General features: G+C 37.7%; 3 protein-coding genes across 3 annotated transcripts in view; 2 read left to right on the top strand and 1 right to left on the bottom strand.

The window, feature by feature from the left end:
• The first annotated feature begins 34,028 nt into the window (after positions 1-34,028).
• Positions 34,029-36,877, top strand: LOC113306699. The gene is made up of 4 exons (XM_026555610.1): positions 34,029-35,756; positions 35,892-36,158; positions 36,299-36,421; positions 36,521-36,877. The coding sequence occupies exons 1-4, from the start codon at positions 34,683-34,685 to the stop codon at positions 36,569-36,571; spliced, it is 1,515 nt and encodes a 504-aa protein (XP_026411395.1). The 5' UTR covers positions 34,029-34,682; the 3' UTR covers positions 36,572-36,877.
• Positions 36,878-64,526: 27,649 nt separating this feature from the next.
• Positions 64,527-70,818, top strand: LOC113306717 (putative nuclear RNA export factor SDE5). Its single transcript, XM_026555634.1, has 12 exons — positions 64,527-64,675; positions 65,672-66,367; positions 67,490-67,515; positions 68,013-68,090; positions 68,547-68,614; positions 68,778-68,983; positions 69,574-69,650; positions 69,742-69,798; positions 69,891-69,958; positions 70,053-70,159; positions 70,239-70,300; positions 70,485-70,818. The coding sequence occupies exons 2-12, from the start codon at positions 65,686-65,688 to the stop codon at positions 70,623-70,625; spliced, it is 1,572 nt and encodes a 523-aa protein (XP_026411419.1). The 5' UTR covers positions 64,527-64,675; positions 65,672-65,685; the 3' UTR covers positions 70,626-70,818.
• Positions 70,819-71,156: 338 nt separating this feature from the next.
• The window catches only part of LOC113306710 (choline transporter protein 1-like), a 5,629-nt gene continuing 4,696 nt past the window's right edge, over positions 71,157-72,089 (bottom strand). Inside the window, exons 8-10 of the mRNA XM_026555621.1 lie at positions 71,996-72,089; positions 71,677-71,904; positions 71,157-71,556 (exon numbers count right to left, since the gene is read on the bottom strand). The exon at positions 71,996-72,089 is cut by the window's right edge and continues 170 nt beyond it. Coding sequence (XP_026411406.1) covers positions 71,362-71,556; positions 71,677-71,904; positions 71,996-72,089 — 517 coding nt within the window. The 3' untranslated portion in view covers positions 71,157-71,361. The remainder of the gene's footprint in view (positions 71,557-71,676; positions 71,905-71,995) is intronic.

The raw sequence follows: 72,089 nt of genomic DNA on the forward strand, positions 1-72,089 counted from the left end.
TCCTTCCGGGAACTTAAGTCCGCGAACTAAGTCTGCGAACTTAAGCTAGTTATATCTAAAGACGATTGTTTGTGAACTTATTTATGTTAACTAAGGAATGCAAAATGCAAACCGTAGATATATAGTTCATGAACCGATTCGAGTGAATCAAATCGTTTTTGCTTCGATTGTGTCTTGTGAAGTTACATAATATTTCCTTGCAATTGAAAAACTCTCTAACTAGTTCATTTGAGTCATTTGAACTGGTTATGGTGAAGAAGAACATGGTTGATATGAAAGTGCTCATATGGCTAACCATTTGGATAACTATTATTGAACAAATAAATGTACATGTTTGGGTACGGTTACACAAACCTAAAATCATGCATTTCATTTGTGTGTAACAAACTAAGTTTTTGATCCAACGGTTGAAAGATATTAGCTTGAATCTAATCAGGTTTTCATCTAACGGTGAATATTGAATGCTTTGTTACCAAGCTAATATTGATTGCAAACCCTGATTTGAAAGACTATATAAGGGAGAACTCTAGCAACTGGGAAACCTAATCCCCACACCTCATGTGTGATACTAGTTGTATTAGCTAGAGTCGATTCTCCTTTAACCTTAGGTTTCTTCTTAGAAACCGGGTTGACGAATTAAAGACTTCATTGGGATTGTGAAGCCAGACTGATACTACTTTCTCGTAGTTGTGTGATCTGATCTTGTTGATTCTATCGTTTTAAGTACGATCGTAACGATTGGATTGAGATTTATATCTCTGATAGGCAAGATAGAATAGCTGTCAAAAACATCTTCATCTCATCGTTTGTGATTCCACAATATCTTCTTTCACCGCGTCGATTAAGATTATTGTGAGGTGATTGATAATTCTAGGATGTTCTTCGGGAATATAAATCCGGGTTATAGATTAGTTCCTGTTCACCTTGATTTTATCAAAAGACAGAACAAACTCGTAGTTTTATCTGTGGGAGACTTTGGGTCGTAGCAACTCTTAGTTGTGGGTAAGATCAGCAAAGGGAATCAAGTACGTAGTATCCTGCTGGGATCAGAGACGTAAGGAGCGCAACTGTACCTTGGATCAGTGTGAGATTGATTGGGGTTCAACTACATTCCAGACCGAAGTTAGCTTGTAGTAGGTTAATGTCTGTAGCGGCTTAATACAGTGTGTGTTCAATCTGGACTAGGTCCCGGGGTTTTTATGCATTTGTGGTTTCCTCGTTAACAAAACTTCTGGTGTCTGTGTTATTTCTTTTCCGTATTTTATTTTGTTATATAATTGAAATATCACAGGTTGTGCGTTTGAATAATCAATTGGAAATCCGACCTTTGGTTGTTGATTGAAAGTGATTGATCCTTGAACATTGGTCTTTGGTACCGTTCAAGTGATTTCTCTTGTATTCAATTAGACTCGTAGATTTCTATTTGCTTGAGAAAGAATTGAATCAAGAAAGAGAGATATAACTCTTTGATATACTTTATTAAGATCGAGTCTAGTTGATTCTCTTGAAAGTATATTGGAGTTTGTCCATACAGATTGCTAAGCGAAATATTAGGTGTGGTTGTTGTACCCCCGCTTTTTCAACTTCATCGACAAAAGGTATGTGGATACTTAAACTCATCTATCACTTGGAAAGTGTATTTATACTCAATATCTTATATTGAGACATAAGTCGTATTATGATATAGTTTTCTATACACATTTGAGATTTCGAGCTGAGTTTATCTCGCTTACATGTTTCTCGAAATATGTGTTGGCAAGCTTTCGCTTCGACCAAGTTCATCTTATATCATGTGAAAATTGTTGAATAACATCTTACATGGTTTGTGATACAATCATTTGGTGTTGCCTTGGAATGTTTCGTAATGATTATTTCAATAACTTGAAAATTTATTTGATGCTAATAGTGTGTGAAAACGCATATTGTCATCCTCTAAGAAAGTTTCAATGATTGAATTAAGAGTTTAGAACACTTAACCATTATTGTATATGTCATGTTGTGCACTCTTGCACATATGTAATCCATGTCCGGGAACCATAGTATGCACACCCGTTCGCTTACCTGTTGGTTTGAGAAATCCGGGAACCTAAGTATGCGTACCCCTTTGCGTACTGGCGTACAGGTTCATGTCCGAGAATTTCTGCTGGGATTTGAAGTTCGCGTACCCGTTTGCGTACTGGCGGAACTCAATCTTAGCCCGGGTATTTGAAGTATGCGTACCAGTTTGCATACTTGAAGGTTAAAGCTCTAAAATCGGTTTTAAACATGAACATAAACATTTATATAATAAGGAATTCAATCTTTGCAAACCGTGGCTATAACGTTCATGATTGATTCGAGTGAATCAAACCGATTTTGTTTCAATTGTGTTCTTGTATAATTCTATAAGAATATAACAATTGAACCAACTCTTTAACTAGTTTCATTTGAGTCATTTGAACTAGTTGTGGTTAAGGTGAATAAGGTTGGTATGAGAGTAATCATATGTCTAACTTCGGTTAACTATCTGTGAACCAACATGGTGTACACGTTTGGGTACGGTTACATAAACCTAAATGAGGGTACATTTCTGTTGATGGTGGATTTTGGTTCAAAGGCTAAAATTGTAAAGCCAAATTTATGCGCTGACATCCTGCAGAGGATAAAGTTGTTTGATAAGTGATGAGTACCTCTTCGCTTTATTAATTCACATAAAATGGAGCATGTGGAAAAAATCCCAAATATTTCTGTGAATTAAATATACAAAATTCATCTAGGTTGGAGCATGTAGCAACAATCCCAAATACCCTGTGAATTTTTAGCATTATTTATAATGCATGATTTGCCTAGTATTTCCTGTGTTGTTCCCGCAGAACTCTCATTATTGGTGCGACATGATGACTGAGTGTTGCTCGTAGCAGAGTAACATGAATCTCCAAGTGTCAATGATGAGGCATGCACGAAATACCCGTATAGGTTATATCTCTCGGTGTATTATATTATCCCGATTGAGCATATTTAATTTCCTAAGGGAAATCTGGACTGACCGTATCAGTCTCAGAAATGATCACGGCCACGCAGGTTGACCGCATGATTTAACTAGCCTAGACGAACCCTAGAAGGAGCAGGCTATCACCGTGATGACCACCAGCGGTCTTGTTTGCGCCCTAGTCGGTCGAACATCACACTCCTCATCTCAGCGTGCCAAAACGCCAACCCAAAATAGGGTGGCCACGCAGCTTTAGAAGAAGCTCGAATGAGCAAGACTGTTTAAGGCAGTCTCAAAGTGATCATGATCGTCCAACTTCACTAGCCTAATTGGACGGCTTAGATCGCACCATGAAAGATGGAGGAGGCGCTAGCACGCACATTAGCGGACCCACTTTATCCATGTTCGATCGGGTTCTCACGACAAAGCCATAGAGCAATGAACGTTTGCTCCAAACATGGCTGGCGTGATGCTTTTAAAGGTCACGGAAGTTCCACTAGTGTCTTAAAACAATCACAACCATTCAACTTCGCCAGCATGTTTGGATGTCTTAGATTGCGCCTAAGACCATTGGAGAAGCGCACACACATTCACTGTCGATCCAATGTGGGTCCCACATGATCGACCTCTCCAAAGGAGAAGCCTAACCTGCAAACCCGATTAGCCAAAACCATGCGTGCGTGACTGTTTTAAAACCCTAATTAAGGTTTGCGGCATGTTACATGTGTCGTTAATCAATCACGAGCGTCCATCTTCGCCATCTTGGATGAAGGGTGCAAGAATAGACTAAAGAAGTCTAGAGAGTATCAATGTGATCACGGTGGGACCGTCTATCTCTATTTCCTACCAACCAAGACAATCCATGGTTGGATGCCTCGATTCGTGTGCCTTGAAGGTGGCATGTCGCACCCCTATAAGAATCCTTTGCGGCATAGGATTCCTGTCGAAATTTGATCTCGTCCACTCCTCTTTATCGTTCAAATTGAGTGGCCTAGATCGCACCTTCATGAGACAGTGAGGTACGGACATGTACACCGGCAAGACGTCTACACGCATTCCCGGTCGGTCCTGCCAAAAACGCCTCCCATGCTTGGTTTCGACCAAGCTGAAGAGTGATGCTTGCGCACCTCTTCAAAACCCTAAAACTTCATCAACTATCGCAGATGAGCGTCATATATCATCTCGTTAGTCCAACTCTACCAGCTTGGTTAGGTAGCCCAGGATAGGAGTTAAATGGCCAATAAGGTGTTGTGGTGATTACCATCCGTCACTCTACCACATCATGTGATCGTCCAAGGGAGGGCTTGCCGGTGCAGCTTCCAAATTATCATTCGAAGATAGCTAAGCATGCATCTGTTGTAAGACGCTTAATCCGCGACTTACTCCGTTAAGCCTTAAAACAACGATGCTTCATACACATTGATTATATTCTATACATTACATGCATAGAGTATACACGATATTTCATGAATATCGATTTCCTAAATAACTCAGTTATTTAACCTAGCATCGTATGTTACTCCCTGTGGGTCCCACGATCCACTCATTCGAGACATCAAGCATGTCACAAACTGGGGGATACTTACTGGGGTATTAGTCTGGCGGTTTACAGTGTGCAGCGTGCAACGCGCCCTTACAAGAACGTGTCAGGAAGACATGTACGGTTAGCGATGATGGGAGAAGTGGGACAAGACGTGATCGTGTAATCACTCACACACGACCCCACTACTTCATCACTCCACTTCCTCCACTTCCTACGAGAGACGAGGTTTGTGCTTTATGACTTGTATAAATAGGTCCGTCACATATTTCCAAACACACACAGACAGGCACAGAAAATCAAGTGTTGATACAACGTATCCAGAAAATACCAGAACTTATAGCTTTCATTATTGCAATCCAATTCATCTTTCTGAGACAAGTCATAAACAACCAACACCTTCACAATCTCAACACCTTCTTCGCTTCCCTCCCTAAGATCAACCCCATCTCCTTCACTTTGTGACCGAAGCAAGTCTGGAACAGCCATTTCTTGGTTTAGGCCAGAATTGTATAGATTGATCTCTCGAATCAGAAAGCACTCTCCTGCAGTGCATTTGTTTAGGGTTTAGATTCGTTTCTCATCCACACACCCAAATTTACCAAAAACCGCAGAAACAGTTTTCACCCATAAACAATTGGAGACTACAATGGTAGATTAGTCTCTCGGTTGTGAAGTCAATTTCTTCAAAATCCAATTCGATTTTATCAATTTCAGAAATGGTGGATCTTAGGTCTGGATCAGCAACCAATCCCGACGGAACCAGTACCGACAGCACTCTCGGCGTTGATATCCTGATTAGTGGAGTTACCGTGCAACCTTTCAATACGATTAATGTATCTCGTTGAGTTACGTCATCTACCACCAGCACCAGCGGAGCAGGAGGAGATATTCCTTTGGGCGTGACACCTCCTATCACCAGAGCCGGAGTAGCCGCGAATCCCGGCATCTCTTCGAGTCTAACGCCTCCAGCCGTCACCAGAGCAACTACCACTCCTATGTCAGGACGAGGGGATGGAGGAGCCAGATGAGGATAACCCCCTATTACCATGGTGGATTTTATGGAGAGACAAGAAGTTCTCGTTAGGGCACAAACGAACATGGCTACAACTCAGAAAGAGGTACTCACTTTTCTTAAGACATTAACTGATCGATTGCCACGAGAGACACGACAGCCCCTGGAGACAACAAGGAACTTATTTAACGCACCCGGAGTAGGTACTTCAGCGGCGCAGGCCTACATGGACGAAAAAACTCAGTGTTGCTCCTGAGCGTTCGAGAGAAAGGGACCAGGAACGTCCAAGAGAAAGGGACCATCCATCCAACTTCATCACACGTGAAGACCTGCAACGACTCCTCTGAAGCCGTGACAAAGGAAATATGATGGATATACACCAGCATCAACCTCCATACCCTCAAGACGTGCAGGAGATACACACGAAGAACATGGACCTGATCAAAGCAACAATAAACGGCATACTCGATCTCCTCGTCAAGATGACATCAGATACGAGCGGTTCTCCTATCACGGAGATATTTACACTGGGGACTGATCCTCGCAACGATCCTCTTCAAGTCAATAGTTTCACTAGGAACCAGATGTCGGTGGATCAGAAAGCAGCTTCTCTAGTAGAAAGTTTATGCGAACTTTTACACCTCTCGAAGAATCAGCGGGCGGAGACGTTTGCTGCAATACACGTCATACCTGGATCCAAGCCGGTCAAACAATCTCCGAGGCAATTTAGGCACGAGAAAAATGGACAGATCAAGTACTGCATGGATTCTAGAGAATTGAACGAATGCTGCCCCAAAGACGATTTTCCTCTACCTAACATCGACATGTTAGTAGATGCCACCAGCGGACACGGCATGTTCTCCTCCATGGATGGATGTAGCGGCTACAACCAGATAAGGATGTATGAGTATGATGCAAGTAAGACAGCTTTTCAAGCCCCTCTTGGAAATTTTTATTATACCGTAATGTCATTCGGTTTGAAGAATGCCCTTGCGACGTATCGACGCGCTATGACGGCAATTTTCCATGACATGATGCATAAGCAAGTTGGAGACTACGTGGATGATATAGTAGTCAAATCCAAGACTCAAGCTATCCTCACAATGCCGCTGCCGCGAACCGTGAAGGAGCTCCAAAACTTCATGGGCAAGGTGAACTCTTATACCTGGTAGCCCAGCTCGTTGCTTCATTCACCCCCTTACTGAAGAAAGGAGCAAGTTTCATCTGGACCGCACTACAAAAGGAAGCGTTTCGGAAGATTCAACGAATATTGTCATCTCCAAATCATCACAAAGGGTTCACTCATTATGTCATCCAGGACAAGAGCGAGCCTGTGACATCTTCAGATCTACTGGAGTCGACACCTCAAGGGAGCATCCTCAAGAAGATATGATGTACGCATCATCATGTCGAGGAAGAATCCGCAGCTTGGGCGAATTACTCTATCATACTTAAGAGGAATGCTTCAGTGAAACAACAAACATCCAAATGATTACGTCAAGAGGTCCCGGATTCAGGTATTGGGGGGTCACGATCCGAATGTGACTTAACAACAAGTGGTAATTGTGCATCAATAGGACGGTACCTGTCAATCATGCTTTGTCGAAGAACCTGCGCTTTCAGACATCCGTGAAGCTGCTAAACACTTATTTGCGACCTGCCCTGCTAGAAAGAACAAGCCTGTCAGTAATGAATAGCCTCATGATGTTCATGGAAGCATGCATCTCACCTACAGGCAATACAACCTTCGGCCTTCTGTAAGCAGTTTCGCTGAAGCAGCAAGAGGAAAACCACCGAGATACAACATCCTACACGTCCAAAATCGCCAACTCCAATTCCAGTACCATATGCACGACTGCCACAATGATGAAACAACGTCCAAGATATTCCATGTCTGGCTCGACCGCAACAACATCAATAAGAGACGCTTTCAGAATTTCGTCTCCCGAAGTAGCTGCGGTACCAAAGGAGATTGCACCTGGGTCTTAAGAGGTACATACAGATTCTCCATGTCAAGAGCTTCATCATAGGTTAAGTCATTCGCATAAAGGAATTTCCATACTCCTCAAAGACACGATCCGAAGATGATAATGGCAAAGGAGTATATAGCATTGCCCATCTCAAAGATGGTGAATTTAGAGAGATGCAAGCACGTTATCATTCCAAGATGTCCAAAGACGAGGATATACTCAAGAGAGCAGACGTATTGTCAAAGACCAGTGATATTCCTAGACGTCTATGAAACGCAACGCAGACGTAAAGACGGCCTCATGAACCCAGTGTGGCAACATCTATCAAGTCGAAGGCTCAGTGATACTCATGGGCAGGGGACTGTCTCCCTCTTTTTCATTATATGAGGCAACATCAAGGAAGCTATCGGTTCCATCATTAGATTCTCCCTCTAATAACGAGACAAGCTCTACCACTATATAAAGACTGCCAAGTTCGTGCCCGTAGCTATCACGCCTCTCCCTGCCAGTCTCTTCTGATCAAAGATGCTACTAAGAACCGTTGTTCGTCTGTTGATACCAGTGCCTGAACTTCACTATAGCAACAACCACTACCGACAGAGGTAATCCGAACTTCTGCATATTCTTATTCTCCCATGGAGAAGTAATAGAGTCACGGAGGCGAGATAGCGATATCTTTATCATAGTAAAATCACCGACCATGCAAGATAGAACCATATAAGTCATGCTTGGGGACTGAGGCTCAGCATGAGATTCCTTCGCCATCAGTCAAGGACTTCTTCAACACAAAAGATGGTCAATAAAGAAGCATGTAAAGGGAAAACCAAACTGAAGAAGGAACCGCTTCAACGCTCTCTCCAGGAGCCGCCTCCACGTTCGCTTCAGAAGCTGCTTCTACGCTCTCTCTGGGACCCACGTTCGCTTCAGAAGCTGCTTCAACGCTCTCTCCAGGAGCCGCCTCCACGTTTGCTTCAGAAGCTACTTCAACGCTCTCTCCGGGACCCACGTTCGCTTCAGAAGCTTCTTCAACTCTCTCTTCAGGAGCCGCCCCACGTTCGCTTCAGAAGTTGCTTCAATGCTCTCTCCAGGAGCCGCCCCCACGTTCGCTTCAGAATCTGCTTCAACGCTCTCTCCAGGATCCGCTCCCATGTTCGCTTCAGAATCTGCTTCAACGCTCTCTCCAGGAGCCTCCTCCTCTTTGCTTCAGAAGATGCTTCAACGCTCACCTGAATGCCTCTTGAACGTGACATGTTCCAAGGACAGGACGACCCATCTCTCCTGGTAACATCTAACTTTGTCTCATAAGTTTTATCTTTATGTGTCACCATCTAATGCCTACCCCACAATAGTGTAACCATTATGTGCTAGGCAGGGGACTTAATGTTGATGGTGGATTTTGCTTCAAAGGCTAAAATTGTAAAGCCAAATTTATGCGCTGACATCCTGCAGAGGATAAAGCTGTTTGATAAGTGATAAGTACCTCTTCGATTTATTAATTCACCTAGAATACAGCATGTGACAAAAGTCCCAAACATTTCTGTGAATTAAATATACAAAATTCATCCAAGTTGGAGCATGTAGCAACAATCCCAAATACCCTGTGAATTTTTAGCATTATTTATAATGAATGATTTTCCTAGTATTTCCTGTGTTGTTCCCGCAGAACTCTCATTGTTGGTGCGGCATGATGACTGAGTGTTGCTCTTAGCAGAGTAACACGAATCTCCAAGTGTCAATGATGAGGCATGCACGAAATACCCGTATAGGCTATATCTCTCGGTGTGTTATATTGGCCCGATTGAGCATATTTAATTTCCTAAGGAAAATCTGGACTGACCGTATCAGTCTCAGAAATGATCACCGCCACGCAGGTTGACCGCATGATTTAACTAGCCTAGACGAACCCTAGCAGGAGAAGGCTATCACCGTGATGACCACCAGCGGGATTGTTTGCGCCCTAGCCGGTGGAACATCACACTCCTCTTCTCAGCGTGCCAAAACGCCAACCCAAAATAGGGTGGCCACGCAGCTTTGGAAGAAGCTCGAATGATCAAGACTGCTTAAGGCAGTCTCAAAGTGATCATAAGCGTCCAACTTCACTAGCCTGATTGGACGGCTTAGATCGCACCACGAAAGATGGAGGAGGCGCTAGCACGCACATTAGTGGGCCCACTCTATCCCTGCTCGATCGGTTTTCTCACGACAAAGCCATGGAGCAATGAACGTTTGCTCCAAACATGGCTGGCGTTATGCTTTTAAAGGTCGCGGAAGTTCCACTAGTGTCTTAAAACAAGCACAACCATCCAACTTCGCTAGCATGTTTGGATGGCTCAGATTGCGCCTAAGACCATTGGAGAAGCGCACACACGTTCACTGTCGTCCCAATGTGAGCCCCACATGATCGACCTCTCCAAAGGAGAATCCTAACCTGCAAAACCGATTAGCCAAAACCATGCGTGCGTGACTGTTTTAAAACCCTAAATAGGGTTTGCGGCATGTTACATGTGTCGTTAATTAATCACGAGCGTCCATCTTCGCCAGCTTGGATGAAGGGTGCAAGAATAGACTAAAGAAATCCAGAGAATATCAACGTGATCACTGTGGGCCCGTCTATCTCTATGTCCGACCGACCAAGACAAGCCATGGTCGGATGCCTCGATTCGTGTGCCTTGAAGGTGGCATGTCGCTCCCCTTTAAGAATCCTTTGCGGCATATGATTCCTGTTGCAATTTGATCTCGGACACTCCTCTTTACCGGTCAAATTGAGTGGCCTAGATCGCACCTTCATGAGACAATGAGGTACGGAAATGTACACCGGCAAGCCGTCTACACGCATGCCCGGTCGGTCCTGCCAAAAACTCCTCCCATGATTAGTTTCGACCAAGCTGAAGAGTGATGCTTGCGCACCTCTTCAAAACCCTAAAACTTCATCAACGGTCGCAGATGAGCGTCATATATCATCTCGTTAGTCCAACTCTACCAGCTTGGTTAGGCAGCCCAGGCTAGGAGTTAAATGGCCAATAAGGTGTCGTGGTGATTACCATCCGTCACTCTACCACATCATGTGATCGTCCAAGGGAGGGCTTGCCTGTGCAGCTTCCAAACTATCATTTGAAGATAGCTAAGCATGCATCTGTTTTAAGACGGTTAATCCGCGACTTACCCGTTAAGCCTTAAAACAACGATGCTTCATACACATTGATTATATTCTATGCATTACATGCATATAGTATACACGATATTTCATGAATATCGATTTCCTAAATAACTCAGTTATTTAACCTAGCATCGTATGCTACTCCATGTGGGTCCCACGATCCACTCATTCGAGACATCAAACATGTCACAAACTGGGGGATACTTACTAGGGTATTGGTCTGGCGGTTTACAGTGTGCAGCGTGCAACGCGCCCTTACAAGAACGTGTCAGGAAGACATGGACGGTTAGCGATGATAGAAGAAGTGGGCCAAGACGTGATCGTGCAATCACTCACACACGACCCCACTACTTCATCACTCCACTTCCTCCACTTCCTTCGAGAGAGGAGGTTTGTGCTTTATGAATTGTATAAATAGGTTCATCACCTATTTCCAAACATACACAGACAAGCACAAAAAATCAAGTGTTGATACAACGTATCCAGAAAACACCAGAACTGATAGCTTTCATTATTGCAAGCCAGTTCATCTTTCTGATACAAGTCATAAACAGCCAATACCTTCACAATCTCAACACCTTCTTCGCTTCCCTCCCTAAGATCAACCTCATCTCCTTCACTTTGTGACCGAAGCAAGTCTGGATCGGCCATTTCTTGGTTTAGGACAGAATTGTATAGATTGATCTCTCGAATCAGAAAGCACTACCGTGCAATGCATTTATTTAGGGTTTAGATTCGTTTCTCATCCACACACCCAAATTTACCAAAAACCGCAGAAACAGTTTTCACTCATAAACAATTTCATTTGTGTGTAACAAGCTAAGTTCGATCTAACGGTTGAAAGATATTAGCTTGGTTGAATCAGGTTTTTCATCTAACAGTGAATATTGAATGATTTGCTACCAAGGTAACTTGGATTACAAACCCTGATTTGAAAACTATATAAAGGAGACCTCTAACAACTGGAAAACCTAATCCCTACATCTCATGTATGTTACTAGTTGCATAACAAGAGTCGATTCTCCTTTAACCTTAGGTTTCTATCGAGACCCTGTAGGTTAACGACTTCAAAGACTTCATTGGGATAGTGAAGCCAGACCCAACTATTTTCTTTGTAGTTGCGTGTTCTGATCTTGCCCGATTCTATCGTATTGAGTACAATTGGAATAATTGACTCGAGATTAATTTCTCCGATAGGCAAGATAAAAGTAATCACAAACATCTTCGTCTCATCGTTTGTGATTCCACGATATCTTGTTTCGCTAGTCGATTAAGATTATTGTGAGGTGATTGATAATACTAGGTTGTTCTTCGGGAAGATAATTCTGGTTTATCAATTGGTTCCTGTTCACCTTGATTTATCAAAAGACAGAACAAAAAACTCTTGGATATTTCTGTGGGAGACGGATTTATTCAATCTGTAGACTTTTCTGTGTGAGACAGATTTGTTTATCAAGTCTTCAACTTTGGATCGTAGCAACTCTTGGTTGTGGGTGAGATCAACTAAGGGAATCAAGTACGTAGTATCCTGCTGGGATCAGAGACGTAAGGAACGCAACTGTACCTTGAATCAGTGTGAGATTGGTTAGGGTTCAACTAGAATCCAGACCGAAGTTAATTCGTAGTAGGCTTGAGTCTGTAACAGCTTATACAGTGTGGTGTTCAATCTGGACTAGGTCCCGGAGTTTTTCTGCATTTGTGGTTTCCTCGTTAACAAAATTCTGGTGTTTGTGTTATTTCATTTCCGCATTATATTTTGTTATATAATTGAAATATCACAGGTTGTGCGTCAAGATCAATCAATTAGAATATCTAACCTTTGGTTGTTGATTTATATTGATTAACACTTGAACGTTGGTCTTTGGTACCGTTCAAGTAACTCCTCTTGATCAATCGGGCTCGCAGATTTCTATTTGCTGACTGTGGATTGAATTAAGAGTTAGAGATATTAAACTCTTTGATATACTTTACTCTAGATTGAGTCTGACTGTCTAGTTGATTCTCTAGAAACTGTATTGGGGTAAGTCCTCTCAGATTTCCAAATGAATTGTTGGTTTTGGTTGTTAGACCCCCGCATTTTCAATTGTTATCATAGCAGGCAAACACATTAAAGACCTCATAAGTCTGTGTTTGTAGCGATCTGATATGGACAGAAGTGTTATCTTTATAAACGTACTACCAGTCTTCGATGGCTCAAATTACTTGTGGTGGAAAATTGCTATGCATGCCCTTCTTCAAGCGCGTGATTTTCAATCATGGGTTTATGTGGTTAATGGCTATGATGCTCCCGGTGTGGCAGTAGGGAATGCGACCGTTCCTAAGGATATTGGTGCATATGACGTTGCTGAGATACTTGCTGCAAAGAAAAACTCTGATGGTTTTAATGTCATCATACATGCCATTACCCTAGATCTTCAGCACCATGTGACTACGTGCACTCGGTCTAAAGATGCTTGGGATATCTTAGAAACCGTATTTGAAGGGAATACCAGTGAAAAAGAAGCTAGGCTTCAAAACCTTAATTTCGATTGGGAAAACCTTCGTATGGCAGATGAAGATTCATTTGATGAGTTTAATCACAAAGTGTCTGAAATTGTTAATGCATCTTTTGCATTGGGTAAGACTATTCCTGAAAAGGACATTGTGATGAAAAATCTCAGATTGCTGCCATTTAGATACGATTCTAAGAAGCATGCCATCGTTAAAGGAAATAACCTTGATGCTCTCTCCAGAAATACGCTGGTTGGAAAGCTAAAGATCTTTGATCATGAGCATACATCCAAAATCGGAAAGGATGTTGCTTTCAAAGCACAAAAGAACACTAAATTACTTGACAAAAGTAAAAGTTTTTATGTCTCTGAGGATAATCTTTATGAGGCTGATTCATCAGATGAAGATCTTGACAAGCCAGTCTCTTTGATCACAAGACAGTTTAGAGATCTTCTATTGAAGAGAAGTAAATGGTTTTCCAGAGACAAACCTAGGTCATCAGTTAAACCTCACAATCACATTCCTCCTAAAAACAGGGATGCTAACGAGGTTGATGACGAGGATATGCCACAGTGCTTTAAGTGTAAAGGCTTTGGTCATTTTGCAAATGAGTATCCAAATCGTTGAAAATACACTGGGAACAAAGCTCTTGCTGCAACTCTTGATGAAATGTCTGATCACTATGATTCCGAAGACGAAAAATTAAGGATTGCGCTTCTTTTTGAAGATATTGATTTTGATAATTGTAGCAATACATACATCAATCTTGATATTCTTTCAGAAGGAGATACAAGCAATCTGGAAGAGAAAATCAACCTTTATATCGGAAACTCTCTGTCTGATTTTTCAGGTTCCACTCTGTGCCTAGCAGCTTGCACATCTCAAGCGTATCATCTTATCCATTGACATGCTCTTATTGTTCACTCAAAGGTCATGAACTTTCAAAGTGTTTCAAGTTAAAACACAAGATGAGATATGTCAATAAACTTCAACGAAGAGCAAATCGCCTAGCAAACAAGCTTAACCTTGTTCAAAAAACCGCTAAGGTATGTAAGATTTTATCCTCTTCAAAGAAGTTGGTTTCCAAAGATAGGTCAAGACCACTAGAGAAAAAAGTATGGTCTAAACAATTTGATAGACAGGGGTCTATGAATTCCTTTCAAAAAGGTTATGGTGGATAGATTTTTGTTCACCACAGCACAACTTGATTGTGTTGTTTTTGGTGCATCTTGTCTCATGTACCTGATTAAAAGAGACAAGATTGTGCACAGCTCAGGCTTTAATAAAAAAAAATTGTTTTCTTAGATTTGTCGTGTGAAATTGGAAGGGACTTCCCTGGTTGATCAATAAAAAGAGGGTTATTCTCGACAATTCTAATCTTTTTAGGGTTATGATTGTGCGTGCGTGAACCTGTGTGGTTAAAGATTCTGTAACCCTACATTCCTTTTCCTTTTATGAAACTCTTTTCATCTTAAGACTGCATGTTGAGTTTAAGTTGTGACTTCCTCTCACAAACCCATACACGTATGGATACTCCAAGCATCATGTGTTCTGGTGGAAAAGATGTTAATATGATTGTTAAGCCATCAATCATGAAGGAAAAAGAGAAATCTCCGTAACCTCCATCTTTGAAAAGAAAAATAAGGAATGTGAGGAAGCCAAGATGAAAAGACGAGGTTACCCAAATATACCTCAATCTAATACTTTTCCACCTATAAGTCCTTTCTCTGAAAGTGATTGTCTATAGACTGAGTCGAGACAATAAAACTAATCGGTTCACACTTCGTGTGATCGTCTATGGATACGAGATCGAGACAATACAACAACGAAGTATGTTTACTTGATAATAGGTTCGGACTTAACCAAAAACTAGGGATTGTCTATCAAGTAAAATAGGAATTAACGTTTGTGTATTTTACTTCTAATTATAATAAAACAATTATAATTTCGGAAATAGAAAAGTAAAAGACACAGCAAGATTTTGTTAACGAGGAAACCGCAAATGCAGAAAAACCCCGGGACCTAGTCCAAAATTGAATACTCTCAGAATTAAGCCGCTATACAAAATCAAACCAACTTCGTATAGTTGAGACCAAGCAACTAAACCTATAGTTCACCTAGTTTCCTCAGTATCCCTGCGCCTCCAACTTTTTAATAAGTCACGCACTTGGAACAATTCCTTTGGTTCGTATTCCAAACAGAAGAGGAACAACAAATCTGTTCGGTAACAACTCTTTTCAAACAACGTGATATGAGTTTGACAAAGGCTCTTCCGTTTGACCAATAAACTCCTTTGTCGGGTCCTTAGATCAATCTCTCAACAACTACCGAAGTAATTGTTAGACTGTGCAATGAATACTATTAATCACAAAGAAGTGTATTGATGTCGATCTACTCAACTAATCAATCCAATCTATCACAAATATAATCCGATTATAGTTGGATCCCTTTCCAGCTGAAACAAGTATTGTGCACACCAAAGATTATGAACCTCAAAAGTCTTCTTGTCTTCAAATCTTCTTTAATCTTCAATCAGCACCTGCACACAATCAACTTGAATCTCTTGCGATCAATCACACACAGAACGGAGTCTGTTAACGCAGGATTATCACAAGACGTCTTTAGATCTACAAACAGTCTAAAGATCCCCGTCGAAACTTCGATCTAGTTTGAGTGAATCTTATATCAGAAGAGAGTACTCTCAAGCATAAACAAACTAGGTGCAATCAAAGTTCAACAACCGTTAGTCAATCAAATCAATCGAAAACTAATAATAAACCGCAATTATCTAGTTTCCCACCAACGGTACTAATAGAGCTTCTCAATCCCAAACAAGTCTTTAAACTGAGAGGTCGTAAGAGATTTCGCCTAATTAGGTTACTTTTCTCTCCGAATAGGCGGCTCCACCAGTAACAACACAATCAGGTAGTTTTGATGGCTCTGAGGATTAGTTTGCTAGAAATGCAAACTTCAATATTTATAGACAAGGAAGTTTGAACACCAAGGAATTTCCAAAACCGAATATTCTCAAAGATATACAATAAACACAAAATCGGTTTTCATAATTCCTGGAAATGCACTGTCCAAATATTGACCGAAATCCCAAAAGAAAATTTTATAATCAGTAAATACACAATACTAATTATTATTTTCTAAAGATATGTATTTAATTGCTGGAGATTAAATAGCATACAAAAACTAAGAAACCTTAATTAAAAGATTCTCAATTTATTTCGATCATGGGATTCTCTTTTAGCTATTGAGGAATATCTTTGAACAATTAATGATAAGAGTTAATGCACATGTTCAAAGTATGTCGACATCTTTACTTTGCAAGTCCTTTTTCATACTTACAATCTTGGAAACGATTTGCCACACTTCCAAACAAGTTTAGAATTGGTTCGCCTGAATTCCAAGAACTATGTGATTGATTATCCTATCAAATCACCAATTACGGATTTCACGGTTCTACCAAAACAAGTTCGGTTCTACCTCCATGTGAGTATTGTGCATAGTCACGCTAGTTACCAAAATTCGGTTGACTAGGTACTAGGATCGGTTCCCCACAACTTATGGTAACTACTTGTATTCAGTTGCACATGTCCATAGGATCGGTTCCCCCAAAACTACAAACTTGTTGCACATGTTCATTGGATCGGTTCCCCCATCTACTAAAAACGAATTGCACCTCTTACAAGGATCGATTCCCTCTTGCAAATTTGTTGCACCTCTTACTAGGATCGGTTCCCCAATGACTAGATAAAAGTTGATATTTACAAGGCATCGATCATACCATCTTGAGTGATTACTTAGGATCGGTTTCACTAATAAAAGACATACCAATACATAAGTCAGGCCTTACGAATAGTTTTACCAAGATACATAAACAAGTTTATGAGCGGTTATACTAAACAAACATGTTGGTAAGTCAAAATAGATTTGCAATGAATAACAATACCAATAAGCCTAGCGATTTCCCTTACGATTCACAAAACGAGTTTATGAACTTACTTCCTTTCAACGAATGTAAAACATTATTTCCTAGGATGAAATCTTCAGTCATACCCATACATAATCACAATAGCATTCATATGATCAAGTCGATGTCTTATATATAAAGCTTAATGGTTAAGCAATAAACCTCGTATTATATTCCTTAATACTATGTCTAACTAGAGTTTCATACACAGCTTCGCAGTTATGTTTTCAATATGCATGAGTTGAAAGATACGTTAGGGAATGAAACAATTCAAGTCAAATATTACTAACCTCAAGAGGAAGGATGATGTTTTCATTGTAGCTTCATACTTCTTCACATTCTTCAAGTCTTCATGTAATACTTGTAAGTCTCATATCCTAACACTTTCAAGCTAACCTATACGAAGTTGACTCTAGTATATAATCAAGCGACTCTTTAAATGAGTTTTGATTCACTAAAATATGACAACCAAACTTGACATACCAATGCTTGGTAGGTTCAACCGAGCTATGCTCTAACACAAGAGTTGTTCCTTCAAATTCTCAGAAGTTTTCTGGTGTTCTTGAAAAGTTGAAGGAAACAAGGAAGGAGATTCAGCAAATAAAGGCTTTTGTTTTGAGAACTCTCGAAATTCAGAAGGCCCTGTTTCGACATCATCAACCTAGAAAGTTTGTTGGAATTGACTCCTTTCTCCACGAACCTTATGTTCCTATGGCTATTGACAACAAGGAGTTCGGGGACGATAAAGAATTCTTCAGAGGTCTCAATGTCTAGTAAATCTTCTTATGAGAATTTATTTCTTGTGTTTTTAGAAGAATAACTAGGGTTTGGAATAGCCATTATTGTGAGTACACATAGCTATGTCCAACGTTTTCATCTTCATATTTTTAGATTTATTTATTTAATCTTTATGATTTTATATATTGCAAATTGTTATGGGATATGTTATTTACGTTCATGAACCTATGACTGTCCCATACTTGTTCAAAAGTTATCTCTATTATGTCGGTATGAAAGTATTTATAAAAGATAGAATGAACTTTAGACTTGCAAAAATTAAAGCCTTTTATGTCATTATTTGATGGAAGAAAGAATAAAACTTTTGTTTACAAGGATTATGTCTATTGTATGTCATTGTGTAAATAGTGATGGAAAATAGAATGAGTCCTTGTGTATTCCGCAGTATTGGTCGATCTCCGATCCACATTTTTGTGCACATACTGTGTTGCTCCGTAAGTTCTCTTATGTCGAGCATGACAAATTGAGTTGATCATTTTTGTGGTTGATTCAGTTGAGATTTTTGGATACAAATTCATATTTTCATGTGATTTGGTTATGTCCAAAGAAATCCTTCTTTTCTTGTAAAAGCAAGGTCGCCTTTGTTGTTCTTTTGGGAATGACATTTTATGGGGGAGAGTTCTTAATTGACCTTGTGCTTAATTACCAAATCTTTATGAGGAGTGCGGTTGTGGAATATTATAAGGGTTATCTTGTATCTTTATAAACTCCTTGATGAATGCATTTAGCTTCGGATTTATGAGTGCATTTAAATAAGTTGGTACGCTATTCTCTTTTGGTCATGAAGTATCTCTATGAAAATTTCATGAGGATCCCACTAGTTTTCGTACCTTTGCCAATTTATATTTACAAAAAGAGGGAGAATTAATGTGTAGTTTCATACTACAAATGCATATGGTTTACGGATCATTATGTAAGGGGGAGTGGTTTTCATGTTGAGATGAAGTATTGACTAAGGGGGAGTGATACATATCACCATAGTATTGTTGTCAAAGTTGTGATACAGTTGAACTTTGATGATTGTGTAATAATACTATGACATTGTATAACAATGACTGATAGCATCTGATTTCTCATTGGTATCGCTACGGATCTTCAACAACTATGATGCTGAGTTGAACACGTTTAGAATCATGGAGTACTTGGAAGTGACGAAGTTTTCGAGTCGTGTTGAAGATTCCAAGTAGATCAAGCATTTGGATGAGAAGCTACAAATTTTTATTTATTTTGTAATCCATATGTATTCATAGTTTTGTCACTAAAATTGACAAAGAGGGAGATTGTTAGAGCATTGCTCGGTCGAACTCGCATGCGTTTCTATCTCAAGCATGTTTGTCAATGTTAGTGATCAGAACTATAAGTCTTGATTTCTATCCTATTTATAGATGTCTCGGACTAGGACATAGATTGTGTAGTTGAGATTAGTTTTCACGGCGTTCATCATTTGAAGACGAAGAACTACTAAGCGGAGCTTGTGGAACTTCATCGACAAAAGGTATATGGAGACTTAAACTCGTCTATCACTTGGAAAGTCTATTTCTACTATATCTCCTATATTAAGACATAATTCTCGAAATATGTGTTGGCAAGCTTTCGCTTCGACCAAGTTCATCTTATATCATGTGAAAATTGCCGAGTAACATCTTACATGGTTTGTGATACAATCATTTGGTGTTGCCTTGGAATGTCTTGTAATGATTATTTCAATAACTTGAAAAGTGCTTTGATGCTAATAGTGTGTGAAAACGGCTATTGTCATCCTCTAAGAAAGTTTCAATGATTGAAATAAGAGTTTAGAACACTCAACCATAATTGGATATGTCATGTTGTGCACTCTTGCACATATGTAATCCATGTCCGGGAACCATAGTATGCGCACCCGTTTGCGTACCTGTTGGTTTGAGAAATCTGGTAACCTAAGTATGCGTACCCGTTTGCGTATTGGCGTACAGGTTCATGTCCGAGAATTTCTGCTAGGATTTTGAAGTTCACGTACCCGTTTGCGTACTGGCGGAACTCAATCTTAGTCCGGGAATTTCAAGTATGCGTACCCGTTTGCATACTTGAAGGTTAAAGTTCTAAAATCGGTTTTAAACATGAACATAAACATTTATATAATAAGGAATGCAATCTTTGTAAACCGTGGCTATAACGTTCATGATTGATTCGAGTGAATCAAACCGATTTTGCTTCAATTGTGTTCTTGTATAATTCTATGAGAATATAACAATTGAAAAACTCTTAATAGTTTCATTTGAGTCATTTGAACTAGTTATGGTTAAGATGAATAAGGTTGATATGAGAGTAATCATATGGCTAACTTCGGTTAACTATTTGTGAACCAACATGGTGTACACGTTTGGGTGCGGTTACATAAACCTAAATGAGGGTACATTTAATTTGTGTGTAACAAGCTAAGTTTGATCTAACGGTTGAAAGATATTAGCTTGGTTAAATCAGGTTTTTCATCTAACGGTGAATATTGAATGCTTTGTTACCAAGGTAACTTGGATTGTGAACTCTGATTTGAAAACTATATAAAGGAGACCTTTAGCAACTGGGAAACCTAATCCCCACACCTCATGTGTGTTAGTAGTTGCATAACTAGAGTCGATTCTCCTTTAACCTTAGGTTCCTATCGAGACCCTATAGGTTAACGACTTCAAAGAATTCATTGGGATTGTGAAGCCGGACCCAACTATTTTCTTTGTAGTTGCGTGTTCTGATCTTGCTCAATTCTATCGTATTGAGTACAATTGAAATAATTGACTCGAGATTAATTTCTCCGATAAGCAAGATAAAATTAATCACAAACATCTTCGTCTCATCGTTTGTAATTCCACAATATCTTATTTCGCTAGTCGATTAAGATTATTGTGAGGTGATTGATAATACTAGGCTGTTATTCGGGAATATAAGTCCGGTTTATCAATTGGTTCTTGTTCACCTTGATTTATCAAAAGACGGAACAAAAAACTCTTGGGTATTTCTGTGGGAGATAGATTATTCAATCTATGGACTTTTTTGTGTGAGACAGATTTGTTTATCAAGTCTTCAACTTTGGGTCGTAGGAACTCTTGGTTGTGGTTGAGATCAACTAAGGGAATCAAGTGCGTAGTATCCTGCTGGGATCAGAGACGTAAGGAACGCAACTGTACCTTGAATCAGTGTGAGATTGATTGGGGCTCAACTATAGTCCAGTCCGAAGTTAATTGGTAGTAGGATAGAGTCTGTAGCGGCTTAATACAGTGTGGTGTTCAATCTGGACTAGGTCCCGGGGTTTTTCTGCATTTGTGTTTTTCTCGTTAACAAAGTTCTAGTGTCTGTGTTATTTCTTTTCCGCATTATATTTTGTTATATAATTGAAATATCACAGTTTGTGCATTAAGATCAATCAATTAGAATATCCAACATTTGGTTGTTGATTTACATTGATTGACACTTGAAAATTGGTCTTTGGTACCGTTCAAGTAACTCCTCTTATTCAATCGGGCTCGCAGATTTTTATTTGTTGACTGCGGATTTAATTAAGAGTTAGAGATATGAAACTCTTTGATATACTTTAATCTAGATTGAGTCTGACTGTCTAATTGATTCTCTAAAAAGTGTATTGGAGTAAGTCCTCTCAGATTTCCAAACGAATTGTTGGGTGTGGTTATTAGAACCCCGCATTTTTATTATCTTGTATCTTTATAACTCCTTGATGAATGCATTTAGTTTCGACTATATGATTGCATCCAAAAAGTTGATATGTATTTTCTTTTGGTCATGAAGTGTCTCTATGGAAATTTCATTAGGATCCCACTAGTTTTCGCACCTTTGCCAATTTTATTGACAAAAAGGGGTAGAATTAATGTGTAGTTCACACTACAAATACATATGGTTTTCGGATCATTATGTAAGGGGAAGTGGTTTTCATGTGAGATGAAGTATTGATTAAGGGGGAGTGATACATATCACCATAGTAATTTTGTCGAAGTTGTGATACAATTGAACTTTGATGATGTGTAATAATACTATGACACTGTGTAACAATGATTGAGAGCTTTTGTTTTCTCATTGTTATGGCTACAGATCTTCAACAACGATGATGCTGCATTGAATATCTTTGGAATCATTGGAGTACTTGGAAGTGACGAAGATTTCGAATAATGTTGAATAACCAAGAAGATCAAGCATGTGGATGAGAAGCTGCAAAGTTTATTTATTTTGTATTTCATATGTATTGATAGTTTTGTCACTAAAATTGACAAAGGGGGAGATTGTTAGAACACTGCTCGATCGAACTCGCAAGCGTTGCTATCTCGAGCTTGTTTGTCAAGTTTAGTTGCCAACACTATAAGTCTTGATTTCTAGTCTACTTATATCTAAGTCTCGGACTAGGATAGAAAGTGTAGTTGATCTCTAGACTCCACGGTGTTCATCATGCAAAGACGAAGAACTACTCAAGGAACTAGTGGAACTTCATCGACAAAAAGGTATGTGGAGACTTAAACTTATCTATCACTCAAAAGTCTATCTACTCTATCTCTTATCTTGAGAAAAAAGTGTATTGCTATATTCGATTATACACATTTGCTATTTTGATCCGAGTTTATCTCGCTAATCTATTTCTCGAAATACGTGTTGGTAAGCTTTGACTTTGGCCAAGTTCATCTTTACTAGTGACGAAAGTCATGTTGATTATTTGAATTACTTGAAAATCGCTTTGATGAAAAATAGTTTGTGAATAACAACTATATAACATCCTCTAAGAATGTTTCAATGATTGAAATGAGAGTTTTAGAATATCTAGCCATGGTTGTATATAAACATTGTATGCGTATTCATACTTGTATAAGTCCAAAATCCTTAAACCAAAGTATGCGTACTTTGCTGTTCAGGATAACCGGAGCTAAGTCCGCGTACTTATACGCGTACTGTCGGAAGTTCACATCCCGTGAATTTCTGCTGGAATTTGTGAACTGAAAACAAGCTCAGTCCGGGTACTTAAGTATGTGTACCGGTATGCGTACTTAAGTGGGCTATTTTCTAAAAACAGTTTAATTCATGAATTAAGACATTTATAAATTAAGGAATGCAATCTTTGCAAACCGTGGCTATAATGTTCATGAATCGATTCTAGTGAATCAAAACTGTTTTTGCTTCAATTGTGTCTTGTATACTTCTATGATATCTAAGCAATTGAAAAACTCTCTAACTAGTTCTTTTGAGTCATTTGATTTAGTTATGGTGAAGAAGAATAAGGTTGATATGAAAGTGCTCATATGGCTAACTATTTGTTAACTATTGTTGAACCAACTAGGTGTACACGTTTAGGTACGGTTACTCAAACCTAAATGAATTTACATTTCATTTGTGTATAACAAGCTAAGTTCGATATAACGGTTGAAAGATATTAGCTTGAATCTAATCAAGTTTTCATCTAACGGTGAATATTGAATGCTTTGTTACCAAGGTAACATTAAATGCAAACCCTGATTTGGAGACTATATAAAGGAGAACTCTAGCAACTGGGAAACCTAATACCCAAACCTCCTGTGTGATACTAGTTGTATAAGCTAGAGTCGATTCTCCTTTAACCTTAGGTTTCTATCGAGACCCTGTAGGTTAACGACTTGAAGACTTCATTGGGATTGTGAAGCCGGACCCAACTATTTTCTCTGTAGTTGCATGATCTGATCTTGTTGTTTCTATCGTGATTGAGTACAATCGTAAGATTGTCTTGAGATTAATTTCTCCGATAGGCAAGATAGAAAAGTAGTCACAAACATCTTCGTCTGATCGTTTGTGATTCCACAATATCTTGTTTCGCTATTCGATTAAGATTATTGTGAGGTGATTGATATTTCTAGGTTGTTCTTCAGGAATATGAGTCCGGTATATCAATTGGTTCCTGTTCACCTTGATTTATCAAAGACGGAACAAAACTCGTAGGTATTTTTGTGGGAGACAGATTTATCTATTCTTGTAGACTCTTCTATGTGATACATATTTGTTTATTAAAGTCTTCGACTTTGGCTCGTAGCAACTCTTAGTTGTGGGTGGGATCAGCTAAGGGAATCAAGTGCATAGTATCCTGCTGGGATCAGAGATGTGAGATTGATTGGGGTTCAACTAAAATCCAGACCGAAGTTAGTTTGTAGTAGGCTAGTGTCTGTAGCGGCTTAATACAGTGTGTGTTCAATCTAGACTAGGTCCCGGGATTTTTCTGCAATTGCGGTTTCTTTGTTAACAAAACTTCTGGTGTCTGTGTTATTTGATTTCCGCATTATATTTTGTTATATAATTGAAATATCACAGGTTGTGCGTCGAATGGATCAATTGGTAAATCCAACCTTTGGTTGTTGATTGAAATTGATTGATCCTTGAACATTGGTCTTTGGTACCGTTCAAGTTATTTCTCTTGTATTCAATCAGGCTCGCAGATTTCTATTTGTTTGAGTAAGGATTGAATCGAGAAATTGAGATATAACTCTTTGATATAGTTTTTATTAATATTGAGTCTAACTGTCTAGTTGATTCTCTTAAAAGTATATTGGAGTTAGTCCATACAGATTGCTAAGCGAAATATTGGGTGAAGTTGTTGTACCCCCACTTTTTCAAGAATTTTTCGATTTTGGAAATTCCTTGATGTCCAAACATCCTTGGTCTATAAATACCTAAGTTTGCATTTCTAGCAAACTATCCTAAGAGTCAGACAAACTTCATTCTTGTTGTTTCTGGTGGAGCCGTCTATTCTAAGAGGAAAGTATCCTAATTAGGTGAAATCCCTTACGACCGCTCGTTTAAAGACTTATGTGGAATCAAAAATCTCTACGAGTATCGTTGGTGGGAAACTAGATAATTACAGTGTTATTAGTTTTCGACTGATTTGATTGACTAACGGTTGTTGAAACTTTGATTGCACCTAGTTTGTTTATTCTTGAGAATCTTCTCTTCTGATATAAGATTCACTCAAACTAGATCGAAGTATCGACGGGATATTTAGATTTGTTATTAAATATAAAGACATCTTGTGATAATCCATTGTTAACAGACTCAATTCTGTGTGTGATTGATCACAAGTGATTCAAGTGGTGTTGTGTAGGTTATTATTGAAGATTAAAGAATATTTGAAGATGAAGAAGATTTCTTATTAGTTCTCATATCTTTGTGTGTGCACAAATCTTGATCGGCAGGGATCCAACTAGAATCATATTTATTCGATTGATTAGTTGCGTGAGACCGGCATCGCTTTATAGTATCTCGTTAAGATCTATACTGATTGATTGCGAATTGAAACTTAACTGCTTTGGTAGTTATTGGATAGATTGATCTAACCAGAAAACCGAGTTTATTAGATTAAACGGATGAGACTTTGCGTATGACTTTAGATATCTTTATCTTGAAAAGAATCAATAGAGTTGTTACCAAACAGATTCTTTGTTCCTTTGTTGTTTGGAATACGATCCAAAGGAATTGTACCAGTGCGTGACCTTCGAAGTCGGAAGCGCAGGGATACCAAGGAAACTGAGTGAACTAGGGGTAGTTTCTTGGTCTCAACTATACGAAGTTGGTGTAGATTTCGTATAGCGGCTTAATTCGGAGAGTATTCAATTCTGGACTAGGTCCCGAGATTTTTCTGCACTTGCAGTTTTCTTCGTTAACAAAATCTTGCTGTGTGATATACTTTTGTTTTCCGCAATTATATTTGTTTATATAATTTAAAGTAAATTGCACTTTACGTTAACTCCAATACTATTGATCCTATAGAGTTTAGTTAAGTCTGAACCTATTATCAAGTATCACACTTTGGTAGTCGTATTGTCTCGATCTCGTATCCATAGACAATCACACCAAGTGTGAATACCGAAGTTGTTGTATTATCGCAACTCTGTCCATAGACGATCACACTCGGCAAGAGGACTTATAGGTTGAAACAAAAAGATTGTGGTGTATTTGGGTACCCTCGTCTTTTCAATTGGTATCAGAGCAGACAAACACGAAAAGATATAACAACATGTGTTTGGTGCGATCCAACCTATAAGAATTGAATCTGATGGACGATTCAGTTAACATAGAGAAGGAAGATGATATACTTCATAAAGTCAATTTGTTTTCATGTCCTGATAAACATCTCAATGCTGTTAGTTCATTGGTTAAACACAATTCAGGAAATATTAACCACGATGTGTTAATAAGAAAACAAACACTTGTAACACACAAGTCAGATTCAGATGATAGTGATGAGATTAAATTTTTCATAAAGCTTGCTGAAAAATATAATCTAAAAGATAATATATATTATCCATCTGTCAAAAGGATTATCAAAGATTCTTTGATAAAAACCAGGTCTCATGAAGAAGCTGTGTTTCAAGAAAATCTTGAAATTCATGAACCTCATGACATGATGATAATCATATCTAGTCTGTCAAGATGAAAATAAAGTTTCGTTTTCTCTTGAAACTGAATATGAAAATTCTAACAATGATACTAAAGTCTGAAAATATTTATTAGTTAAGACAAGGATATGTGATTTTATCTCTTAATAAACAACATCTGGATTCTAATAGTTTAACCACTTACAAGAATCAAAAGAGATGTGTTTCAAAGCATAATCCCGTGACTAATATCTGGTCAAGAAAAACTGTCATTTACTGTGACAAGGATTATCTCTCTGAAAGTGACAAAGATCAGCTTAAAAGCACACAAACAAATGATTTTAGATCATGCTGTTTTTTTTTTGTGATCTTCTGTCCAAATCAGAATCAATGAAACAATCTCATCAAAAGATGTTGTCATATTCCAAGGAAAATCTGGGTCGATATAAGAATTCTGCTCAACACATGACTCAAAAGGTTTCTAGTCACACTTACAATCTTGTTCATACTCGAATAGATCTATATGTTGAATCAGGTAATTCAGGTTATGACCCACAGATGTGTGAAACCTATTCTTGGAATTGTTCCAGAAAAGAGATGTTTGAAAACATAAAGATAGATTATGTTTCCTTGATCCATTGAGAGTTCAATTCAACAACTAAGCTTGTTGATTAAAACTTAGTAAAATTTTGTTCTCTGTATTAATAAATGGGAAGTTCTTAAAAGAGCACCAGGGAACATGTGAAAAGTATAAAAAATTATACTAGATCTATTTGATTCATGAACCACTTAGTATTTTTCTAAATTTAGAATCCTTTTTCTATTTAGAAGAATACTTTCGATCTTAGGAAAGTTCATGATAAAATTGTACTAGATATATTCGGACTCTCTTGACAATAATATTTCGGAAAATCCTTCTTGATTTTATTTCCAAATTTGTATATTTTCACGACTATTTTAATCAAATAAAAATACCTTGTTAGGTGTTTTAAAACTTGGAAACCAAGTTTTTATTTGATATATAAAACATCTTAAGAACCAATTTTTTCCTCCACTATTAGTCCACGGTTCAAGATGGGTGAAAATACTATTGATATTGATTCTCAATTACAGAAGCTTGAAACTTGTCTTCCTGCTGAGATTTAGTGCTACTTCTCAAAGGAACATAAGAGGAATCAAATATCTTTTGAGCTCATGCTTTTGCTAATGTGAGATTTGAAATTGCTCGTGAACAACTGGAAGCTTCTGTAAAGAATGAGAGTGGCTCGAGTCAAATCGTTTGAAGTTGATTGTGGAGGTGAATCTTTTGAAGAAGAAACTCAATCATCTGAAAGAAAAGAGAAGACTCAAGAACTTAAACACTGAAGAAGCCTCAGTGAATAATCAGAGAACTTCTAAGGATTAAGTTATATTTTGTAATACTTTATCCAGAAAATAGACATCAATGTTCTGATTTACTTCAATTATTGTATAAGGTCTAATTTGAATAAACTATTATTATCTATGAATAAAATTATTATTTTATAATTTTTCTTGTGATAGATACTGATTACATAGCCTGTGAATGGATTTTTATATTTTTGTTATGTGTATTCGGTTTATGGGATGTCTGATTTCGGTTTTCATTAAACTTAATATTCGATCTCATATGTTGTGACCCTTATGGTTTGTGTGGATTTTTGATTTAGCAGGATTAAGTACTATCCCATGTTGGTAGGCTTTAACAAAGGATCACAAGGTGTTCTGATTGAAACTCATATGTGAAAAGTCACAATATGTTGATTCAATTTATGTTTATATGAGTTATGTTTGGCATAACATATGTGTTTCGGGTTTTCAACTTTTGTTATTGGCACGCATTAGTTAAAACCGTTTCAACCTTTCTAAAGGTTGCTTTTGTTGTTGTTCTTTTGTTCTTGCGAGAGGATGACAACATACTTGGGGAGAGTTCTTATTTGAACTTGCGCTTAATGACATATCTTTCTGGGGAGAAGAGGTTGCGGAATCTGAGGTAACGAATTTGTTAGTTAATCATTTTCCTGTTTAAGAAAAGCCTATTTATATTGCATATATTTTGCTTTTGCTTAACAAAATTTCGGTACAATTGATATGTCCCATTATATTGTGTATGGATGTGTGTGTGTGTATGATTCAATTTTTTCCCATTAAGAAAAACCGTGTCAATTTATTTGGCTATTGTTTGGTATCTTCTTTATTGTTGGGTATCGAGTGTTTTTGCTTAAAGAAATTCGGTGCAATTGCGATGCTATAATGTCTATGTTTGTTTCAATTGCTTCCGGTTAATAAAATAATTGTGCAAGTCAATTCATTTTGGTTTGTATGTATTGTTTATGGCCTAACAAAATACGGGATCATTTGTTTAGTCCAAATTAATTCCGGATAAGAGAAACCAAGTTAATTCTGATCTTAGTTAGACTTATCAAGTTTGAGGATTCGATTATTCAAGTCTAACCGAATTCCTTGACAAGAAAAACTAGTTAACTAACCTAGTGTTTGTCTTGTCTAAAGAGAAAGGTCTAGGTTATTGTCTGAATAATTAGAGCTTGATGAGAGAAATAAAGTTAATTCTGATATTTATTTTGGTCTTATCGAAATAAGCGGTTGCACATACGCAATCGGTTTAACAAGGGAATTAAGTTTCTTAGTCGACTTGTTAAACTATTAGGGAAAATTGCTTCCGGCAATTGTTTTCTTCATAACATATTAAAATTAAATTACTTGTAGTTTCGGTTTTAATATTGGTTATCTAAAGTGGTATGTGAAACCTTCGTGCTTAACTCTTATAGGTTGTTTACAAGTCTTTTAGATTTGTAAGATCCTTTCGGTTTGTCCTTCATTTGCTCGAACCTTTGTCATTTTGTGATAAAAAAAGGGGGAGAAATATATGGAGTAAACAAGTAAATTTTAATCACTAAGGAAAGGACAATTGTGCTTAAACGTTATATCTAAGGAAAGAGTAAAGCATTGACTAAGGGGGAAAAACATATCATAGTGTCTCGTTGAGATCGTCATCGCTTTATAGTGTCTCGTTGATATCTATACTGATTGATTGTGAATCTAAACTTAACTGCTTTGGTAGTTATTGGATAGATTGATCTAACCAGGCAAAGAAGTTTAGTAGATTAAACGGAAGAGCCTTTGCATATGGCTTGAGATATCTTTATCTTGAAAAGAATCAATAGAGTTGTTACCTAACAGATTCTTTGTTCCTTTGCTGTTTGGAATACGATCCAAAGGAATTGTACCAGTGCGTGACCTTTGAAGTCGGAAGCGCAAGGATACTGAGAAAACTAAGTGAACTAGGGGTAGTTGCTTGGTCTCAAATTATGAAGTTGGTGTAGATTTTGTATATCGGCTTAATTGTGAGAGCATTCAATTCTGGACTAGGTCCCAGGGTTTTCCGCACTTGCAGTTTTCCTCGTTAGCATAATCTTGTTGTGTGATTTACTTTTGTTTTCCGCAATTATATTTGTTTATATAATTTAAAGTAAATTTCACTTTACGTTAACTCCAATGTACTTGATAGTGATCCTATAGAGTTTGGTTAAGTCTGAATCTATTATTAAGTATCACACTTTGGTAGTCGTATTGTCTCGATCTCGTATTCATAGATAATCACACAAAGTGTGAATACTGAAGTTGTTGTATTGTCTCGACTGTGTCCATAGACGATCATACTCGGTAAGAGGACTTATAGGTTGAAATAAAAAGATTGTGGTGTATTTGGGTACCCTCATCTTTTCAATATTTACCGAATATATAATGTTGGCGATTGACTCATTCAGGTTTTGACATAATCATAAAGACACCTTGGTTGTGAAATGATGTTCTTTTTTGAATGAACTCAAATAAACATCCTTTTATTAAGTGAGCAAGGAAATTGTAATTACAAAGATTGAAAGAATACAAAGTGACGATATCTCTCAGAATCAATGTTTTCTAAAGTACTATAAACACCTCCCCTCCCATTATGATTTTAAAGTAATAAAGTAAATCACTCATTTTACAAATTCTTTTTTTTGTAAACACGATTGAGACCATCCTAAGATGAAAATGGTAAACAACTCTTTCTTTCGAAAGAAAAAAGGTGCTATTTGTGAACATATCCCTGCAGAATGCAAACCATTCAAGTGATTTATGCCTCTGATGGATGATTCAAAGTGTTGAATTAGTTATTTTCACAAGAAATGATGCGTTTTGTTTTGAAACAATCCTAGCACATACTACACAATTTAAGGCTCACCACCGTTGTTAGTGCTAGATAATTTACATCAAAAGAACTTGATGATTAATGTATGTTTAATAGGATTAGTTTAGAGCATTCTATACCACATGGTCTTACAGAAGCTACCATAAAAGGTTATAAATGGTTTATTAGGATTAGGTTATGTGTATGGACCTTCCTATAACTGCTTGTGGAATATGCAATATTATATGCATCTTCACTTATCCATTTTAGTACACATAATTAGTCAACCATTTCTGCATACTGGTTGGTAACTAGATATAAGCCTGACATTTTTATTCTTACGCACTTTTGGTTATGTTATATATGTTCCACTACGACTCCTCATTATACTATGATGGGTCATCAAAACGATTAAGCAGTTATGTTGGATATGAATTCCTAACAATTATCCGCATTTTCAAAACCTTTGGCAGGTGATCTCTTAACTATTAGTTTTGCAGGTCGTCACTTTGATAAGACACCCTTCTCGTCGTTAGGGGGAGATAAAAAATAATTTTTTTAAGGGAACGACACGAATTTTCGTGGTGCTTTCCCACTCTGTCTCATATTGATTCTTATACTCCACAAATGTAATTGTGAAGTGAAAATAAATTGTTAATTTTTAGAATATGCAGTGATATCACTAAAATGACAAGATCACATATACTAGCTATAAATGTACCTACAGGGTTAGAAATCCTCAGTAAGGGATATATACCATAAAATAAAGTATTACAACTACTTTTGGTGGAAGTGTAGTTGAGGATGTGGCTTCAAAAAGAAATATGGAAAGACCACCAGGTTCGATCAATGCTCACATAGAAAGGAAGTAGGTAAACAAGGCACAACAATTCATATCATTAAGAAATCATCTCATTAGATTGTCTCTGACTATGTCCATGAATCAATATTGGAGGACGCTCCAAAGTTTAATGATTTCAAAGAACAACAAAATCCAAATGGATGCAAGCGAGTCAACAGAAAGATCATGTGAGCATATTAATGAATATTAGTTTCATATATAGTTGCTCGAGGAAATAGAGCACGATGAGATCAAACCACACTTCTTTTTAATGTCACCAAATAGCATATTTGGCCTATACAATCCAGGTAGAATTGGTTCTTTGACAAATATACAAGTATTTGATGTGGTTATTCTAACCAACCAAGTATAAAGTATATGGGACATACATGATTATTTGTCACAGAGCATAGTGAGAAGAATAAAGTCTTAAAGTATAAAGACTCTCCTTGTGGCGCGAGGTTTCTCCAAAGCCTCAGAATTATTTACTCTATGGTAATGAACGTTATAACGTCCTGCTACTTAGTTAGCTTTGAGTTTCAAAAGGACTTGAAATGCAACAATTTTGTATGGTTATTACTTATATCTGTAAGGATTAAAAGATAACATATTTACAAAAGTGTCTGATAGGCTTTTATCCCAAAACCACCAAATGACTTTAAACCACGGAATGCGTTATCGATTTGATTGGAACGTTCACTTATGAATTGAGATAATCAGGTAGATTTGGTATACCCGTTCTAACTGACTATTTGGTTTGGAAGGAATAAACAAGTAAGGTATTGTTCCTTGCGTATTCACAAAGAAAGTTCCTGATTTGGAATTGTAGCTATCTATGTCGATGACATGATATGCACTCTTGATGAAATGATAGATTTTACAAGATGCTTGAATTCCTAATTTGAGATGAAAAATCTGGGAAAAGCTCGACCGAATACCGAGCTTGTGGTATGTCATTCCACCAGTTCTCATAGTTGTCAGGAAATTTAACAAGGATATGCATTTTGCTAGCACTCCCATGATTAGTTGGGGTTCAAATGAAAGTAAATGATAATTTAATCTAAAGGAATATGACGAAGATGTGTTGGGATATGAAATCTCCTATCTAACTGCAATAGACACATTTTTGTACTTAATATAATGTATTTAACTAAATCCCCAATGAATTTGTTAGCTGGATATAGCTCAGTGCCAACGCAGCGTCTTTAGAACGTTACAATGATCATATACTTAAAAAGAATTATTGGCATGAGTTTGTTTTATCCCTGCAAAGCCATAAAGAAGACTGTTACATGAAGTGCAATCTAGGAGTTGTTGATTATGAAGGTACAATAATCTTTTCTCCCACAAAAGTAATCGGGGGGGGGGACGACGACGACTGACTTATTTACTAAGTCATGGCCTATATTCACTTTCGAAAAGTACATGACTAAATGAACTATCTGGAAACTCCTCTGAATGAAATTAGGGGAAGGATCCAAGAATATGATGTCGACATATTTTACTTCAAAATGTGAAGTTGTGTTTTTCTCTTTTCTTTTCGATCAAGATTAGTTTTTCCCACAGGGTTTATGTTACTCGACAAGGTTTTTAACGAGACAACCATAACTACATAATCTACATGCTAAATGTTGAAGACCTAAAGATCACATTGATGTTGTTAAATAATATCAAAAAAATAAAACTCGATAATTTTTCAAGTGAAACCACTTCTAGAATCAGCAAAACGAACCAAGGATTGCATCGCAACAGTTTTCGACACAAGTCTATTGATAGTTTTGTTGCGTATTAATACGACTGCGTTTTCATTAATCACCTACAAAACATCGAAAGGACGCTATGTATGAGTATTCGGCAAAGGCATACTTCTAGATTTATCACGTCGTATCTTTTCCCTTCGTCGAGGTTTACCACCGGGTTTTTCCCTTATAAATTTTTTAACGAGGCAACATATGCAATACCAACATTATTTAAAGTTTTCTTTATGTTGTAATATTTTTCCTTAATTTAAATTTAAATTTTCCTGGTGAAATTTTAATGAGACAACTATATCCAAAGTACTTATGTGAAGGCACTACATATGAAACACTACTGTGGGAATGCACAAAAAAAGTGTCGTAGGGCCTGGACCCATTTATAATGCGGCCTATATAAATGTAGGCAGAATTTACGTCATATGATTCATGCTACAACAATCTGGTACTTATTCTCCCGTTTGTATCTAATTTGGAGGTGGACTGCCGGTGCCACGGCACATACAAGTCCATCTAATTTGTAGGTGAAGCTCCACAGAAAAATAAGCCCCGTTTATAGGGGCCTCCATTTAGGTAGAGCTATATCTGGTGTAACTAACTATTCACGGTGTTTACCTAATTTAACCAGACACTCCCACTGATCTGTTTTCCGTACTTATCCGATCCCCTTCTCATAAAACAAGCTTTAATGCATCAAGGAATCAGTTCCGGAATCTTCCTTTTACCAATCTACATCCATGTATCTCTCCGCAACAAAATTACTCTTTAACCCTTAGCATCAACCGTTAGATCTATTATATGATCACAAGCATCAGTCTTTGAAAAATCTAACGGTATTTACGGGGGACATAAAATAGTACGATAAAGCGCATAACACAACATCATTCTTTTTTAATTATATGTTAAACCCGTTTTCGGTTGAGACTTGAGAGTCAATTATTCAGATTAGATAGATTACTTACATTCATTTTACCTGTTTCTCTCTCTTTTTGAACTTGAAGTTCGGTTTCTTGCCCTAATTTCTAAAATCTGCCCTGTGAGAAGATCTGAAGTAGAGAGTTGTTGAAGATTTGTTTTCTTTTATTTGTTTGTTTGAAATGGAGATGGTTATGGAAGATTCACGTTCATACATCACTTCTTCATACACTCGTGAGTTGATTACAGGAAGACAAAAATGGATAATACGATCTTCTTCTCCTGAGGGTGTTTCTATATGTAAAAAAGGTAGTTCTTCTCAACTGTTATCTTTCTTTTAAATCGTTCGTCAATATCGTTTTAGGGTTTCGAAATCATATTCTTCTCGAATACGTTTTGAGACTAGTCGAGTTCTTATTGTTTCTTGTTCAAAGATATCTCGGATTCTGGCTTAGAAGTAATTACAAGTATAAGCAGATGATTCTAGTGTTATCTTTCTAAAGAACAGGATAAAATTGTTGGATCTAGGGTTTACTTTACCCTTTCTGTTTGGTTCTTGATTTTGAGTAATTTGACAAATAGGCGGTGAAGATTCTAGGGTTTACTTTGTTTCTTGGGATTTTGAAGAGTTTTGTGATTTGGGTCATTTTGAATCGGAAGAAGCGGGAATATTGAAATTGGTATGGCGGGAACTAAGGAGTTGCCTAAAATAACTGGAAGGAGCTTGAAGGAATTATCTGCTAGAACTACTCTTAATCAAGTAAGATCAGAGGGTCATCCTTATGTTGATTTAAGGGAAGATGGGAATGCATTCATCTTTTTCTGCACTATATGTCTTGCTCCTTGCTACAATGATAATACATTATACGATCACCTGGGGGGAAAGCTACACGCTAGAAGGTATGCTGCTGTTAAAGTTACACTGTTAGGGCCTAATCCGTTTCCTTTTAGTGATGGAGCTCTTTTCTTTCACGACCTTGCTGAGCAAGATAACCTGAGTACAAAGTCTAACCAACCACCACATAGGTTATTGAGCATTGGATTCAAGAACAGCAATAATGATAAAAGCTCTAACAGCGTAAATGAGGGCTGTGAGGTGTTGGAATGGCAAGAACCTATGAGGAAATCGAATTCTCTCGAATGTGTTGTGAGAGACCATGTTGATGATACTTCTGACAGTAACGAATACATCGTAGTTCCAGACGTCGTGTGCAACGATCAACTCTCTGATTTGAAGATAAAATTTATCGGGGTTGGGGAGATTGCTGCGAGAATTTGCGAGAAGGATGGAAATCGTAGTATTCACACTATATGGTGTGAATGGTTGGGTGAAGGACATTCAGGACATGGGAACAATGTTCCAGATAATGGTTTTGCTATCATTAATTTCTCATATAATTACACTTTAGGAAGGGCTGGGATAACAGAAGAGTCTCATGCAAGGCTAACTTCTGGTGCATACTCGGGAAATGCCTATAAAAAGAAAAGAAAGTCATTTTCTGACCCTGAGGATGTCAGCAAATCTTTGAGGAGAACACGTGTTTCTGGTGGGCGAGATTGCACTGGTGAACAGAATCAGAATGTAAAAGTTAAGCTGAGCAGGACTGCTAGACAAGCGTTGAGGAAGCAACAACAGATTGTCTCTAGTTGTATGTGTGATATCTGTCAACAGAAAATACTTCCAGGAAAGGATGTCTCTACCCTTTTGAATATGAAAACTATGCGTCTTGCTTGTAGCAGCAGAAATCGTAACGGGGTAAAAACACTGCAACTTATTCCATTTTCCACGGTGCTATATATCTTTGTCTATATAGTTAACTATTGTTTGCGTTAGTATTTTGTTTGGAGTAGTTTTTCTTGATAGTGACTATACTGATTAAAAATGTTTTAGGCATTTCATGTGTTCCATACGTCCTGTCTCATACACTGGATTCTTCTCTGTGAGTATGAGGTCTGGGCGAACCAGTTTGGTAGTCAGAACATGGCAGTAGGAAGTCAAGGAGTCACAAACGGGTCGCAGGCTGATGGCAGAGACAAAATGGTTGAGTTAAGCATTGTTCCCAAAACACCCTTATCTTCTGTATTCTGCACTGAGTGCCAGGGTCGTGGCGTAAATGTTGAAGAGAACTTAGAGAATCCAAGTGTCTTTCTTTCTGAGGTATGTATGTCATGAACCTAATTCCTAATTCGTTGGATTCCTGTTTGCAGTTAGTTAATCTTTGTACTTGTGTAGTCAGGGTTCCAAATGTTCTATTCAATAGTCACTTTAACAAATCTAAGCCTTTTCAATTTTTTCAGATGTTCAAATTTAAAATTAAACTTCTTGACGGACATAAAGCGTGGATGTTCAAAGGGCCTGAAGTACTGAAAAACTGCTCGACGGGGCTTCGTTTCTCTGATCAGTATAACGAAGCAGTTCAGGTTTGCTAAATTCTGAAATGCTCTTTTTTCCTTTTATTAAATCTACACTCAACAGTATAGTGTAATAGTACCTTTGTTCTTGCAATTGATTGTTTGCAGGGGAATGTGACGCCATTAAAGATGATGTATTTCTTTAGAGCTGATCTTTAGAAATCCACATATAGCACATTGATGCAGCGCAAGAGTTGATTTCTTACATAACGTGTAAAGTAACTCGTTCTTACCTTTTGTACAAGTATATGGATATGTTAGATATACACCTTAATCTGAACCTCACAATGTACATTCCTGACGATGTAACAGAGGTGCATGACTTTCCTTTTGTCCATTTTGTTTCGGATATGTAAATGAACTGATGTCAAATTTGACCTCTTGGACAGAAGTTTACATTTCATTTACTTCATTACGGAGTTTCCACTTGTGCAATTGAAACGATGGTAGATTTTTTCTGTTGAAGCCGAAACTTGCACTGGTTCTGATTGCTTGGTTTTATTTCTCATAAGAAAGTGGTGGCAAGGGATTTGGTGAATGGCCTATAAATCTTTTCTTGTAGCCCGTGTTTTTGGTTGAGAAAATAGAAGGGGATACATATGGTACTGGTCAGGGAATGTGTGGGAGATGAGTGTTGTGTCCTAATGTGATATAACATCAATTAAATAAGAATGGTAGTAGAAAACGTATAAATGGAATCATCTCCGTAAGGACACACAAGATTATCTTTTAGCCAGAAGATTGGGCCTCGCCAATTTAGTGTTGTTCTTGGATATATAGGCTTGGAGTTCCACTTCACTAAAGATAGTCCCTGCCCCTATTGTGGTAAGGATATGGATGTTTTCGGGGACCACGCCTTACACTGTATGCACGAAGTTGGTCTCAAATTTCGACATGACCTTGTTCGTGAGACACATTGGCTGATATTTGTTTCAGGGTTTGGGTGCATGCCAAAACTGAGCATCCTTGGGGTTCCTCTCTCGTGAAGGTGGTGAAGCTAGACCCGTCGATATCTTGGTCTACAAGTGGGAAAATAGGCGAGATACTTGTTTTGTTGTGACTGGTGTTTCACCTTTCACTGTCGAGGATGTGCAACATTTTCTCCTTAGTGTGGGTGTGGCTGTGTCTCGCGTTGTGGAGCGTAAAGGAAACAAATACCTTGATATATGTCTAGCTCATGGTTACAACTTTGGCATCTTGACTTTTATGACCTTAAGGCGAACTTGGTGAGGAGACTAGCTTTCTTGAAATGTTTGAGGAATTTCCTTGCTAGGCATGATGCTAATTCTAAAGTTGGCAATTTTCCTTTTCATAGATTAGTCGTAGCAATTCAAAAGGGGTTGGGCTCAGCTTGTTGCTAGGTTCCCAGCTATTGCTTTTTAATTTTTCCTTCTTATAAGTCAAGGTGTATTTTAAAAAATTTATCGATAAAATAATAATAAAAGAAACCAAAAATTAAGAAAATACAAGAAAAATAATTAAAATTGAACATTAGTAGTCAAAAAATAATGTTTAATAAGAATAAAATAAAAATATACCGGTTATGAAATAAAATAAACGTTCAATATTAATCAACGATATGATACGCGCAATTAGGGGATAGTTAAACTCATTGGAGATATAAATTATTACACTCATCCAATATTGTTTCATAAGTGGTGTTTTTTTGGGCGGAAATATTAAAATACCCTTTGTGTTAATTGAAAACATTATGAAAAGTCTACACTACCCTTCCCACAAAATAAAAATATTAAAATTTAAAATCAAAAACCAAGTCATCCGGCACTCTTTTTAGGTTAGGGTTTTGGGAAAAAATAATTCTTCATCGACGATTCAAAAATTTCTTCGTCGATTACCCGAATCTATAACCATGCCTCCACAAAAGAAACCCAAACCCAATCCGCAATCAAAATCAAAATCAAAATCAGTAGCTCAACAAAAACAAGAAGAAAGGATTAATCAGATTGTTGTTGAAGAAGAAGAAGAAGAAGAAGAAGAAGAGAATTCAGACAATCAACCTCTCGAAGAAATGACTTTTCTGAGAAGGTAAGTGATTCTGAAACTTTTTATAAGTCTTTTAATCGATTTAAAGCAGTGTTAAGGTAAGAATCGCAAACCCTAACTCAAACAATTGAGTTACAATCAATTCCTGCATTGAAATTAGTATGAACACAATGCCGGTAACTAGTTTCTCCATTGAATTTAGTATGAATACAATGCCGGCAAAGGGTTTCGGCATTGAATTTAGTATGAATACTATGCGGGCTACAAACCTAAAATCACCTGAAACCGAATGTTTAATCCCGACATTTATTTTCGGTTGAATACAATGCCGAGACTTTGTTACGGCATGGTATTAGTTTTTACGTGTATGCCGGCAGTGCTCTTTTGGTATACAGGAATACCCTAGGAAATACCTAAGAGTACTGGCATTGTCAGCATATTTTCACCAATGTCGGCTTATGTTCCCGGCATAGTATATTTGAAAAAGCGGAGGTATAACAACCACACCCAATAATTCGTTCGGAAATCTGTATGGACTAAACTCCAATATAATTCCAAGAGCACCAACTTAAAAGTGAGACTCAATCAAGAAATATATCAAATAGCTTTATCTCTTTCTCAATACAATCAGCAAATCAAACAGATAGAAATTCCGCGAGCCTTATTGATATGAGAAATAACTTGGACGACACCAAAGACCAGTACCCAAATGTCAATCAAGTTATATCCAACAACCAAGGTCGGATTTATCAACTTTGATTGAACAATGCACAACCGGTGATAGTTTAATTATACAAACAAAAATATAATGCGGAAAAGAAATAATATAGACACCAGAAATTTTGTTAAGGAGGAAACCGCAAATGCAGAAAAATCTCGGGACCTAGTCCAGATTTGAACACCACACTGTATTAAGCCACTACAGACTCTAGCCTACTACAATTTAACTTCGGACTGGAATGTAGTTGAGCCATAACCAAGTCTCTCACCGATTAAGGTACAGTCGCGTTCCTTACGCCTCTAGAACCTCGTCAGATTCTGCGCACTTGATTCCCTTAGTTGATCTCACCCACAACTAAGAGTTGCTACAACCCAAAGTCGAAGACTTATTGTATATGGGGAAAACGATTTGCTGGTTTTTTAGGGAATTGAGAGACGACCGTGTGGACGGAGGTCCCTCAACAGAGCAAACTGCCTATCCTCGAACAGATGCACTGCACGGGAGTGCTTTGAGTTCGAGAGATCAATCTATAGGACTCCGGCCTAAACCAAGACAATGGCCGTTCCAGAGTCAATTCGGTCACAAAGAGGGAAGATGGTTGATCTGTAGGAGGGAAGCTGAGAAGTGTGCGAGATCAATGATGATCACGGATTGTGAATGTGTTTAAGGTTTCTGCAAGTTTTCTGTGAACTGTTGAGTTGGAATAAGTTCTGGTCGATTGATTGAATTCTTGAGAGTGATTGCTCAGATCAGAATTCTTTTGTTGTTCAATCATGGATTCAGAGAGACTTATTTATATTGCCAGAATATGAGACACATTGATCTCCATTAAGTGTGGCGGTTGCTCGAGTGAAAGAGTGGGAAAGTGGGAAATCGTGGTTTAACCAGTTCCAGGTCGTGCGGAGACTCGGTTGATTGTCCACCCACTACTTTGCTAACTCCCTCAACTGCTTGCACCACTTACTCACATTTGTCATCGTGGATGAACACACGTGTCGTAGGCCGCCAGACCAAAACCCTAATTAATATCCCCCATGTGACGTGATTGATATCTCACGAACGTGGAGTCTGCAAAGCAGAAGTGTATTTGATTAGTTAGTTGTTGACTCGACTAGACGATGGGTCTAAATATTGTTCAGCCGATCATGATTGCCGAATGCTCTAGGATTCATGGATTGAACATATCTGTTGGGACGTATAGTTCTCGAATGAATGATGTTGATTAATTGAATTAATATAATGAACATTGATAGTCTGAGCAAATATTGCTCGTCAGAGCAAAATATTGCTCATATGATGAATTGTTGAATATTGATAGTTGAATCAATATTCGAGCAATTGAGCAAGTATTTCTTATTCGATAAATTACTGATTATTGATAGTTGAATCAATATTCGAGCATCTGAGCGAGTATTGCTCATTAGATAAATTACTGGTAGCATGGCCAAATAAAATATTAATTAATATATTGGTAGCTAGACCGAATATTATATAATTAATCCGGATGTTGATTGTTGAATCAATATAAAATCATTAGTGTCTGAACTTGCTCAGAATTATGATTTGCAAAGCATTCGTCCGAAATCCTAATTTTGATCAAATGCTGACCAATTGATGATTTTCTGAAAAAATAAGTCACTGAGTGAAGGAGAGACCGGCTACATGGGATGTTGGTCGACTATGTAGCGCCCAAGTGCTCGAGTGAGCATGCACCAAAGTCCTTTGTTGACCAGTTGGTGAACGAATGATCAAATACTGGTTCAATCATTTATTAAAATAGTGCTCGTGCGAGCGTTAGGTAATAAAACCTAATTATGGAGAGATTAGGGACCGACCAAGGAGTCATGGAACCGACCCTTGGTGGTCGTGGGACCAGCTGATGGTCGTTTGGTTGAAAAGAGTTTGGACCCAATATGAGCAATTGAGAGCAAATTAGGTCAAAATCATGAAGATGTGTGGGACCGGCTCCTTGCAAGCCTTAGGGATGGCCTTGGTCGGTCAAGGTAGCATGCCCGTGTCACCATGATGTCCGCGTTTCAGTCCTGAGAGTTTTGGTATTTTCTGGTGCGCGTTTGACCAATATTTTGGATTTTCAGAAGAGTTTGATCTTGAGTGAAACTCTCGATTTTGCTCGAATGAGCGAGTAGAACTTTTCTCGTGCGACCAATATTTTGAGAATATTAAAATAATATTTTAATATTTGACGTGAGTAGCCTAGTCGGTCAAGTGGCCATTTGGCCTTTTGGCTTTTCCAGGGTTTGAGCAATATTTGAGAAAATATTGAAAAAGTAGGGTTTTAGCTCAAACGATGGAGATCCATGAGGTGAAGGAAATAATAATATGAGAAAATAAGGGATTTCAAGGTGTGGGACCGTCCACGGCTAGGTGGCACGGTCCCGTGACATCTTTCCCTATTTTTACTATTTTTCATCGTTTGATGGAAAGTATGGAGAACCTAAGAGTTTCGCTCAAACGAGGGAGTTTGCTCAAATGAAGGAATCTTCATGAGATGAAGGAAATAATAAATTAAAGTAAAATAAATAACGAGAGAGGGGGACCAGCCACGGCGGCATGGCCGGCCGGACGGTGGGCCCGATCCCAGGTCTCTTGCTTATTTTATTTTATATTATTTTCCTTCATACGTTTCTCGTTTGTCCATATTTTCGAATGCTCGTTCGTGCGTTCGGGTGATCGTTCGTGGATTATTGTCAAGTACACTTGCACCATTTCCTCGGGGCGTATTCGGTGATGGTCCGGACGCCCGATTGTTGAATATTTATTACCAATTTATGAAATTCAGCTGAGAATAATTCATGAAACGGAGTAATAAAAATTATTTGAGTATCTATTACTAATCCATGGAATCCAGCTGGGGATTCTGGGAAGGGAGTAATGAGATAAAATGGTTATCTATTACTAATCCATGGAATCCAGCTGAGGATCATCTATGAAATGGAGTAATGAGATAAAATATATTATTTTTAGGAATTCAGTTGATGAATGACACGCTAGAATTAATCTATTTGCAGAATAGAGATATGAGATAGTTGAAGCATCATACTCGTTATGGGTGTGTATAGTCAAGGAACAACGAACGGCGTGACGTCCTTAAGGCGTTAAGCTCTCTAACAAACATTATATCTAGGAACCGCCCAATCATTAAGAGATTTTATACACGGTCTCTCTACGTAGTCAGGGAATAACGAACGGCGTGACGTCCTGAAGACGTTAAGCTCTTTTAAAAACATTATATCTAGGAGCCGCCCAATCATTTTGATTCTATGTAGAGTTGATGATGAAATGTGTGAAGTATCGAACGCTCATCTAGGAGGCCTTTAGAGAAACATATTCATCATAGCTCTGAAAGGAATGCGCGCAGTCATAAATCGTGAAACGGTTCACGGATCATAAAATATAAAACGTCACATACATTCCAGAAGCCGGGTCAGAAATATGCAGTATCATGATTTTACAATTTTAGCCTTTGTTGAAAATCCACCATCTACATTAAGTCCCCTGCTTAGTGAGGGACAGTCATGTTCCACAGTAAGCACTGGATGGTGATTTTCCAGTAACGAGATAAGCAGTCGGAACTTAGTCGTACAAAGGCATTTCAGAATTCGCGATTTGCTCCAATGGAGTTATGTACGAGCAAATGCCTGAATGAGGGATCTGGCAGTATGATAGAGCGTCATCCGTGAGTACGGCGTAATGAAGCACTGCTGATTTGGACGATCAGATGTCCAATTTTGGTTGGTTTAGCGTTTGCTCCCCGGGCCCAAAAAAGGAAATCCTTATTTTAGGGACATACGTTCGTTCGTTCGCTAGTTTAAGAAATAAACAAACGATCCCTGGCATAAGCGAGATTTAAAAAAAAAACAGTGTCTAATGATAAAATTTTTGTCTATTAGATTTCAAGAAAACCAAATTTTTTAAAATTAAAATATGTGAGATTTCACAAAATCGAATAAACTCTCGTTTCAAAGGTGGATGCTCGTATGAGAGAATAGTTTTTTTTTTGAATAGACGTGCGTTTGTTGGTAATAAATTTTTTGTCTATGAGCTTTCATGAAATAATTTGTTTTCGATATGTGACAAACTTTTGAAAATATACTCTTATTTCAAAGACGTATGCTCGCGCGAGGGAGAAAAATATATATATATATATATATATATATAAATACATATTTTTTCAAATTTACGTGAGTTTCACGTTAAAATATATTTTTTGTAAAATCAATGTTTTGATTTTGAACAACTATTGAAAGTAGACAATTATACATGGTGAAATAATGTCTGTATGTGAGTTTTCACAATTGTAGAATGGACGTCTGTCCAATTTTTGAAAAATCAGTGGATGTTAACACAGTAAAAATTTATGTGGGTTGTTCACGGTTTTATGAAAATCAATTTATGATTTTTGAATAATGGGCTTTGCCCGTCTTTGCAGGTTTGAAGAAACGGGCAAGTTCTTAAAACCTTTGTTTTAAGTTCACTACTGTTAGTGAAATTGTAAACAGGTAAGAGTTGGAGTGTTACCATTTTTGTTACGTGTTTGTTATTGGTATATCCATGACTCCATGTCTTTCTCCTCAGATAATGGTGACCTCCAGTTACAATCACCCTTCTGGCTCTTCCGGGGAACGCTCCAGAAATATCAAGTCAAAGATGAAGACTTCTGCAGATGTTCATGCCAAGTTGAATCAACCTTTCAGAGATGCTGGAAAGCTGATACATGGTATGTCTCTTGATCATCTGAGAGTGGTTCGTGCTAAGATACATGCTTTCTTGGTCTTAGCAGATGCGCAGGGAAAGCAGAGACGTGATGAAGTGTTACAGAAGAAAACAACTGAAGATGAAAAGCTCATATCTCATCAACATAAGCACCGCCGACTTGCAAGTAAGACTATCGGATGAAGATGAAGTTCGGCCTTGCTTTGATGGTGTAGCTCTTGATTCAGATGTGGATGGATGAAGAATTTCGTCATAATTCGTCATCAGAAAATTTAGAAGTTAGGTCTTCATTGAAAATGTTGTAGAATCTTCATACGATGTCCGTTTTTGATGATCTACCCCAACATTTTGATGCCCAGGGAATTTCCGAGATTTATCAAAGAAGCTTTTGAGTTTTGAGAATGTTTAGTGGTTAAAATCAACGAAACAATAAACTTCTAGGAAGTCTTTGGAAAATTCAGTTGTCATGTAGTTTGCTGTTTCGGCCACATCTTTTTGCTTGTTCATCCAAGTGTGGATTTTCTATATGTTGTAGAGGAAATGCATGTGAAGATAATGGTATATGATCAATCCTTAGATTATTCATCAATTGCTCTCAGCTCGCTTCTTTGTACAGGACAGTGTAAAATCGTCTCAGACGAGCTTGTTGTAAAACGCCCATGTTGTGTATTTAGACCATTTGCTTGTGTCTTGAATGCTTGATGAAGGATTTAAATGTCATTGATTAGTTTGCAATCTGAACCCCTTGGTTGATACACGAGCCTAGTGCTTGCAGTACCATTTTTTGTTTCGGACAGTCGTAGAAACATCACTTCTGAAACCCTGGTCACGGGACCATAACCGAGGTTGCTCTCAAGAGGGTATGAGGTAACGAGCTTGGTGCCAGTCACGACTTGGACTGTGAAACTGATCGTCAGGATCAGTGGATCGTCAGTCCCCAGTATTTAGTTAAATCTCCTTTTCGTTTTTCCTTCTTCTGGCAAGACCTAGATAAAGGACCCAGGTAGAAAAACATAATGTAAAAACCTAGGTGGTCGAAGTTGGAGGTACCTTGATGAAGGACTTAGTGGAAAGACCTGGTGGACATCGATCGACTGTGAAAGTAATGAATCTCGTCTAATAATTGCTGCTTACATGTTGTATGCTCTGGAAGGTGTAGGAACCTTATACGATGTCAGAATTCAGTGCTTGTGATAGAATTTTAGATAGTAGTAAGAAAGTTGTCGCTCACTCGGACTTGATGAGATTAAATTTTAGATTTAAATTATAAAACTAGCAAATATATACAAAATAATAACAAAGTTTCGAGATGTACTAGGACTAGGATTCCACCAAATATTCAAATTCATGCGACTCACCTATTTATTCTAAACCATTATAGCCCATTCAATAAGAATTTTGACTCTATTTCATTGCCTAAGGTAGATTCTTAAAATATTAATTGTAAATCTTAAGCATGGCATATGAAAAGAATTAATCTTAAGCATAAACCATCAAACGAAATGACAACTAAAAGAAAAATCTTTTTCTAATTTTAATTTAATGCAAATAATCAAATGAAGATTTAAATGAATTTACCACTGATGAATTTTGGTTTCCTCCGTCGCCCCAGTGATGGGTTTAGCACCTCATGATGTAGACACTCTCAAAAGATTATTTTATGGCCCGAAAAGTGTTTACAATGGTGAAAATGAAGAGAAATAAAAAAAAACAGCGAGTTTGCAACGATGTACTGACGTTACAAACTCGCCGTTACAAAGCAGTTGTTGTGAACTGAAGCTAATCGTTGCTAATGGACTGTTAAAGAACTACAAAAACATAAGACGCTGAAAACGGCTGTCCTTCACAGTATTATGTTCTTCATGTTCATCTTCATGCAGCAGCAAAAGAATTGCTCTGTAACTCTATTTTCTCACTCTGTATCCTCACCTAACTCTCCATATCCCTCTCTGCTTCCCCAGCAACCTATATATACTCGACAGGACCAAGGAAATCTTCGTATTAACTCTCAAAAATGCTGCCATAACTTCTCGGGATTTTATTCCTTTTTCTTCTCTGCTGATGATCTTCACACGCTCTGCAGCTGTTGACACACACTCCAAACAAGATGAATTCATGAGAAATGTTGTCGTCACAAGCAGAGCTTCCAAATATATAATTAGAAAATCAAAAAGAAACCCGTGAATAATCTTCTTTCCTGTTTTATAGTAATACCAAATATAACATAGTTTCCCATCTCCAATCACGTGAACGACTTGTGTACAAGGTAAGCAAAAACTCCTCATCTAAATCCCTTGCAAATCTCCGACAATATCTTCCACAGAATCTCCGAAATCTCTTCATCCTCTGTTTCTTATAACCGGTGAGAAATCCACGTCACTGCCCTTTTTTATCGAAATCAAACACGTTACCATCCCTGTTTTGTTGAAACAGGATGATTCCAACCCAATTCAAGCCAAGAATCTCGCCAAATAACTCCACAAATCTTCACAGAACAAGTGCAGGAAAAACCCGAGCTTTCTCTCATTTTTTGTTTGCTTCCCAACGATTATCCAACCCAAATAAATCCATTTGACCACCCATACGAGCATTGTTTGGTCATGTCAAGTTCATCCCAATCGAAATAAGTGATTGAGTCTCATTGTAACTCCTCCAAAAATCCAACAGAACCTTACGCAGTAAACTGAAGTATTTTCCCGCCATTTTCAATGTTTAAACTATGAAGAAGAGTTCCCCTTATCCAGACCAGGGGTGTGAATATCAGTTGGCGTCTGGGGTGCAAATAGTAAAGAAGGTGCCCCTTAGTAACTGAGAGCCCCTTATCCAAAGTGGGGTCCGTTCAACAAAAGTCCTCTGGGGTGCAAAACATCATTTTTCGAGCAATATTCTCCACGAGAGCTTATTTCCTTGAAAAGACTTAAAACAAGATTATTAGTGATGAAATGAGTCCTACCTAATGTAGTTATGGGTGAAAATGCGTCGCACTTTCGTACTTATCAAATTCTCCCACACTTACATTTTGTTAGTCCTCGAGCAAAACAGAAGAAGACCCGCTACACAGCTGGTCAAATAATAAGAGAGAGAGACCCGCTATACAGCTGGTCATATAATATTTTTTTTCTGACCCGCTCAACAGGTGGTCATAACATGCAAGAAAAATAAATAAAAAAGACCCGCTACACAGCTGGTCACGACCCTAACAATCAAAATAATATTTTTTTATTTAGACCCGCTAAACAACTGATCATTTTTTTTAACAGACCCGCTACACATTTGGTCATAATATATATATTTTTATTATTTTTTAGTCCTATTCAAGAGCTGGTCACAGTATGCAAGAAAATTCCTGGAAAAAAAAAAGAAAAAAAAAAGTTAATAACCACTCCCCACACTTAAACGCGACATTGTCCTCAATGTAATTGAGTCCTCCAACGTAAAAATTAAGATGGGAAATCCAATAAAATAAAATAAATAAATAAATAAATAAAATAAAATAAACAAATATACCTACTTAAATGTACATAAAATATCCTCGTAAACTAATAACCTGAAAATTTGGGGATCAACCCAAAATATTATATTCATAAATGACAGCTTCACATTTATGTCATGACAACGCGGAGACACTGAAACTATCAAAAAGAAAAAGTGTCCCCCAAATCTGGTGTTTACTTCACAAGGAAGTGCATAAAAAACATAATATGGGATACTATTGGGACTGGGAAATTATCAATTGGCTCATGCACGGTATCAGAAACAGGGACGTCCTCTGGGTATTTGGATGCAAAGTAATCCAACAAAATTTTTGAAGCACATAATTCTAACCGTAAATTAGGTAATTTTCGGAAGTCTAGGGGTCTAGAAACAACCTCTAAGTCAGGTGAAAGATCTTGCGAGATGGATTCTTCTAATCAATTAGACAAATCATCTACACAATCATCCACGAGGTCATCTACAAATTTTGTCTCAACCAGAGAGTCACTACAAGACTGATCATCATTATCATATAATTTTTTTGCATTCATGATTTCTCAATCTTCGTTCCAAGCTAAGTGGTGTGTGTTTATAATACTTCTCATATATCATTAGAGGCGATTCTTCACTTACCACATGTGGATCAAAAACTCCATATCATTGCCTATACATGTATTCACCAAGCGTCATCTCTGATGAGGTTGCCTGATGATTTGAACTTCTATGCTTATTCTTCCAATGTCATTTTAGGTGACGTCTCCTCGGAAGAAATCATCATCCTAAAAAAGTCCCTGAAAAGAAATACAAAAAGAAGCGCATAAAAAGGAAAAAGGAAAATCTAAAACGAAATGAAAATACTGTACAAAATAAAAATAAACCTAAAAATTAATCTAAAAACAAGTCTGCATCGGCGGCGCCAAAAATTGATGGAATTTTAGATAGTGGTAAGAAGGTTGTCGTTCACTCGGACTTGATGAGATTAAATTTTAGATTTAAATTACGGTCCGCGAGTTATAACCCCAGAGGTGTCACCATCCTTCCACAAAAAACCCATCAAAACAAAAGTAACACAAAAACTCCATCAAAACAAAATTAACACAAAAACCCCAAATTTGATGAAACCAACATTTAAATTTGGAGTTTTCGTATCAATTTTTAAAAATTTGGAGTTTTTGTATCAATTTTGTTTAAGATGGAGTTTTAATGGATCCCAAAATTTAAGTGGGGGTTTTTGTACCACAAGTTTGGTCACCTTGGGTTTTTATGACTAGTTTTGTTTAAATTATAAAAATAGCAAATATATACAAAATAATACTCCCTCTGTTTCAAAAAGAACGCCCTCTATTCCATTTTGGTCTGTTTCAAAAATGTGCCCAGCTTCTGTTTATAGTAATATTTTTCCAATGAACTCTCTAACATACCCTTAGGTTTTTTATATTCATAAATTCTTTTTTTATGTGACCCAATCTAAAATATTAATAAAATTTGTATATTTAAGGAAACAAACATATATCCTTCATTTCTTTTCGAAGGCAATATATATGGTTCCAAATTAAATTCCTTATAAAGGTTATACTCCAATATTTAGAATATTTTTTCTTTTACTTTATTGATACTGTTTCCATAAATCGATATGTTGTAGTTTTTTTTTGTTTATTTCCTATTTACAATCTCATAACATTTTTTTGTAATTTTTATTACTAACATTTTTATTGAAATAAATTAGGCTAGTAATTAAGGGTAGGAATACAAACTACTATGGTCTCCTTAATATCTTGACAAAGTCAAACCGGACTGTCTTTTTGAAACGGAGGGAGTAACACGGTTTCTAGATGTACTAGGACTAGGATTCCACCAAATATTTAAATTCATGCGACTCACCTATTTATTCTAAACCACTATAGCTCATTCAATAAGAATTTTGACTCTATTTCATTGCCCAAGGTAGATTCTTAAAATATTAATTATATATCTTAAGCATGGCATATCAAAAGAATTAATCCTAAGCATAAACCATCAAACGAAATGACAACTAATTAAGAAAAATCTTTTTCTAATTTTAATTTAATGCAAATAGTCAAATGAAGAATTAAATGAATTTCCCACATGAGGAATTTTGGTTTCCTCCGTCGCCCCAGTGATGGGTTTAGCACCTCATGATGTAGACACTCTAAAAAGATTATTTTATTGCCCGAAAAGTGTTTACAATGGTGAAAATGAAGAAAAATAACAAAAGAAGCGAGTTTGCAACGATGTACTGACGTTACAAACTCGCCGTTATAAAGCAGTTGTTGTGAACTGAAGCTAATCGTTACTAATGGACTGTTACAGAACTACAGGAACATAAGACGCTGAAAAAGACTATCCTTCACAGTATTATGTTCTTCATGTTCATCTTCATGCAACAGCAGCAGAATTGCTCTGCAACTCTATTTTCTCACTCTGTATCCTCCCGTAACACTCCATATCCCTCTCTGCTTCCCCAGTAACCTATATATACTCGACAAGACCAAGGAAATCTTCGTATTAACTCTCAAAAATGCTGTCATAACTTCTCGGGATTTTATTCCTTTTTCTTCTCTGTTGATGATCTTCACACGCTCTGCAGTTGTTGACACACACTCTAAACAAGCTGAATTCACGAGAAATGTTGTCGTCACAAGCAGAGCTTCCAAATACATAATTAGAAAATCAAATAGAAACCCGAGAATAATCTTTTTTCCTGTTTTATAGTAATACCAAATATAACAGAGTTTCCCATCCTCAATCACGTGAACGAATTGTGTACAAGGTAAGCAAAAACTCCTCATCCAAATCCCTTGAAAATCTCCAACAATATCTTCCACAGAATCTCCGAAATCTCTTCATCTATGTTTCTTCTAACCGGTGAGAAATCTACGTCACTGCCCTTTTTTATCGAAACCAAACACGTTACCATCCATGTTTTGTTGAAATAGGATGATACCAACCCAATTCAAGCCAAGAATCTCGCCAAATAACTCCACAAATCTTCACAGAACAAGTGCAGGAAAAACCCGACCTTTCTCTCATTTTCAGTTTTGCTTCCCAACGATTATCCAACCCAAATAAATCCATTTGACCACCCATACCGGCATTGTTTGGGCCTGTCAAGTTCATCCCAATCGAAATAAATGATTAAGTCTCATTGTAACTCCTCCAAAAATCCAACAGAACCTTTAGCAGTAAACTGAAGTATTTTCCCGCTATTTTCAATGTTTAAACGATAAAGAAGAGTGCCCCTTATCCAGACCAGGGGTGTGGTGTGGTTGGAAAACACACAAAAACTCTTGCAAGTATACAAGGCCAAGTTTTAGTATAGAAAGTAAGCAAGGGATCATTCCACAGAGACTTGGGGTGTATTGAAGTTTCCTAGACTAAAGTTATCTAAACAAGTAACTAAGTGGCAGTGAGATAGTGACAGTTACAATGGCAATGAGCCAAAGGCAGTGAAGTAAAGAATGAAAGAAACTAAGAACAACTTAACCAAAACAGAACATGGAAAAGAAATTGTGGATGGGAAGTGTAAGGAGATGGATGAGAATTCCCTTCACCTAGCTAGTTCATCTAGGTTAAGTTTTTGTCATATGTCTAGTTAACTAACCTTACAGCCTTAGCTAACCCCTAGTATTGGCTGTCTGTTTAAGGCACAACCAATCACAGACTAACTAGGCAGTGGCTTACTAACTAATGTAGCTGATTAACTCCTTAGAGCCACCACTGACCCCTAGCATTAGTGGTCTTCTTACAGCACCACTAATCACAAATCAGTTGGGCTTTTAGGAATCTAACTAGCCTAAGCTATTTTGAGTTCAACAAAAACCATCCTAATAGCTAACCATCATGGTTCAAAGGTCTTCTCTGAGGTTTAAACAGGGAAAATACATGATCATGTGAAGAGACATTACAAACATGCTAATTAACACAAACATAACATGACAGATGGATACAAAACATCACAGGAACAAACATCACACACAGAACACAACAGGATATTACACTAAACATGAACACAACATTAACAACACAAATATGATCATTAACAGAACTTGGTTCTGGACACACTGGCTAATCCAGGCATGCCCCAATTTCACACCCAACACCTTCTATTTATAGTTTCACACGTCTAACCCTAGAATCCCCAAAATATCAGAATTAGGGTTTCAAAGAAATCAAAATTAAATCATACCTACTTTCTGAAAACACTCAATAACGTCGACCCATTCTTCTATTGTGTCTTCTGTGTCTTCCCATGCCTTCAATTTGTCCATTGATGCCTACCAACTATTCTCTCCAATTTCACACACAAACGGCTAGGGTTTGGGGCGATGTGAAATTGAAAAGGCTAGTTGAGAGACATAGAGGTGATGATGGACTTAGGGTTGGTGGTAAGTGGAGTTAGTGGTGGTAGTGGTAGTGGCAGAGAGTTGGTGGCGGAGCAGGTGGTAGAAAAGGTGGTGGTATGGCGTCTGCACAGGGTATGGAGGAGGAGAGGTCGATGGAAGAAGGGGAAGGGGATGTTTGGTAGGGGTATATGGCTCGGATGTTATGGTGTTGAGCGGTTTCAGCGAGGGAAGATGTTATGCGATCTGCGCTGTAGGATGAGAAGATGGTAGGTAGATCTGACGGCGATGCGGAGGCAAACGATGAGCGACCGTCGGATGAAGGGATACAACGAAACGAACGGCACTTGGTGGAGTTAGGTACTGTAGTGTAAAGCGGAGATATCAAACTTTGATGCACAGCAAGGGAGCGACCGTAGGATGCTTCTGAGAACTGTTCTGACGGCTGAAAACGCGAGCGGATATGGATTTGGGTTTTAGGTTTTTGGGTATAGAATATGGGTTTGAGAAATGAGTTTGGGCTTGGGAAATCTTGAGCCCACTTCTTCTTTAAGAACAAATCTTCCTTCTTGAGCCCATTTCTAGTCTTTTGGGTTTATGCGCACCATTCTTCGCGGCTTCCTTGCGTAATTTCTTCCGGCTTTTCACTACTTTTCTGCTCTTTTCGCTCCGCAATTCATCCAAACTTTATTTATTACCTAAAAATGCAAAATTAGTTAATAAAAATATTTATTCTTGAAAACAAAGAAAATACAGAATATGGGATAAAATGTAGAATTAATGCACAAAAGATGAGTTAAATGCCAACAAAAAGATATAGAAATAAGCACTTTTTAGGACTCATCAAATACCCCCAAACCTGAATTTTACTTGTCCTCAAGTAAAACAAAACTAAGGAAATCCTACCTATACCACTGTCGCTGGTCTCTCGAATGCATTTAGCATATGCACTAAGCCTTTTAAACCACTAAGTGTCCCTAGTGGACGAGTGAAGTCTCGTGAAGGTTTGCTTAGAACGTACCTACAAAGTTCTAGGTCAAAATATAAGCTCAGATTCCATCAAATGTGACATGTGCAAGTCAGTTAAGCTCACAGCAAAATGGAGATGTCAATCTAGCTATCAAGGCACAATCCTAGCACTGATAACAAAAAAAAGACATGTGATAAGAGTGTAAAGTGTATCTACACATGTGTAAAGAAAGATCGGATGTTATGACTACTAATCACCAAGAGATAGTTTCTCAGGCTAAGAACCAAGGTCGAAATCTAGCTAGCTGTCCGGACTTTACGATAATTGTGAATGAGTTGGAGGTATTTCACAATTACTCGCGTTGTACATCAATGGCATACACCCTCCTTGCTTATTACAATGAAACAACAAAATGACTATTTACATGACTCTTATTTACATTGACTACTCTCTTTTTATTTTTGGAACAAGAGATGATGAAATTGATAAATACTTGATTTTTTTGTATTTTTTCTGATATTTTTTCTCTTTTTTTTTTCTGAATATATACATCGTTTTTTTTTTTTTTATTATTTTTTTGGAAAAATGTAACAAGGAAACACTTTTGATACATATACAAAAGGAAACAAAAGATTACATGACACTTTGCAAGAGGTAGCCCTTTTTGATGCACCCAGTTAAATTCGATGGTTGTCTTTCTTAATGTAACCTCCACCTTCTATCCCAACCAACCAAAGAACAAGCTAGTCAAGTTTCGTTCAGTATTCTAAAGTGATTGGCAATCGTAACTTCCTATCAAACACCTTGAAGATCGAGGCCATACATGTATTGGTAGATCGTGCGCGTGCAAATTTCTTATCACAATGTGAATTGTGCTAGAATCAGGGTGCCTAAATATCTAGACTAAGACTCCTAATAAAAATACAAATTTGCACAAGAGTCAACATTTCAAGGTAAATGAGCTCCATTTTTATGATTTTTCATTTTTTTAATTTTTTTTGAATTTTTTCGATTTTTTTCAAAAGAAGGAGTTCGTTTTCAATTATAGCATATTATAGAAGTATCTACTTTTCACTCCAACCCCAACCTAAACTAAACATTGTCCTCAATGTTTCAAAATATGAACAAAATTATAATACAACATATGAAGAGGATCATGTTGAGTAGAGAAAAAGGAAAGAGAATACCCGATTTCGGCGAAAGAAATAAACGAACTTCATTATTCACCGGCTAGAATCCAACATTTTCAACTTAGATAATATTGGATTAGCAAAAATATATACAAAAGAAACCAAAAAGTTTTAAAATTTATCTACTGGATTATATACAAAAAATTCACCATACACCAAAAGTCTAAAGAGTTGAGGATCAACCCAAAAGACAAAGTGTAGCGGTTTCAACAACTTCACACATGAAAGAAAAGCACGTGAAGCTGTGAAACCAAATGAGCTACCCCCAAACCTGGATTTTACAGAAGATATAATTTTGAAAACAAAATCGCGCAGTTTTGGGGGTTCATCATGCACAAGATCTAACTCAAAGTGTACTTTGCTATGGACGGGCAAACATGCAATTTCCAACTGTGGTTCCTCCAAGATATTATATTTAAATGCAAGATGTCCAAGAGGACTTGGGAAGCACACAGTTCCAAACCTAGATTAGGCATTCTCAGAAAAATTGGTTTTACAATATTGGTACAAACCAAATCTAGGTTGGGTGGAAGGCCATCAGATTGTGACTCATGTAGGAGAATAGGCACGTCATTATCAATCAAATCAAAATCTCCTAAATCATCTACACATGTCACATCATGCTCACAATCATCAATCAAATTAGCAAGTTCACAATCAGAATCATCAACATCATCAACAGATTTGTCCTCATGCATCGGCAATTCAATGGAAACATCATATGGAATACTAGAAGAGATATCATTCATTAAGGTCTGGGCAGAGAAGCCTAATGTATTTGAACCCAAAGGTTCCACAACATCATCAGTATAGACATGTTCTTCTAATATAATATCATAATTATTATCATCCTCAACAAAACAAGAGTGTCCTTCCCTAAAAACTATAGTGTTTCTATTCCACTCATTTACCTCTAGATTAGGTTCATGTTCAATATGACTATCATGAGTAGGGTTAAAAACACTATTTTGATAATTAATTTCATTAGGGATAAAAATGCTGCTATGATCATTCAATGTATGCATTTCTAAACTAGCAGTGTTTTTGTTTGAGGAGATTGATGTTTTCCATTATAGATTGCATACAAGGGCTCATGTGAAATTGTTCGTCCTCCCCTTGTGGTGATTGATACATGGGTGCATGGTCGTTAGGGTCTATAAATGGTTGATCGCAACCTTGAAAAGGTTGATTATGGTCCCAATAACCACCATCATAATAATCTGTAGGTTCTACAAACCTTGGAATTTCTCCAGTCCGCCTAAATTCATGGAAAATATAGCAATTCGCAATAGTGTGGTCTAAGCCATCACATGCGGGACATGCATAGATTTCAGGTTGCCTAAGAAACTTAGATGTGAGAGATTCCTCATGTGATTGCATTTCTAAAGCTGCGATTCGAGCTTCTAATTGATCGATCAGTGATGATTGTGTGGGTGAGGCACTAGCAAAATGTTCATTTTCACGTTGTGGCGAATGATGCATGTGTGAATAGTCATTAGGGTTCAAGTATTGAGGCTCGGGACTTTGAAAATGTCCATAATAATTCCTATGACTATTGACATCATGGTCTATGGGAGGTTCATAACGTGAAGTATGTCCACACGCAAGTTCTCTAAGGGATTTGTTGTATTCCCCAACTGTAGACCAAGATCTAGACATGATTGGGCTCAAAAGCTAAGTAACTATATTACAAAGCCCAAAATTTGGTTTTTAATGGGTTTGGATTTTTGGGAAAAATTTGGTTTTTATGGGAATGAAAAACATTTGGTTTTTGATGGGAAACATTTGGTTTTTATGGGGATAAGCCCACTGTTTTGGTTGTGCTTTGGTGAGGCAATGGGTTTGGAGAACTGTTGTGAAACAGAGCCCAACTTTCGGCCTAGAGTTTGGGTACACGGCCCACTAACGACTTTAGTAAGCCCAGAAACTAATGAAGCCCAGCTGAGTTGGTAGGTTCAGTTAACCTTGTTTAGGTTGTTTGTTGGGTTTTTGAAACCCAAAATTTTGATAGGGACAATCCCACAGTTAAGCTCAAATACAAACCCAAAAGTTAACTTAAATTACAAGCCCAACAAAAAAAATGGAAAAATTATTACAAGCCCACAAATTAAAAATGGAAGCCCACAGGTTGGGTTCTCTTAATGGGTTTAGGCTTACCTTTGAAGCACAGCCCAGCTGCTCAGTTTGGTTGCAAAAGCCCAGTTGGGCTTTGGATCATCCTAAGCTTTGGCTTCAACACTCAAGGCCCAGTTGGGCTTGGTTCAACTTCTCCTTCTGCAGCTTACAGCCCAGTTGGGCTTGGTTCAATTTCCTCTCCTTCTGCAGCTTACAGCCCAGTTGGGCTTTTCTTACATCAGCTTCAGCACAGCAGCAGCAGGGAATAGCAACAGGAGCACAGCAGCAATAGCAGCAGCAGGATCAGGAGCAGCAGCAGGATCAGGAGAAGCAGCTCAGCTCTATTTGGGCTTCACAGCAGCACACAGCACCAGAGGTTTGTTCTCAGCCTCACAACTACCTGGTAATTTCAGATGAGAGAATTAGTTCTCACAACAACAAATTTCAGGCATTCAAGATGACACTGCTAATTCAGTACACAACTCAGGCATTCACAGCAGCAAATTTCAGAGTTCAGTTGGTACAAAACCAAGATGACAATGACCCAATGACCAATATGCAGTAGCAGTTAAGATGATGTAGTAGCAGATAAACAAAAGAAATATGCAGCTAACTACAGACAGACAACTGCAGCTAGCACAGGGTGCTAAGTTGCAATTACAGAGGTGCAGAAAATTGAAAATATGCAGTGATGCAGGACAAGATGCAGAGATGCTAATGCAAGTTACACTAAAATGCAAGAATGCAATGCATGATGAATATGCTAGAATGAAACAATATGCAAAAGAGTATGCAGTGATGCAAATGAACTAACATGCAAAAACAGCCCAAAAAAATCAACACAACACAACCAAGTCCCCGGCAGCGGCGCCAAAACTTGGTGTGGTTGGAAAACACACAAAACTCTTGCAAGTATACAAGGCCAAGTTTTAGTATAGAAAGTAAGCAAGGGATCATTCCACAGAGACTTGGGGTGTATTGAAGTTTCCTAGACTAAAGTTATCTAAACAAGTAACTAAGTGGCAGTGAGATAGTGACAGTTACAATGGCATGAGCCAAAGGCAGTGAAGTAAAGAATGAAAGAAACTAAGAACAACTTAACCAAAACAGAACATGGAAAAGAAATTGTGGATGGGAAGTGTAAGGAGATGGATGAGAATTCCCTTCACCTAGCTAGTTCATCTAGGTTAAGTTTTTGTCATATGTCTAGTTAACTAACCTTACAGCCTTAGCTAACCCCTAGTATTGGCTGTCTGTTTAAGGCACAACCAATCACAGACTAACTAGGCAGTGGCTTACTAACTAATGTAGCTGATTAACTCCTTAGAGCCACCACTGACCCCTAGCATTAGTGGTCTTCTTACAGCACCACTAATCACAAATCAGTTGGGCTTTTAGGAATCTAACTAGCCTAAGCTATTTTGAGTTCAACAAAAACCATCCTAATAGCTAACCATCATGGTTCAAAGGTCTTCTCTGAGGTTTAAACAGGGAAAATACATGATCATGTGAAGAGACATTACAAACATGCTAATTAACACAAACATAACATGACAGATGGATACAAAACATCACAGGAACAAACATCACACACAGAACACAACAGGATATTACACTAAACATGAACACAACATTAACAGCACAAAATGATCATTAACAGAACTGGTTCTGGACACACTGGCTAATCCAGGCATGCCCCAATTTCACACCCAACACCTTCTATTTATAGTTTCACACGTCTAACCCTAGAATCCCCAAAATATCAGAATTAGGGTTTCAAAGAAATCAAAATTAAATCATACCTACTTTCTGAAAACACTCAATAACGTCGACCCATTCTTCTATTGTGTCTTCTGTGTCTTCCCATGCCTTCAATTTGTCCATTGATGCCTACCAACTATTCTCTCCAATTTCACACACAAACGGCTAGGGTTTGGGGCGATGTGAAATTGAAAAGGCTAGTTGAGAGACATAGAGGTGATAATGGACTTAGGGTTGGTGGTAAGTGGAGTTAGTGGTGGTAGTGGTAGTGGCAGAGAGTTGGTGGCGGAGCAGGTGGTAGAAAAGGTGGTGGTATGGCGTCTGCACAGGGTATGGAGGAGGAGAGGTCGATGGAAGAAGGGGAAGGGGATGTTTGGTAGGGGTATATGGCTCGGATGTTATGGTGTTGAGCGGTTTCAGCGAGGGAAGATGTTATGCGATCTGCGCTGTAGGATGAGAAGATGGTAGGTAGATCTGACGGCGATGCGGAGGCAAACGATGAGCGACCGTCGGATGAAGGGATACAACGAAACGAACGGCACTTGGTGGAGTTAGGTACTGTAGTGTAAAGCGGAGATATCAAACTTTGATGCACAGCAAGGGAGCGACCGTAGGATGCTTCTGAGAACTGTTCTGACGGCTGAAAACGCGAGCGGATATGGATTTGGGTTTTAGGTTTTTGGGTATAGAATATGGGTTTGAGAAATGAGTTTGGGCTTGGGAAATCTTGAGCCCACTTCTTCTTTAAGAACAAATCTTCCTTCTTGAGCCCATTTCTAGTCTTTTGGGTTTATGCGCACCATTCTTCGCGGCTTCCTTGCGTAATTTCTTCCGGCTTTTCACTACTTTTATGCTCTTTTCGCTCCGCAATTCATCCAAACTTTATTTATTACCTAAAAATGCAAAATTAGTTAATAAAAATATTTATTCTTGAAAACAAAGAAAATACAGAATATGGGATAAAATGTAGAATTAATGCACAAAAGATGAGTTAAATGCCAACAAAAAGATATAGAAATAAGCACTTTTTAGGACTCATCAGGGTGTGAATAGCAGTTGGCGTCTGTGGGGTGCAAATAGTAAAGAAGGTGTCCCTTATCCAAAGTGGGGGTCGTTTAGCAAATGTCCTCCGGGGTGCGAAACCTCATTTTTCAAGCAATATTCTCCACGAGAGCTTATTTCCTTGAAAAGACTTTAAACAAGATTATTAGTGATAAAATGAGTCCTGCCTAATGTAGTTATGGGTGAAAATGCATCGCACTTTCGTGCTTATCAGCTTGACCCAACTTTTGAAGCTAAGAGAAAATAATCTCAATTTGGAGTTGTCTAGGTCAGCCAACGAAGCGTGCACATTCATAACTTGTAATCCCGTGCAAATTTTCAGATTCCATAAACATGAGTGTGGAAGCCATATCTTTCTGCTTGTATGTCCGATTGACGTTTCCTTTTGGTGTGTTGTGTAAGAGACATAGACGAACATCTTTCGTTGAGGAAACATTATTCCATTCCTCACCTATCAGTACGTTTTTTTTAACTCATGGCCTGAAGTGTGTTGTATCTCATTTGTAGAGGTGATGAGAACATCTTGTAAAAAACTTTGGATTGTGCCCGCCAGTCATGCAATCTTTGGGAAGACTTTCACGTGAACATGTTATCATGTCTAGACATCTTGATATGAATCATTAGTTCTTGGAGAAGTCCGCTTCATGTGTAACACTTCAGAGAATGCTTAGTTGATGAAGCCCTGTCATAAGGATGTTGCTCCTGAGACCGTTGTTGATGCTGAGACCATGGATGGATTTTCCTCCAGATATCCTTGTTGATACCGATACTTCCAGTAAGACTTTTATATTCACGAAATACTTGGTGGGTTGAGCATCCCTAAGATGAAGGTGTACTGGGAGTTCAACATGAATTCTCCTGAACATTATGACTTTACTATGAACTGGCTTCGTCAGTGTGTCGACGTTGTTGCGGTAGATAGCAGTAGCAGTCTTCATTCTGGATGTGATCGGTGAAGAGAGGAATTTCCTCAGTCGTGCAGGGATTTGTGATGTAGAGAGGTCCCATTGAATTTTGTTTCATGGAATCACATCAGGTTGCAGTGACTTGTTATGAGGATAACATTTGTTAAAATATATTGAATTGATCTTTCCAACAAGCTCAAGTCCCCGGTGCATCACTCATTCACTTAGGAGAATTGAAGGAGTTTGTAGCATCCATTGATGAGTGATGTTGCATCTGCTTCAGAAGTCTTATCATGGGATAATGAAGACTTGTCGATTGTAGTTAAATTACACTTCGATCGTGCTGGTGTTGAATCAGCGTATCATCGTCGATATATTTGTGATGAATCTAGAGGCGTCATTATTGAAGGTGTACTCTTTGATTGGGAGTACAGTTTGAAGGCTTCTGAATAATGTAGCACTCATGAGAGTTTTTTGACTTTCAGTTGGCCTTGGAGAAGTAGATGATTGAAAGTTGTAGGGATTTTCTTTTGGTTTGATAGATTCAGTTGCTTAATCCAAGGAGGAATTGAAAATAACGGACAAGTTAAGAAAATCCTAAATGCTTCAAACCTTAGATGCTTGAACGTCGAAGCCTTACATCCCATAAGCGTTGAATGTCTTAGGCTTGACTATCTCGATCCCGAGTATCTTTTATTGATTCAACACTCCTTTCGTTGCGGTAGTGGGATTCAACACTTGAGCAGACTTTATGATTTTGTAGCACACATGGACACTCCTGCAAGGCTATGGAGATGATTTTCCCAGGCTTGGACATCATCTCAGTAATGAATGTCTCAGTGAGATGCTCAATTATAGAGGTATCATATTTAACCACTTGGTAAAATATTAATGTGGTGAAGCTACCCATTCATAACGTCTTGCAATAGTAAAGTTGCTAGAAGAATTGAGTCCTCATGCTAGGATAGCATGCGAGGAAATAAATGACATTGACATGTGAGGAATGAAACTTTCCCGGGTGTGGAACCTCTTGATTAATGTTTATGCATCTTTTGCAGGTATGGCTGTAGTATGAATGCCATGCTGGTATGGGTGCTGCCAGCATTGTATTCATACCCCGACCATGCCCGCACCGAGCTTTTTCAGCTGCAATAATGGAGTAACACATTAGCACTTGTACTTGAGTATTGGGAGTGATTGTATGTTGAACTTGTTTACTTTCTTGGGTTGGTTCTTCAAGAAACTCTCCATGCTCATAAAAATCGTCATCTAAGGGTGTTGGTTCCACAAATAATTGCAATTGTGAATCATTATCATTTACCGAGGATTCAAGATATATTCCTTGTGGTAGTTCAAATAAAGATTCAGCATCAATTCTCTCTTCCTATCATCTACCATTTTCACCCAAAACCTTTCTCTTAAAATTTTCCCTCTTTCTACTCTCAACTCACGCAAATAATACACTAATCATTTATCAAATAATCTCATAAATTTCCTAATTATAATTAACCACTAAACCTGATTAGTGAATGGCAGATTATGAATTAGTTAAAATACATAGATAAGGGGTGACCCTGATTTGATATTTAAATCCCATTTTTGTCCTTTTCCTCTATCCCCCAATTAGTCTCACTATCCTCCAATCGCGCGTTCTAATTAAAGAGCGTGTACAGGCGCATTCAATATACATATCAAGAGTATTAAATGTTACTCTTTCAACCACGATTTTTGCTCTCCTCGGATCTCATTTTGCTCTACCTTAACAAAAATCTAATTATTATGTCGTATAATTGGACCTATACTAAACACCTAACATTTGAATACATCTCTTAACATTTGATTTAAACGCACCAAACGGACCTGGGATTGAGAATCTCATTAACTCGCGTCTTCGAGTGCAATACACGCTTCTGAGGTTTGACTTAGTTAAGTTAAGCTCATGAATGCACCGTACCATTGACATGCATTGACTCATGTGTAAATTATCAATGCTCTAGGTGTAAGTCATCAATTCTCTAGAAAAGCCAAAATTTCGATCACAAACCCCTTTTTTTTCTCTCTCTCACTTCCCAAAAATAACCGTATTTCCCAAAAATTATCCAGGAACTTTCATCTTCACCAGCTCCATATTTCTAATTTAGATTTGCTCGGTTCAACCGGGTAGATCTAGAAAATCTTAGCAAATATATATTTTAATACTATGTAATTACTATTAATAAAACTATAATCCCTGTTTAGGTGATTATTATGTTCCTTTTATATTTTATTTTAGTTTTATATCTGATTGTTTGTTCCAGACAATTAGATTTTCTATTATATATTGCAATTTCATACAGCCTTTTAGGCGTTTCCAACGATTCTCATAATCGTTTCCAACACATATCTGAGGGCGATCTACATCGACTTGACGAAGATCTACATGTGGATCCTTGGCGACAAAATTTGATCGCGATTTCAATCAATTGTGCTAATTACTCCTCTTTAGGAGCATCTAGTCTTATTGAAGACAATAATTTCTCAATTAAGAAGAATATTGAAGAGATTTTCAAATGGTGGATTCATTCTCAGGCCATCTCTAAATCGAATTCCTCAACGAAGTACATGTTTATAATGCTTTTGTATTTTAGTATTTTTTTCATGTATTTCAATTGGTATGTTGTATCTCTTTGATGTAATTGCATGTGTTCATGGCTTCCAGTTGGCCATTGTAACCCTTCTAACCTCAATTAAATGAGGTATTTGAAATAAAAGTTTGGGACAGTAGCCCCTGATTCCTGCAAAAAAAAACAAAAAAAGCCAAAATTTCATTTAACAAACACATCTTGTCCTCTGCGCTCGGTGTTCAACAAGGTGATCCGCTTGGCCCCCTTTTGTTTGCTCTGACACTTCACCCCCTTGTAAAATATATTGCTTCTCGCTGTCAGATGGATTTGCACGCTTGGTACCTGGATGATGGCACTATCATTGGAGACACGATGGAGGTTGCCAGAGCTTTGAGCATTATAGAATCTGAAGGACCCAGTAGGGGCTTACATCTCAATATCAAGAAGACTGAGGTTTTCTGGCCCACGCTTGATCCACGCAGCATTGAGGTAGGCGTTTTTCCCCCCGATATTGACCGGCCTAGCAAGGGAGTTAAGCTGCTGGGTGGTCCTGTGAGTTTGGATTTGGACTTCATGAGCGACATGGTGCTTAATAGGGTGAACAAGACTATCCAGCTTACGTCCGCTATCAAAAAGCTCAAGGATCCTCAAAGTGAGTTGTTGTTACTCCGCAACTGTGTCGGTGTATCCAGGTTATACTTTGCAATGAGCACCACCAATCCAGAAGCTCTGCACCTGGCCTCTGACCTCTTTGATGACCACTTATTCAGATATTTGAGGCTTCTAATCACGGGAGATGGGCGTGGTTTTGGACCTTTGCAACAAAGACTGGCCACTCTTCCTATCAAAGATGGGGGACTTGGTGTTTATACTATGGCCGATACCCGTTCCTACTGTTATCTCGCCTCCCAGAGTCAGACTACTGCAGTGCGGAAGACAATACTTGGTAGCTCTTTCTTAGCGGATACTGGGACTGCCTATCAGTTGGCTCTTCTGAAATTTATTCAGGTATATGGTTTGCCTTCTTCTTACCGCGTCGATGACACTGCCCCCCCCCCCCTCCATGCATTCTCTGGCAGTCACTTATTTTGATGCAGTTAAGAAGCATATCCCTGTCCAATTTACCTTGTCTGCAAGAGATTCCATTCTGTGGCAATGCAATCAGATCAAACACGCTCAAGACTACCTCTTAGCTGTCCCTATCAATGGGTTGAATCAATGCCTTGGTCCCAGACAGTTTAGAGCAGTTGTTTGTTATCGCCTTGGTATCCCTTTGTTTGTTGAAGATGGTTTGTGCTCTTGTTGTAATAGATCTATGGATATTTTTGGAGACCATGCATTACATTGTGCTAATGACGTGGGGTTGAAGCTTCGTCATGATTTAGTTCAGGATGTTATTGCGAGTATTTGCTACAAAGCTGGTGTTCCTGCACGCAAGGAGGTCTCTTTGGGTTTTTCTTCGGTATCTGGCAAGGATTTACGCCCAGCGGATATCTTTGTTCTCAACTGGGAAAACGGCCAAGATGTTTGCATGGACATCACAGGTGTTTCACCTTTTACTGGTGATGGAGTCCGTTCTTTCATTCCGGGGCAAGCTATTTCTAAAGCAATTGCGCGCAAACGGTCTAAATATTTGAGTGAATGTGATTCGCATGGTTATGGTTTGGGAGTTTTGGCTTCACCACCTTAGGGGAACTCAGTGAAGACATTGTTTGCTTTTTCAAGCGTTTGAAGAACTGTTTAGTCAGTCATGATGCTGGTAATGGTCTAGGTAGTTTTATTTTCTATAGATTGGGTGTTGCTATTCAAAAAGGGTTGGCGCCCAGCTTGTTGCTCGGATGCCAACTAAGTACGATGTTACAAAGGTTTAATTAAAGTTAATTGTTATAATAAAAAAATATAATCTGATTTCTTTTGTATGGTATGAAATATATTTTTTATTTAACAAATGTCGAAGTACTTCCTATTTTGGATCGTTGGATAAGAGACCTGAAGATATCTTACCCGCTTATTGCTGATGGACATTTAATGACTAAGTTACCCTGAAAGCGACTACGGAGAGAATGTGGAAAGAGCGCGAACTGAATCTTTTGCTTTTATTGTCTGTTTCATATAATATATATATATAGATATATAAATGAAACTAATTAAAAAAAAAAGTATTGAGCTTTTTTTTTATCGGAAACAAGGATTTTGTGTTGCCACCTAAGCCATTTCTATAAATAGGTGAACACGGCGAGGCACAATTATTCAGTTGTCTTTCTAACTTCTTTAGGAAGATAACATTTTTCAGAGAGAGAGAGAGAGTGAGTGTTAAACCTGTTCCGGTTTGAAGTTTCAACCCTAAAACCCTCGTGAAGAAAGTAAGAACCTGTTCTTTCCTTTTCAGATTTTAGTTTCTGAATCTATATTTATTTGTAGTGTAATCGCATTATAATAGTACATCTGATGATATCAATTTGGTATTTCATTAAAATAATTTATTACACATTTTGATTCTGATTTTGAAAGAATTTGACATCAAATTATATGCATGTGTTCAGCCGAGGAACAATTTAAGTTTGGATTTATAGACTGTTTTTACTCTGATTTTGCTTGTCTTTTAAAACAGAACCTAAGTTTGGATTCTCCTAGTTTAGTCGCTTATGCACTTAGATTAAGTGTCAGTATTGTTGATCGGAGAAGACTTTGTGTAATTTGTAGATTTGTTTCTCTTAGACTAGAATTTCTCTTTAGTAAAATGAGTTTAGTGGTTCAATTGATTGATGATATTGAGAAATTTAGGTTTTCTCATGGTGATTGGTGACCTAATTTGTTGACATAGACAACATTCATTTGCATGGTTTGGTTTGGAAACGGAGATGCAGAGTTATTTGGACGGTCTAATTGTATGCTTGCCGAAGAAAAAATAGACAGATTATTTAGATTGTTGGCCAGGATAGTCAACCGGAAAAGATTCTCACTTAGAACACTACCCAAGTTCATTTTGATAAAAGCTTTTTCGGGATTGTCTTATATCATTTTTTTTTTCTTTATGTGTATGCATTTGCTGATCTTTAGAAGTTCGTAATTGGAGAAGAGTAAGAATATAATTTTTTTTGTCTTATCCTAGCGACATGTGCTAGTTCATGATTGAAATATCAGAATTAGGCAATTGGTTGTGTTCTGTGATTTGATGCAGTTAAAGTGTTTGCTATAAGTCTAAATCCAAGTCATATTGTATGTTCATCGTCATAATTGTTGCATGTATACACTAGTGCAGATTGAGCCATCCCATTCAGTTCATATTCAAATGAAATGAGTAGATTCATATTCATTTACATCTTAATTATTTTTTAAGATTTTGTTTTCTTCCTTAGGTCATTAGGTGGATATGGCTAAAATAGAAGCATCTTCTTCTCGTACATTGGACTATGACTTGGAGGAAAAAAAAATATTGCAAGGGTTGATAGATGCATTCAGTTCATCATTCACTCTCAGGGAGATCTGCTCTGCATTTTGCAAGGCTGGTCGTAATCCAGATATGGCTGCTGAAATTCTTTATGATTGCGAGGGGAACAACTCCGATGCACCTGTCCCTATTACATTTGAAAGGGAAAAAAGAAGTACATCATCATCAGAACCCTTGCCTGAGAGTATTGCTATCAATTCTAAAGGATCGAAATCGATCCCTATCACATCTGAAAGTGAAACAAGACGTACATCACAATCAGAACCCTCCTGTGAGAGTGTTGCTAACAGGTCAGGTTGTGCAGACAGGAATTCAAAAGGATCAAAGCCAAAAAAGCTGTCTGTTTCCATTGGCACTGTTTCAAGTGTTTTGGGTAAGGGGTATGCTGCAACCAACACATCGGCAAATGTTCCTGTGAGAGCAACTAAACCATTGAAAGTGGACATTAAGGATTTTTTGGTTGATGAACTCATAGATAGAGATGTTTCATCAGATTCTGCAGCAATGAAGGACCAGATGCATACGGGGATTGAGGAGTTCGTTTTTAAAATGCTAGGAAATGATGGGTTTCAGCTTGACATGGATGTCATTCGAGAAGTTCTTGGTAAACTAAACTTACCTATGCTCTTTCTTGATTTGTCTTGCTTCTTAACTTCTCTAGTTTAGGCTTGCCGAAGCCATGCTTTCATTTTTCTCTGGAAATTAGTGTCTTGTCAGGCTTGGTTTATATAACGGTTTTCAGCAGCAAATGAAGTACTGTGTTTAAATGTTTTTTTATCTATCCATTTTACCCTGCTTTGGTATTTCTTATAAAGTCCTTGCCATTTACTGCATTTGAGGCCAAGGTGATGTTTGTTCTTCTTCTTAAATCAATTCCTATTTTGCATCACTGTGAACTTCCAGGAAGGGACACAGCAATGTACTGCATAAATTGAATTGTAAACTAAATCCCAGGAGGGGTGGTCCTTATAATTTTTGTGATTGGGAAACTTATTTTCTACTGTTGGGCTAGCTTACTTGTTGACGAGTTCGGGGATGTATCGATTTTCTATTGAGAGCAACAATGGAGATGTTTCTATTGTTGGGCTTGCTTACTTGTTGACGAGTTCCATGGGTTGGCTTATGAGAAAAAACTTTAAAATCTGCCACGTTTTTTTGTTCATTTCCTGCCGAGTCATTGCTAAACTGGAGTCTGCTATTAAAAAGTTTTGTTTCACTTGTATTAGTATGATCTTTTCTTTTGGGATAGTTATCCATGAAGGAATCCCACTAGGTTGCTCTGTCATGGTTAGTGGATAGTTAAAGCAAATCTCATAGTCTTCCTTATTATTGTAGCAAAGCTTCATTGCGCGAAACATGACACTAGTACATGCATCGCTAATATAACCCCTCTTGTTTATTTCAAAGGCAAACTCCCCGGAAAAATTCTATCAAATAATATTGCCAGTTTCAGCATTCAACACATATGCAATTGATTCCCTCACCTGTTTGTAGAATATGGATTATGCATGTGACTAGCTTTTGTACCGCACCTATTCGTTTATTCAGTGTGATATAACAGCATCTTATCTTTTACTGTTTGTTATGTATGTCTTAAACATTAAATTATTTTTATCTTGCATTCCTTGTGCGCCAGATGTATATATGCTTTAAGTTTCCAAATAATGCACTTGCATATTTGCATGGGGTAAATTCTCTACTAATGAACTTTCAATGTAATTTGCAGGTGCTTGTGGCTACGACGCAGAAAAGGTGTAATACCTCGTCTCCTATTAACTTCATGTTTTAACCTAGCTTGATAATTTTTGTATGATTTCTTTAAAAATGAAACATCGGTCATATTGAAGTGCATTTACTTAGGATAATAATTACTCTTTATCTGAATGAAAGGTTAGAAACATGAGGTTGCTATGACTCTACTGCAATATAGATCCCGTGGTGCCAACCTCATTAACTATTTTATTTTTTGATATGTTTGATTGTAATGCCTTTTGTTTTTGGCTCTGTTGGGGACCAATATTATGACTTTAATCGCCGCATCATTCAGGTAAATGCTTCTTTTGAACTTGCAACATCTTTCTACTATCAGTATCATTTGCATGCCTATAAGAACGGTCTTATCTTTTTGAGTACTGTATTGTTTTCTTGCACAAGTGTGTTAAATGTCGTGTTTTCACTTCATTGGTCCACATTATATGCAGTTTTTGGTAAATATGTTTTTGAATTTACAATTATCTTTTGCAACGTAGAGCATGGAAAGATTGACAGATCTTTCAGCTTTGAAGATGAAAAACGATAAAGACATCATTGGCAGTTCCACCCCAAAGGTAAATCTACTAGATTTTCATGGTCATGATTAAGTTATTCAATAGTAACTCCTTATACTAGTTCCGGTCAACTAGGAAAAGGGTATCTGTTTTACCTGACAGGGTCTGAATATTATTTCCATCATGTTAGGCCTTCGCTACACTATTTGTCCTTGTGTTCTTATTCTTCTAAGAAATTAGTTTTTATGTTTTCCCTCAAAATTAACTTTAAGAAAGTAATATAGTTTGCTTATTAGGGATCATTTTGAAGGATGGCAAGCTTAAGGATGTTTATGAATCGAGAATCGTAACCATTTTCATCCAAATCTTTGATTAATCAACCAGTGGTCTCTTTTCCGCTACACTTTTATATGTTAGGATGTTTGTGTAGGATAGTTTATATTACTTCTTGCCCTACGTGCTCCTGGAAAATCAGTCTATGGTTTGTTGTCTGCTTATTCACAGTCATGTCCACAGATTGCAGAATCTTCAAAGTTAAAGTCTTCCTCATCAGAAAGCTCCGAACAGATGGACTTACGCCAGAGGTATGTTTATCGTACTAGCTTAAGAATCTTCTCTTAGTTTTAGTGGTAATATGTATTCTACTTCATTGGTGCTAGAGGAGTAACTTTCTCATTATTTTGCAAAGGATTTTATTCAAGCGGATTTACTAACGAGCTAATTAACACTTGAAAATGAATCAACTAGCCGAGACAAAGAGAGATATGATCTTCAAAAGGAAGTGTTAGCATCGCTGTTTAATGTCCCAGAGATGATTGATGAAGACCCTAAAAGAGTTAGCATTGGTCGACGGGTCGTGCAACCAAGGCCAGGGCGAAAAATTGTAACTGAACCTTATAAAGACACTGAGCATTCGACTGATTTTTTAAAACCACTTCAAGAGAGTGATGATGGTACGTACTTCGATCTCTGTCCTTGATGCTTCCATATCATCTTTTTGTTTAGGCAGTTCCAGGTACATTTTGCAAAACCACAGCTTTTAACGCTAAGTTTATGTATTTTGTGACTTAAATCTGCCTACTGGTTTCAAAATTCAAATTGTCCATTTCTTTCTCTCTGATGTTAAGCGACTGCGGTTGAAAATTGACTTCATATATTGGGAATATGGTTGCTACAGTCTGATTTCACTCACTGGATTGTATCTGTAGAAGCATCCTCAGTTGATTTTGGAGTTTATATATTTTGTGACTTAAATCTGCCTACTGGTTTTAAAATTCAAATTGTCCATTTCTTGCTCTCTGGTGTTAAGCGACTTTGGTTGAAAATTGACTTCATATATTGGGAATATGGTTGCTACAGTCTGATTTCACTCACTGGATTGTATCTGTAGAAGCATCCTCAGTTGATTTTGGAAAATCTCGAGAAACATTATAACATATAATGTCACAACTCCATATCCTATACTTTATGTTTGAAACATATTTTTATTTACCCGTCGTTTTGCTAACTTCTTCATACATCTTTGATTAATATGATCGTGCAGAAAAGGACGACAGGCATAAAGTCCTTCGTAGAGTTGCAACGGAGCACTGGACCACCATGAAGGAATATTTTAAATCCGTAAGCAGCAAACTCCAAAATAATAGTAGAAAACTTAACGGTTATTCCTTGATTGAATATGAAAATTTACTAAATGAGGTTCTGCTCACAGGCGTTTGATGCATATGCTAAAGGAAATCTTGCCTTGGCTGAACAACTTCGGGAGGAGGTATGTTTTTTAGTTGTGCAGATTGCACACTTAAATAGTTAAATTCGATTTCACAGCTCAAAATTCTAAGATGAAGAATTTTGGATGTCTAGGGACAAAGTTACAATAAGAAGGCCCGAGATGCGGATGAAATGTCCAACCAACTGAATCTCGTACAGAGGTTGGATCCCAATATCTTTTACTTTCACTGTTAATTCCTGTCAGAGAGATGATAACTGATAATGAAGCCACTGAAATAAAACCGGAAACTGCAGAGAAGAGAAGGAAAGTTATGTGACGCCTGTTGATTTGCGCGACTTTGATAAAGGGGAGGCAATCAGTAAGATGAAGTTTTATCTTAAAACCCATTCTGGTATCCCGGGTAGGTAATTCACAATGTTAGATTTATAATATCTTGATTTATTTAGTCCTGTGATGTGAAAAATCTTTTTTAACCTCAGGTCATCACCTGAAGGTTGTGATCGATGATGGTGATACTAAGAAGGCTTCTCGGAGAAGAAGGGTAAGAGAGTCGATTTGTAAACTATTTAGTTAAAAATTTCATGCTTCATTTGCAAATGGCTTGGGTCATCGTGCTTACGGAAAATTTCCTTAAGTAGACTTAATTAAATAAATTAGACAAGATTTCTAGTTATACCTGAATTAACTGAAGTTCATTCACTGATTGAATTCTTTCCTCTAAGCAGGTGCTGAAGTTGTTGGAGAAGGAATCTATTAAATGGACTGGGGAAGGAAATGAGGGAACCATATGGATTCAAATGGATGAAATAAATCCGACAGAATTGAGCTTCTATGGAGAGAAAAATGCAAGTGATGATGATGAATGAGTAGTTCTATCGGGGGAAGCTTAAGACAAATTGGTAAGACAATGGGATTGCTTTTGGTGGGTGGAGATATTTACTAAACATATTAACGTACTTGAAAAGAAAAAAACAGCTAGTGTCTGAATCTTTCAATATGAGTTCGAGCGATATTCTCCGTTTCTGTCGCCTCTTGTACTCTAACTGAGAACTTGTGAAAGAAATTATAGAAATCCAAAGAAAGAAATGTCCAAAATTCTTCCTCTTCTTTTTGATATAGATGTTAAGTCATAAATATATGAAAATACTGGTAGTGACTTTTCATTATATAGATTATGAAACTCAACTATATTAAGTCATAAATATATGAAAATACTGGTAGTGACTTTTCATTGCCAATGCCATCTCTCTCCCTCCCTCTCCTCTCTCTCATGCTTTATGGTGTCAAACTTCACCACCGATTATTCTTTTAGTTATTCAGTGAACTGCGATCCTTCTCTCTGCAGACTTTTCCAGGTACTCATCATAATGAGACAGGATCACAAGGAGACACAAAAATAAGTAAACAAGAGGAGATAGTAGAATTTTGAATTAGTAAAACAGTACCGTTACTCATTAGCCAAAACTACCATGTCCTTCACTGGACACTGGATTTGTATATCATTCGCTACTATATATACAACATGGCCTGATTACAATCCCAAGCTTTCTAGAAAGGGGTTGGAACAAATGTTGGAGACAGAAGAGACACCGAAGTGGTCTTTCAAGAGAATCCCTGGGTGAGTCTCTGCACCTCATTTTGCTCGTTAAGTGTTTCCATTAGAAGCGGGGGAGCGTATTGAGCAGTTCCTTGATGTTCCTCCGAATCTTGGCAGAATGATAGAATTATCGTATCAATTGACATCTCCACCACAGCAAAGAAAAGAGAAGCAACAACATAACCCAGACACCAAGTGACCTGCAGTAACATAGTCAATGAGAAATTTGTCACTATTAGAACATATGTCGCACAAAGTGTAAAGGTAACTGGATGCATCCATAACCCTATTGTTTTTGGATTAAACTAATAGAAGCATACCAAAACTGGGAATAGTGGAGAAGAGATTTTGTTATGTGCAGATTTGTATTTGTGAGTATCCAACATCAAGAACGCAAATAGGGCACTCGCGAGACTGACGCACAACTTCCCTAGGAAAAGAATGACATCACCAATGACATTCACCCTCCCAATTCGAAGAATATGATCCATAATCAGTCCTGTAGCAATTGCAGAAGATCTAAAGAAGCTCTTTCCAGTTATCGCAATCTGTGCGTATCGGAAAAAATAATCATTAAAGAAAAGTGAGAAGTTCAAACTTTGAGGTCATTACTAATGGATACACATTCTAAAAGCTTACCATTATATAGGCATTGCGGTTAACAGATCTGACAGTCCAATTGATACACCCAAGGCAGCAACCAGAAGAACCAGATCTCACTTTACCAATCCAT

This window comes from Papaver somniferum, chromosome 1 (assembly GCF_003573695.1).
Source record: "Papaver somniferum cultivar HN1 chromosome 1, ASM357369v1, whole genome shotgun sequence".
Classification (NCBI taxonomy): Eukaryota; Viridiplantae; Streptophyta; class Magnoliopsida; order Ranunculales; family Papaveraceae; genus Papaver; species Papaver somniferum.

Coding starts and splice junctions, on each gene's coding strand:
- LOC113306699 (XM_026555610.1), top strand. CDS start 34,683: ATGGCGGGAACTAAGGAGTTGCCTAAAATAACTGGAAGGAGCTTGAAG. Junction 35,757..35,891: donor GCAGCAGAAATCGTAACGGG/GTAAAAACACTG, acceptor AAAATGTTTTAG/GCATTTCATGTGTTCCATAC. Junction 36,422..36,520: donor AGTATAACGAAGCAGTTCAG/GTTTGCTAAATT, acceptor GATTGTTTGCAG/GGGAATGTGACGCCATTAAA.
- LOC113306717 (XM_026555634.1), top strand. CDS start 65,686: ATGGCTAAAATAGAAGCATCTTCTTCTCGTACATTGGACTATGACTTG. Junction 69,959..70,052: donor CAACTGAATCTCGTACAGAG/GTTGGATCCCAA, acceptor CGGAAACTGCAG/AGAAGAGAAGGAAAGTTATG. Junction 70,301..70,484: donor AGGCTTCTCGGAGAAGAAGG/GTAAGAGAGTCG, acceptor TCCTCTAAGCAG/GTGCTGAAGTTGTTGGAGAA.